The following is a 72,089-nucleotide window of genomic DNA, read 5'->3' on the forward strand; positions in this document are numbered from 1 at the left end:
AATCAAATAGAAAGATTGCAGGTTCTTGAAGAGGATCGGGAAAAGGTGAGTCCCGAGGTGAGTGGCGATTTCGGGAATGTGTTTGGTGCGAGCGGGTGCTCTGCTGGCTTGGGGGAAAGGATAGACCCAGAAATTCGTGAAGGGCCCATTGAGAGGGGTGAGACTGATACGGTGTGTGTGGAGAGAGTGTGTGCACCGGTAGGTGTGGAGAAAGAGTGCACACCAGATTGTGTGGAGAGAGTGTGCACACCGGCATGTGCAAGTACGAGTACGGAGTGTGCGGAAAGTGTGCAAGTACGAGTACAGAGTGTGTAGAGAGTGTGCGCACCGGTGTGTGCAAGTACGAAACCAAGTGCGAGGGATGATACGGCTCAGGCATCGACGCTGACCGGGGTACTGCTCAGTGAGACGGGTAGAGCACGGGAGTCTCCGAAGAGTGGTGTACTGTGGGGACCGGAGGGAATCGGTGCTGCGTCAGTCTCGCAAGGACCGGCGTGCACAATTCGTACCTCCGGCACCCACACGGTATTGTTGGCGCCGTTCCGCGGCAAGGGCGATCGGCGGGTTCGAGGGGAGGTTCGAAGTGTTGAAGACATGCACTGTGCCAGGTGAGGTGCTCAGACCGTGCCCGGCTGGGTCATTGTGCGTGGGACTGAAGGGCCCCATGCAGGGATGGAGCCCGGCACCTGGGCCCATCAATCCCTCCCCCCCCGGATCGTCAATGCCGGCCGGACACCCCATCTAGGCGACCAACCACCGCATGGATCGCTCGGCCCTGCGAGGCCGAGCCGCGACAAGGTACCTACACATGGAGGGGCTCATTGTTTAGATGACTGGGGGAAGTATGTGCCCCCACGTGGGGGTATGGTCGTGAGACCATTCCCCACCTGACGGGGCCCATGAGCACTAGTTTAGGGGGATAGCATTGTTAGGCCCATGGAAGGGCCAGCAATGGTTGCTCCATGGGGGCACTGAAGCTCTAGCTGAGGGAGGGCAGGATAATGATAGAGATCCAGAGAGACCATCGGGACTGAGATTTAAGTAGTTACATTGAACAGTAGAGGGGACATATAGAGTTCAGCTGGTTGCTAACAAAGGGTGTGCGTCGTGTAAAGCGATGACGGGGAAGCACGAGTTATAGAGGAAATCAGCTAGATTGATGATGCTGTGTTTGAGAATAAATGGAGTGGTGGTGTGAGAATAAATGGTGTGAAAATATTTGGTGTGTGAATAAATGGTGTGGAATGAATGGTGTGGAATGCATGGTGCGAAGGATTGAATGGGGGGAGTGGAACCCATTCACGAAAGCCCGGGTGGGTAGTTTAAAGTTAGATAGAGGGTACAGGTAAATTACCTGGATATTGACACCTGTGGTGCTGATTGAGGAAATAGTTTTTGTTTTGTGAGGTGCAGGAAGCGGTGAAATGGCTGGGTGTGTGGTTTATTCGTAGAAATAGTTATTTGGGGCACTCCGTCAATGGGAGCTCGTCGGCCAGGTAAGGCTGCAGGTAGGCTCAGGGAGCCAGTTAGGTTAGTGAATGGGGCCTGAGGATCCAGGAAAGGGACCCAGGTTGCCCAATGCCAAGGTGGGCATCAAGGGGGTAAGCACCAGGGAGGGCCTTCCCCAGATAGGGTAGTTGTGAGGAGCAGGCAAGCTCGGGAGGCGGCTCAAGTGAACGCAGGGGTGCAGGTAGATAGACCTGCTGGTAGGGCCACACGACCCAGCCCCAAAATTGTGCGAGGGCATGAATAGAAAAATTTGTGGGATGAGACACAAATTGAGGAGGGCACCACAGTGTGGGCAATGGGAATTTGGGTAACCACATCATTTAAAGAAGGCCGATTGGCAGGGTACAAACCCGGGGAGATTTAAATGTGTAAATGATGTCAGAGTAGTTCGGATTTTGTGAAGACCCATTCACACCATCCACAACCATCCACAAGGGGAAGGATTTCGCACCATGGGACTCAATGTTTGATTGGTAGGATGCATCACGACGTTGGTACGAAACATTGTGTTCATTTCTGCCTTTCCTTCCTGGGAGAACCTGGGGGGTGTTGGGGACGAATTTGGAATAAAGAGGGGACGAGGGAGACAAGACGTAGAGACGAATTGTAAATACAAGGAGGGCTAAGGTAGTGTAGTTAACGGTGGGAGGCACGAACGGGTAGGGCCAGGCTCGACTTCACTCTGCCGGCATACCTCTCACCCGCTTGTCATACCTGTGTTTTGCATGTGCCACCGTGTTTCTTCCTCTTTGCTCGTTGCGTCTTTTCTTCCTGCTCGATCCAGGACCATCACGAGGACAACTTTCCGTTGCAGAATCTGGCTGCCAATCCATCACTCATCACCTTATGGACCACTGGGAGTGGCCAAACCCATCTCCATGGTTACACCTCTTGCCTGCCTCATCATATTGCTGATTACGGAGCACCTGTTGGGTGGCACTGGCAACACACACACATGGATCACCCTTTTATGTGGCATTGGCACCACACATTTGGACCACGTTTCAAGTGGCCCGGTTCACCAAATAAACGGCTCAATTTTGAGGTGAAAATTTAGATGCCCTTTTTCTTCAAATGGCCTGTATGCCGGTCTAGGGCAGCCGGTATTTGTTAGGGAGCCTACCAAGGCAAGAAGACAGAATATGACTCCAGCAACAAGTTCTCCAAGTTTTATTCCTCAAGTCCAGGTCCCGGGTCATAGTTTTTGTAAAATAAATGGTGTTTTAGTGTAAAATGTAAGAATGTTGCCTACCGGTTATGTGTTTAGTTTCAAAATTCCGGCAATATGTGAACAGTATAAGGTTGTGGGTGTGAATCTGTTAGGTAGTTTCTCAACGCATTAGGAGGGACATATTTAGTTTTAAAATGTACATTTAAATGTTAATAAAAATAAAATAAAAATAAAATTCATTAAAAAATGTCGCACACACTGGGATTAGAGTTTAAAATGTTAGGGGGAATCACATCTATGTGTCACACTAAAAGTAATGTTTAAATGAATGCCAGCTCACCCCAGCCGCTCCGTGTGGACGACTCGGGTCGAGTCTTGGTGAGAGAAGGGGGTAGTGTTGTAGTTGTGCCATAAAGGCAAACTCCCCATAGTTAAATTGCACGACAACATTTAGCCTGCATTAGTCAGTTATTTTTTATTGAATGTACAGATTAGCCCTTTGCCCATTGTGTAGTAAAAAGACCAAATATGCGTTGAGTAGGCAGGATGTTCTTGAGTAGGCAGGATGTTCGTTGGTTAAAGGCATGGCCATTAAGATATGCAGGAAGGCATGGCCATTAAGATATGCAGGAAGGCGTGGCCAACACCACAGGCCCACGTGACTAGTAAGGGGGCGGGACAACCCGTCTCCATTATGCGGCAAGCCCCAGACAATGGGAGGCTCTGAACATTTCAAAGGGGCGTGACCAAGCCTGATATTAGCCGATGCGCAGCGCAGTATCGACCTCTTGCTTTCGGGGACATCGTGGAAGACACACCTGCACTCTTGCCTCCTTTCGCCACATCCTCCTGCTCTGTTCCCTTTGTGCTTCGTGGACGATACAATCTCTCTTTCACCCGGGACTTCAGCGAGGAAACACCTGAGCTCTTTCTTACCTGGATTTGGCCACGCCACGATCCTTGCTCTGTTCCTCCGTTATTGCATTCCTTTCGCCACGTCCTCCTGCTCTGTTCACTATTTGCCTCGTGGACGACACGATCTCTCTTGCGTTTGGGACCTTTCACGAAGGACACACCTGGACTCGTTTGCCTGTCCGTATCTCGCACGACACGTGCTTGGCCTTTGTTCGGCGCCCGACACCCATTGCGTCTGCGCTAATCTTTTGCGCTGAAGTTGTCTGCCTACGTGGCAGCTCGTCTCACCTGCGCTGAAGTCCGTCGGACATTACTTTATCCAGGCTGCATGTCTCACATTGAGGATCGAGCCACGCACACCAGGCCACGTGGGCACCAGTGAGGAACCCATTTGGACCAGTACGTACATCGGTAGGATCTCCATTAACCAGTGCCTTTTTGTCCCTGTGAGAGTGTGTGTGTGTGTCAGAGAGTGAAGGTACCATTCGGGGTTTATCACGATAGGTAAGACTTGATAAGGTAAATCTTTGTCTCTGTTTCTCTGTGCCTTGTACAAATAAAAGGCTGTACATTTGTTCTTTACTTCCTGCCTGCTCGTTACGTCCTTTCCCATCAATTGGGCTCGCACTATCTGAGACCGAATTAGGCTCGAATCGGGTTCATAATTCTTGTTGGGATAAGGCCGCTTTCCACACTGTGCAACACCGCTCGGCATTCAAAAAGGTGTGGGAAAGCGAGGGTTCAATCCCCGGTTTCTCCGGTCACGTGTCTTGAAGGTATTTGGGAATATTCACCATTAAACTCTGCGATGTGTGACTGGGAAATTGGCGATCGGAATTGCTTAGCAATCCGTCAATCACGAGTTTAGTCGCTCGCGGGCAACGACCTTTGTGCAGACCCGGGAGTTTGTGGGGAAACGGGGCATAACTCCCCCCCCCCCCCCCTTAGTATGTCGACGAACCCGGGATCCGCAACAATATTATGTTGATTTTTTTTCAGGCAAGTTTTGACAGATATGTTGACAAATACATCCAATAAAACAATCAGGATACATGTTGCCTTTTTGAAATAGCAATATAAACTTTACCAAAAGGTGACAAGATGCCATGGAGCTCTGAAGTTACAATATACTATATATTGTTGCGGATATGAGGACTGTATTTTTTTTATTGTGTGTTTTATTATTATTATTATTGTTTATTCTGCGCCTCCTGCCTCCGGAGTTGTGTAAAGATAGAAAGGGCGTCTCGGTAATTAGTCCATAAAGCATCCACGTCAGCCAACCATAGAATACCCCTGTTCGATAGCTTATATCTTATTATGTGTCTTAGAGTAAGGCTGTGTCTCCCATTAACTTAAATACTCCATTGCACCAAGTGAAAAAGATAGATTCCCTTCATTCCCATTCCCAAAACTTTCATTCCCCCTTTCGTCATTGCCAGGCCTCGAGTGCCATTGCCAATTACATCCCCTCCAATAACCGCCATTGACCACGAGGCAGGGTCGGAGAAGAAAGGCGTGTCTCCACCTCGTCATAGAGGGGAGGAGTGAGCCAGCCCCACTCGACCAACCATGAGCCAGGGGTTTGGCTAGTGAGGGCGGAGGAAGAGCGATCGGGGAGGTTCGCAAAGGTTGAGGGGCGGGGCCTATATAACCCACGGCAGGGCGTTTCCCGGGGCAGATGAGCTTTTACGGGATGAGCTACGACAAGAGCGGAGTGTGTGGTTTGGTCAGAGCTGGGTTGGTCGTCAGTGGTGGTCAGTGTTTGCGTAGAGTGGAGGGGTTGCATTGAGTTGTCGGTGGTGAGGAAGAGTTGGACTAAGCAAGAGAGAAAGAGTCCTGGAGTTAGTGAGAGAGGGAGAGAGAACCCGTCACGCCAGACCCCCACCAGCAGCGTTGGCTTGGCTCCACCAAGCAGCTCCGACCCGCTACCCCGCGCACACGACAGGATTGGTGGCATCGGCGGCCATCGAGGTCCAGCCCGACGTCCCGTGCGGGATCAAACTCCAGCCAGCTCCGTGCCTTCCTCCAGCCACCCACCTCCTGTCATTCCTGCCTGCAATTTCCATCCATTTGCGTACGTGAGTTTGTTTTGTTCGTGCTGTCCTGGGTAGTAACAATAAGTCTGTATAAGCTAAAGATTTCACTGTGTCACCTGCGTCTCATGTCCCTATAAATAAACGTGACTGCTTTCTGTTTGCTTATGTGTACATAATAATAAACCCAGTTACCCTTCTGTACGTCTTCTTCCTCTTTGCATTCGGTCGCTTTAGAGTTTTCCATATTGAGCAGCTGCGGTGCGATACGGCCAAAGTTTGGGGCAAATCGGGTATTAATCAGGGAAGCACTGTTCGGCCGCGGCAACACCACCGCTCGGTAAAATAACATCCTAATCCGCGGACCGTAACAATATATATATATATTTTTTTTAGACCCAAAAACACACTTCATCAGAACAATAAACCAGCATTTGGCATCGGCTACTTTGCCTACCTGTCCGCTTGCATACCTGCTTGGGTCAAGTGGGCTTGATATTTCGGGAAAGGGTTCAGTATGATCCACGAGGAACATCATGAAAGGCTTGTACCGAAGGCATGTTCAAGACCATCACGCAGATAATCTCTTATAGTTTCAAGTTTCGCGGGGCTGCGGGAGTGTCACCCCCAACATGGCCGCCAGACTGCTTCCGGTGACTTCATTAGCTCGCGTGGGAGCAATAGACGCGTTGCGGGTCAAGGTTTTTTTTATATACGTCCGTGGTCACAGTGCACAGAGGGTTCCCTTCTTTTTTTTCCTGGCAATTTCTTTTGTTATCGCACTGTCTTCCAAACGCCCTTCCAATGACAAAAGCATAGTGTACAACATTAAAAGAAGCCACTGTCCGTCCGTCTCCTGTGTAATTCCAAAAGAACGCCATTTGGCCTGCTTTTGCTAGGGACTGGCCAGAAAAATTCAAGTTGGAGATAGATGTAAAATTACTATGTGAGCTGCTAGAGCTCTTCAAGATGAAGAAAATGAGCCATAGATGACCCTTCTAGCATGTCTGTAAGCAAAGTTATGGCCAAAAGCGTATCAGCAATTTTCCGCATCAGTGGCCATTATTTATCATATAAATATGGAATCCATATCTGTGACCGATTTACATTGAAAACTGCTGAAATATGTACGCAACTTCACATTGCACAGTTTAGTAAATACTCGAGATAAATCCATGCGGTAAAAGATTGCTGAGAGTTGCTAAGACCTACGACTAAGAACTTCCACCTGGACACACTTCAGGGGGCACTTTCAAAGGGGAGATTTGCTTATTCTTTCTAAAGAATATTTTAGGTGTGGTATAGACACGATATCTGCATGCATCGGTTTCAAGAATCGAGCAAATATGGAAAAATTACTCACGTGAAACCAGGATCCGTCTCGGTGGTAGCCATGATTGTGTAGATGTCACGTGATCAGTCATGAAGAGTGGTTAAGTCCAAAATATGACATACCATGGCATAAAAACGATTTGCCCGCAAAGCATTGCACCGCAACGGCGGTCTCAGAGTGCCATGCACAGCGTGACGTAAGTAGTGCGCGCATCGCCCCTGGCGGAATTACCGGTCCCTACTTTTGCAAGCCACGGCGTTACAGTACACAGAGGTCCCTTTGCGTTTTTTACGCACGCATGTTTTTATTGACCAACAGTTTTTGTGCTTTATACTGACCCTCACCGCCTCCCTACCCGTTCCGTTGCACGCTCACCCTTCGACCTCTCCAGTCGCCCTCTCCTTCCATTGCCCTCCCTCCGACGCCCTTCTCCTGTGCTGCCGCCTCTCTTCATATTCCCATCAGGAAAGGACTCATGGTTACCGGGCAACGCCGGGAACTTTCCCTAGTAAATAAGGCAACTTCATTAACGGCACAAATGAAAATAACCACATGAGAATGGGGAAAAGCCATTTTTTTAAAAGGAATAAAAAGTATTTACACGCCAACTGCGCATGCGCTAAGGTCACTGACATAGTGACATCGCAAGGTTTTCCCCGGCACGTGTGTGCACGTGACGCCTTCCTTCCTGCGCTAATTCCTCCATACCTTCTTTGACCTCACTTCAAACAACATGCCTTTTACGGTACGTTGTTATGGGACCTTTTACACCATGCTTATAACGCAATGTTTCCTCAAAAGTTGTACAGCAAAGCAACTTGCTTTCTCCTGTCCGGCGTGCACACTGTCCTTTGTACTATCTCCTCCGACATGCGTCCACACCCGCTGTACTCCATGTGCTACCACATGCGCCCACACCCGCTATACTCCATGTGCTCCCACATGCGTCGACACCCGCTGTACTCCATGTGCTCCCACATGCGTCCACACCCGCTATACTCCATGTTCTCCCACATGCGTCCACACCCGCTATACTCCATGTGCTCCCACATGCGTCCACACCCGCTATACTCCATGTGCTCCCACAAGCGTCGACACCCACTATACTCCATGTGCTCCCACATGCGTCGACACCCACTATACTCAATGTGCTCCCACATGCGTCGACACCCGCTGTACTCCATGTGCTCCCACATGCGTCGACACCCGCTATACTCCATGTGCTCCCACATGCGTCCACACCCGCTGTACTCCATGTGCTCCCACATGCGTCGACACCCGCTATACAGTATACTCCATGTGCTCCCACATGCGTCCACACCCGCTGTACTCCATGTGCTCCCACATGCGTCGACACCCGCTATACTCCATGTGCTCCCACATGCGTCCACACCCGCTGTACTCCATGTGCTCCCACATGCGTCCACACCCGCTATACTCCATGTGCTCCGACATGCGTCCACACCCGCTATACTCCATGTGCTCCGACATGCGTCCACACCCGCTATACTCCATGTGCTCCCACATGCGTCCACACCCGCTATACTCCATGTGCTCCCACATGCGTCCACACCCGCTGTACTCAATGTGCTCCCACATGCGTCGACACCCGCTATACTCCATGTGCTCCCACATGCGTCCACACCCGCTATACTCCATGTGCTCCCACGTGCGTCGACACCGTGCTGTCTGACAACAGTGTCATATGTGTTCCGAGGTGCGTGGCCCATGCTGCGTGCTGTGCGTTGCCTCTTTCGTGGTGTTTCCATGTTGTTGACAGCCCGTTTAACAACTACATTGAACATGTCGCTTTTACGTTTCGTTATCAGAAGGAAGAAATAAAAATTTCCCCCAATCCAATCCTAAAACTGAAAAAGGAACAAAGTCCTTGCCTCTCTCAATGATCGGTACAAGCGCATTCAAAAATGGTACAACAAGCAAAGATCGGTACAACAAGATCGGTACAAGCCACTCCACCAGACTAAGTAAAACATCAGCAAATGCAACACCAATTTCATTTATCCCACCTTTGGTGTTATCGGTGTGTAATGAATTATTCATGCAAAGGAGAGGGTATTGCATTTGAGTGTTTGTTACTTGGATTTTTTTCCCTTTTTTTTTGCAAGTATCTGGATCACTCCGGTGTGTGTGTGTGTGTGTGTGTGTATGTGTGTGTGTGTGTGTGTGTGTGTGTGTGTGTGTGTGTGTGTGTGTGTGGGGGGGGGGGGGGTGTGTGGGGGTGTGTGTGTGTGGGGGGGGGGGGTGCGTGAGGGGGGGTGGGGGTGTGTGTGTGTGGGTGTGGGTGTGGGGGGGTGTGTGTGTGTGTGGGGGGGTGTCTGTGTGTGTGTGTGTGGGGGGGGGGTGTGCGTGAGGGGGGGTGGGGGTGTGTGTGTGTGTGGGGGGGGGGGGCATGTGGGGGTATGTCTGCACGGGCTGTAACCTTTGTACCATTTCAGCTTTTGTCATGGAAATTTTCAACAAAGTTTTATTATAAGAATACGGAGAAGACAAATTAATAATTTGGTCAAAAGGTCAATGGTCAAGGTTGTATAAAATCGTCAATTCTCATCCGATTGGTTTGAGATTTGACCAGGTTTTACATATTGGGTCATTGAAGCCTATTCCTCTTGAGGTCAAAAGGTCAAGGTCGCCTAAATCGTCAATCTTTTGTATTTTTACCTCTGCCACCCAAGGTGGATGGAGGTTATGTTTTTACCCCTGTCTGTTTCCGGTTCCTCGGGCGCCGACTTCCGGTTCCTCGGGCGAGTGAGGCGTGCTTCGAGCTCTCCACGGCATCGAAGTTTGAGTGTTTTCCCATTCTTGTCTTTGTCAAATTTCCACTGGTTATTTTGCTGTGTACGTGTTATTGTGTGTTTCTAGTTGGTGTTGGTTTGTGGTTCGTGCAAACTTGTGTGTAATTAATCGTTTTCTGAGTCGTACCTCGTGCGCGGCCTGGTGACTTGGGGCTTCCCTCCCCCCGTCGGTGTTTTGTCGGTTTGGGTTATTTCCTTCGCTGTATTGCTTGTTTCTTTTATTTTGTTTTCTCCCCCTCACCTCACCTCCTGAGACAAAGAATTCTATATTGATTCTTTTTCTCCTCCCGGACACGTGCTTGTTCGCTCTCCTCCTCGTCTCGGCTTGTGCCCCGCCCCCTGTATCTCGTTTTCTTCCGCCTCTGCTCCTTCTTTCTCAAATCCACGTTCTCGCTTGGAGACTTTTCCCGGATTGTTTTTTCGTCGTTCTGTTTGGATATTGTTGGAATATGTTTAAACCGCAGCCGTGATGCTGACGCCCCCCCCCCCCCAGAATTTACATGTTTTAAACGTTTCCCAGTGTGTACCCTGGTCAGAATAGGTACACCGTATCCCTGCGTGTCGTAAGAGACGACTAAGAGGGTTGGCGTCAGGAAGGGCATCCGGCCATAAAAACATTGCCTCAAAAAGAGAACCATGACAATCACAAGTACATATGGGCAGGGTGCAGCCCGAAGTGGAGATCGGTTTCTGAGGTTTGGGACATGGAATGTGGGGACAATGACAGGGAGATCAGGAGAAGTGGTGGAAGTATTGGTCAGAAGAAGAGTGGACATATGTTGTGTGCAAGAGACGAGATGGAAGGGAAGTGGTGTAAGAATGGTGAAGGGTAGGCAGGGACAGAAATACAAGTTTGTGTGGCAAGGGTGCCTGGAGGGTGTGAATGGTGTTGGTGTCCTGTTTTCTGAGGAGTTTGTAGACAGTGTGGTGAGTGTGACTAGAGTGAGTGATAGGTTGATGATGGTGAAAATGATGATTGGAAAGCTCTTGGTGAACGTCATCTCGGGATATGCTCCGCAGGTTGGTCGAAGCGATGAAGAGAAGGACAAGTTCTGGTGTGCGATAGAGAAGCTGATGGAAAACGTGAAAGATGAGGAAGTTGTTGTGGTGGGAGGAGACCTAAATGGACATGTGGGAAGGAGTATGGATGGTTTTGACGGAGTTCATGGGGGTTACGGATATGGTGTGAGAAATGGAGAAGGTGAAAGGATTTTGGAGTTTGCTGATGGAGCTGATTTGTTGATTTGTAATACTCAGTTCCAGAAAGAGGACAATAAGCTTGTTACATACACGTCAGGTGGGTCGACGCCAACCGTTGACTACCTGATGGTGCGTCGGCGAGATAGGGGGCACCTCTGGGACACAAAGGTGATCCCGGGGGAGGAGGCTGTTTCACAGCACCACTTGGTTGTCTGCGACATAAGGGTGAAAGGTGCGAGGAGAGCTCGACGGGTGAAGTACCAACCGAGAATGAAGGTGTGGAGGTTGAAAGAGGTGACAGTAAGGGAGGCATTAAAAGAGAGGCTGAGTAGGGTAGAGGATGATGTGGTTGAGCTTGAAAGTGGTTGGATGTCAATGAAAGCTAGTCTGTTGGGAGCCGTTGGTGAGGTATGTGGATGGACAAAAGGACCACCGAGGCACTCGGAAACATGGTGGTGGGATGTTGAGGTTGGAAAGAGGATTGACGAGAAGAGGAAGAAGTTCAAAGAGTGGCAGAAGACGAAGGGTACGGGAGCAGAAACAGCAGAGCATGAAAGTTATAAGGCAGCCAGGAAGGCTGCAAAGAAAGAGGTAGCAAAGGCGCAGGAGGCATGTAGGAAAATGTTCGGAGAACGCTTGGATTCGGAAGAGGGTCAGAAAGTAGTATTCAGGATTGCAAAGCACATAGCGAAAGAGAGTTGTGATGTGATGGGGGTGAGTTGCTTGAAGGATGAAGTGGGACAAATCGTTGTCGACCCAGATGGAATTAAAGGAAGATGGAAAAGATATATGGAAATGCTGTTGAATACAGAGAATGAATGGGATGGCAACATAGAGAGTAACCCAGTTTTAGGACCGGCAGAGAAGATAACTGAGAAGGAAGTTGAGGAAGCGATAAAAGCAATGAAGAGTGGAAAAGCGGGAGGGCCGACGGGAGTTGTGGGAGATATGTTGAAGGCAGCAGGAAGTTGGGGTGTGAAGAGAATGACAGAGATCTGTAATCTGGTGGTGAAAGAAGGCCGCATTCCAGTGGATTGGGAACTGAGTACCCTCGTCCCTCTATACAAGGGGAAAGGTGACCCTATGGAGTGTGGCTCGTACCGAGCGATAAAGTTATTGGAGCATGGAATGAAGGTATTGGAAAGGGTGTTGGAGAGGAGGATAAGGAAGAAAGTGAAGATCGACGAAATGCAGTTTGGATTTATGCCAGGAAGAGGAACGACAGATGCGCTTTTCATTGTGAGGCAGTTGCAGGAGAAGTACATGGATAAGAGGAAGAAGTTGTTTTTTGGGGTTTGTTGATCTGGAGAAAGCATTCGATAGGGTTCCACGCAAAGTATTGACATGGGCATTGAGGAAGTTAGGAGTGGAGGAATGGTTGATCAGAGTAGTGATGGCAATGTACAAAAGAGCACGCACAGCTGTAAGGACGAAGGACGGGAACAGTGGTGAGTTTGAGGTGAAGGTGGGAGTGCATCAGGGGTCGGTACTAAGTCCACTACTATTTGTAGCTGTGATGGAGGTGCTGGCTCAGACCGTAAAGGAGGGTTTACCGTGGGAGTTGTTGTATGCAGATGATCTGGTGTTGATTGCGGAAAGTATGGATGGACTGAAGGAAAAGATGAACAAGTGGAAGGAATGTATGGAGACAAAAGGTCTGAAGGTGAATATCGGAAAGACAAAGGTGATGGCAAGTGGTAAAGTATGTGGTGAGGTGGAAAGAACTGGGAAGTGGCCGTGTGCTGTGTGCAGGAAGGGTGTCGGAGTGAACTCCATTCAATGTACAATGTGTGCTGAGTGGGTTCATCAAAAATGTAGTGGTCTGAGAGGGTCATTAACCAGTGTGGCAGCTACATTCAAATGTAAGGTGTGCACAGAGGGAGCTGCAGATGGAGGAAATGTTGAGTTGGATCTTGGAGACGGCGTGAAGCTGGAAGGTGTGAAAACATTTTGCTACCTCGGAGACATGCTGAATGGAGAAGGTGGATCAGACTCGGCAACGGTTGCTCGAGTGAGATGTGCATGGAAGAAGTTTCGGGAACTGAGTGGCGTGCTGATGAGGAGGAGAGTGTCGCTGAAGCTGAAGGGAAAGGTGTATGCTGCATGTGTGAGAAGTGTTATGATTTATGGGAGCGAGACATGGGTAATGAACGTAGAGCAGCAACGAAGGCTGGAAAGGGTGGAAATGCGAATGGTTCGATGGATGTGCGGAGTATCGTTGAGAGAGAGGAAGACAAATGATGAATTGCGAAAGATGATGGGAATATTGCCTGTGATTGATGCTGTGAAGAGGAACAGGTTGAGATGGTTTGGTCATGTATTGAGGAAGGATGAAAGTGACTGGTTGAGAAGAGTGATGGAAGTTAATGTAGAAGGAAGTAGAAGACGGGGAAGACCGAGAAAGACTTGGCTAAAGATGGTGGAAGAAGAAATGCGGGCAAGGGGGTTAACAAGGAGAGATGCAGAAAATAGGGCAAAATGGAGAAGATTGTCATGGGGACCGCAAGGCTAACCCCCCGCTCTAGCAGGGAACATGGCCTTAAAATGCATGTTGTGTTTGTTTGTCTGTGATCAGGACATCTCAAAAACTTGTGGATGGATTCGGACGTAATTTGGTGGAGAGGTTGTGTATGTGACACGGAGGTTCTGATTATATTTTGGTGAAAGTTCGAATCTAAGAATACCATCACACCATGGCATGAGGGACCCCCTCCTTCCCGGATAGAGCCGGAATTATAGGTCAAGCATAACTAGTCGTGTTTTCAACATGAGTCAAAATTTGAAGTTGATACCTCTTTTCCACCTGGTTACGATCGGAGTGATTGGCTTATTATTGGCTTATTACTGACACACTCAAACACACATACTCCAAATTGAGGGTCTTGTATTGATGCCAGGACCAGGACCAGTCAGACCCTCTTTTTTCAGAGCATGAAGGTCAAAGTGGAAAAGCATCAGGCCATGCAGAGAGGAAGAATGAAGGACGGGTCATGGAGCATTGCCACTCAGATACTTCAGATCATCTTGTTAAATAGAAAGATAAACTAAGAGATCGAAGTATAGCTCTGCTGATTTCATGCTTGCCATTGTTCTGTCTGTTTTGTCATCGATCCCAATCGAAGTTCGATTTCAAGAAAATTGCTCTTCTGGTGCGGCCATGACATGGGAGGGATGGGGGAGGGGCGGGGTGGGAGGGGTGGATTTGGGGCTGGGGGTTGGGGTGGGACGGGTGGATTGGGTAGGGGTGGATTGGGGGGTGGGGAGGGGTGGATTGGGGGATGGGGCGGGTGGGTTGCGGGGGTGGGCGGGGTGGATTGGGGGGGGGGTTGGGAGGGGTGGATTGGGGGGGGGGGGTTGGGAGGGGGGGTTGGAGGGGTGGATTGGGGGTTGGGGAGGGCGGGTGGGTTGCGGGGGTGGGAGGTGTGGATTGGGGGGGAGGGGTGGATTGGGGGGGGGGGTTGGGCATGGTGGGAGGGGTGGATTGGTTGTGTGTGGGGGGGGGGGGTGTGGATTGGGGGGTGGGGAGTTGCCTCGGCCTGTCATCATTCTGAGGTCTGCAAAATGAGTACCAGCTTACTGGAATCCATGCAATTCATCAGGGGCACAGCCACGCTCCCAGCAATGATGCAATCAGCATCCTCAGGCGGCTCGCGAAATCTATATTTTTAAAGGAGCCGTCTTGTTTGTTTGTTTTTCATGTTATAACTTGAGAACAAATTAATGGATTTCAAGAAATCCAACTACGTGGGAATCGAGTAACTCCCAGGTAACTCCCGGGAAAAAACTTTTTCTTTTAAGGGGGCATGGACACGCGGGTCAAAACTGCAAATGCCAACACGTGACGTTGGTTATACCTGCACGGAGGGCAGGATCTCCCAGAAATCCTTTGTTTGTTTGTTTTTCTTCCCCCATAGATTAGCCATTGCAGCAAAGATTGGTGTTTCCATCAGAGAAGCGACGGGTCTTATATTCTTGGAATAATAATAATAATAACTCAGGAAAATACACTTTATTTTACGTTCTTAATACAGGAAAATAATACTTTCTTTTGAATCCAAACAGCACAAAAACAATGCACAAACATGTTAATTAATGGTACAGTGTGGACAATTTTATAGTTGAATCCCAAACCATATTTTCCCCCATTACCTCCTAAATTTGCGGTTCACGGGGATTTTCACCACCTCGTGAACGACAAGGCATTCCTGTATAGACTTCAACACTGAGTGGGGTATCGTGTTCTATGAACTCTCTTGTTTCTAAGGTAGTTGTGCTCCATAGTAATTTACCTGATGTTTTCTTACCTTTAAAGTTTTGTTTTTATAACTACCCCTCTCGATCTACAGGTTTCAACTCTGCTGCACTTCCTTCTCTGATACAAGAAAATGGCTTTTTCTTCGATGACTGGAGTTTGTGCAGATGAACTTCAATGCATTGTGTGCCTTGAACTGTACGAGGAGCCAATTACTCTGCCATGTGGCCACTCATTTTGTAAAGCCTGCATCAAGCAACACTGGGAAAGCAGGGAAGAGGCCACAGTCTGTGATTGTCCGAACTGTCGTAAAGTATTTCCGATAAAACCAGAATGTCAAAAGAATGTGGCCCTTGCCAAATTGGTAGAGAAGACGAAATTGGTGCCAGGAGTAAACGTGGAGGAGCGAAGATGCACCGAGCATGGCAAGCCAATACAACTCTATTGCAAGGATGATGAAAGCTTGATGTGTGTGATGTGCCTGGTTGGACAACATACGAACCATGAAGTTGTTCCTGTGGAGCTTGTTCATGATGAATTCAAGGCAAGTAAATAAATGAAAATGTTTTTTATTTCATGTAAATTATATTTATTTGAATTTATCTCCAAGAATATAAAATCCGTTCTCAAAGAAAGTTGAAAGAACAAAGAGCCAAAAGATGTAAGATAATGATAAATTGCAAGTTCTGTAATCATGAAAATTTCTCATAACTCAGAACATTCCTCACAAGTGGAGGTTATTTTATAGAAAGACTACGTTCTGATGATACTTTCCCCGACACTGCTGTAGATCAATTGGTTGTAGAATGAGCGAAATATCAAAACAAGTCTTTTAAATTGAACAACTGACAGAAAAGGTGGTTATTGATTTTACAGGTAAAAAGGTAGGCTTGAGAGCTCACCAAATTAACAATTTTGTGCTGAGTTTGTTTATAGCCCTGGGCCTAAGGATATAGACCCAAATCTCTGAAAAAGCTTGGAGATGAAATGTCAAGCGATGCTCAAGAATAATGTGTGTGAACAGCATTTTGAGATGTTGAATCATGGGAAGTGTGTGTTAATAAAAGATACAGGTTTAGACCACTTTAGCATCCCAGGTATATTCATGAAAACCACACAAAACAACCTGTTATTGTTAAACTTCATATGGCACCACCTTTAGAGGCCATTTTTCCCCGCAGAGCAGGGCTTGGCCTTTTTCGGGCACCGTGGTCCCCATTAATACATATATAACCACCTTTAGAGGCCATTTTTCCCCGCAAGCGGGGGTTGGCCTTTTTCGGGAACCGTGGTTGTTGTTGTTTTTCGGTCCCCTTTTTGAAGCAATGTTTTACGGTCGGATGCCCTTCCTGACGCCAACCCTTTTTGCCGCCTTTAACGACAAACAGGGAATTACCAGTGAACTGGTACTCAATTAGCCGACCTCGGAAGGATGACATGTTGAGTCAACCCCCCTGGCGTTAATTCAGCGATGATCGGGATTCGAACCCAGGATCCGAGGATCCTAAGCCGGCACCCTAGCCGCTAGCCCAACACCAGGCTGTTGTTAAACTTCATATAAAAGGATAAAAAATACTTCCAGTTACAGCAATTACCAAGAGGTAATGTACAGGCCTGGTATTATCCATCACTGGTGCTTGTTTTCTTGTGCTTTTACTTCCTTGCATCACAATGTCCACATTTATACTGAGTCTTGGCCAATGGTCGTCTTCTCATGGTTTCAAAGATCTTCAATAATATTTGATGACACGACAATCAGACTTTAACAAATTACTCGACTGCTCGAAAGGATGAAGCAACAAATTATTTTGAGGTTTTTTTTAATGATCTCATTTTAATATTCTGTTCAAAGAGGACCAGCATATTAATCATGGAAACTCCTTTAACAAACTATGATGTTACTGGAAACCAAAGTTGAATTGTTCTCCACAAACAAAATGGCTGTTTGAAATGTGCACTGATATTGACAAGGCCACCAGTCTACAAATGAGCACAGACAGGTTTTTACATTGACAGAAAGGGCCTTAATAATCCAACATTGCAGTTGGAAATCAAAACCTTCCTTTTCTCTCATGGCCTGATCTCAAACCATCAGTTTGGTTTCTAACCCCATTCAACCTCCCTGGCCCTCCATCTCCTGCTCTTCCAACAATGGATTGAGGCTCTGAATTTTAGAAAAGAGATCAATTATGTATCTCCTGGATATGGCTCAAGCATTTATCCAAATCTGGTATTGTGTCTACCGCTCCTCCACTTTCATAGTCATGCCTGAGTCTCAATGGGATCCACTCCCAGTTGAAAATCTAAGGCCCCAAACCAGTCTCAGGTTCAAATTTTGCTTATAACTCCACCCTTTCTGCAGCACCACTCATCCTCCAGACAGGCAGGCATCAGCTTCTTCCCTCTCTGAACATGTGTGAAAAAAGAAGAAGCTGGAGCAGCACTTGGAATTGTAAACCCTGGCGAATGTCATTGTCTCACTTTGTCTCTTTAAAACGACCAACTGGAAAAACCTCCAATCTACTCAATTTAAGCAACACTTGCAATTCAGGTCTTCAAACGTGTTAACATCTCCATTATCCACAATCCCTCCTGGACCAACTAAATATCTGAGTTGGCTTGGAAAGCCATTGCCTCATTGCCTCATTGCCTCAATTTTAAAAATTATAATTTTTAACAACCCACAAGGCTTACAGCTGCAGCTCAATGGAGTACAGTAATACCCCGGCCTACGTCATTAATTGGTTCCATAAGCCGTGACGTAACTCGGTTTTTGACGAAAACCGGGCGTAATGTCTTAAAAATGTCTTAAAATGAAGACAAACACCGTAATTCGTAAAACTAGAGTAAATAACTGGAGGAGGCTGCGGCTTCGCCCTGAATCTTTGCCGCTCCCCGTCGGGAGTCCCTCCGTTGTTTTCTATCGGTCGGGTCTTCTCCTCGAATGGGGTGACCGGCACGGACGTGCCGACCGTGAGCTGGCTTGTGTGCCGAGTGGCTCCGTGGCCCGCTTCACCACGGCGTGCTTTACCCAACGTGTCCGAGCAGTTTCACCGGTGGTCGTGTCGTGTCGTCTGTGACTAACGAACGAGCTCAGGGTTCCGTGAACCCGGCCGCCCCAGGGATCGACGCTCGCCTCCGAGTCTCAGGCGTGCCCCGTCTTTCCTCGAGCGGCCGAAGTTGCTTGCTTCTTTATTTTTGGACGATGCAATATACGCAGAAACGACAACGTTTCATTGCAAATCCGTGCACATGCACACGTCGATCGGTTCTTTACAAGGATATGCATCAACAACAACTTGCTACTCACTGCACCACAGATGTCAATTTCCAAACAATTTACCTACTCCCTCTACCTAACTTTAAACTACCAACCCCGGGTATTCGTGAAGGGGTCCATCCTCCCCCATCCACTCCTTCGCACCATGCACTCCACACCACTCAATCCACACGACTCACTCCACACACCATTTATTCCCACACACCAAGTATTCTCTCCATTTATCCACTTGCACCCCATGCAAGTCAATCACTCAACACCATTACACATGTCCTCATTACACCACTCATACACTTTCTCCGGTCAACCCAGACCATTACCTCATTTCACCAAGTTAAACGATAACCAGATTCTCACACACACAACCATTCTCGACCAATGCCTCATTTCACCAAGTTCATTCCTAAGATCCTCATTCAATTCCTCATTTGCGCCTAAAGCTCCTCCTCATACTCACACATGATACACCAAGATACACCAAGAGCGGCTTCAGCTTGAAGTCGACGGTGCAATTACCCCCAAGCATTAGCGTTAGCTGCTCCTTCACGACTTTGTAGCCTGGCATGGTCTTCTCCTCCTTCGAGATAAAGGAGATGATGATGTAGGAGTGACGTAAAGTCGCACATAATGACGTTCGCTGAACTGAAATTTACTCTAGAAGAGTGGCGTAAAGTCGGATTTGACGTAGGTCGAAATGGCAGTCGGTCGAAATGGCATAAAACGGGGTATGACTGTATTGCTTTCCTTCTGGGCTCATGTTCCTATTTCACATCTTTTCAACTTGAATCCATGGATATTGAGGCCTTCAAAAGCATTGGAATATCTTTCAGCAATGTGGCATCCCTGGGCCTGTTACTCCTGCATCGCTGACAGCTTGGTTGGTTCTCTATCTTCTCCTGTGTCCTTGGTAGCCTTTCACCCTCTCCCCTTTTAATGTTCTGTCTCCTCACCCTTCAACCCCCCATAGGGTTCTGCCACGAACTCACTTCTTGCAAAACTCCCAAAATCCATACTCACTGCTCAAATCCATCAAGGAATGACTTAACACGATAGAGGATGCCCGATCTGTGGTTGCTTTTGCAAACCAACTGTGTAACATGTTCAACCGAAGAGATGTCAGAAGTTAGACACTGAATCTCTTGTACACTCAGTGGTTGAACATGGAAATATGGGGGTTTATGTAATGTTCCCTCTGGTGTGAGACTGAGAGATTTGCCAGGTATGCAAGGTGTGATCCATTTTGTTTGTCCAACAATTCCAGATCGTGAGACAGTGTTGCAGCTGCTGTATCTGCCTGTCTGCAGGATACAGTACTGTACTTTATAATGTGGAGTCATTTGTGCAAGTGCTGGAAGCAAAGAAGCCAGGTATGATGGCTTTCTTGTATGCAGCAGTTAGTGAGCTTGACAAGTGAAACAGGATGCTACTTAGTATTGATTATCTAAAATATGTCCAAGCCATGTTATATCGACATGTATCTTGACGTTTTGTTTCAGATTCAAGCCTTCTTACCATTTCTAATTGTGAAGCAAAATCATTTGCAAAGTTGAATGACACAGAATCCAAAATGATGATCTTTGATTAGGTTCTTTGAAAAGACGAAAGACTTTCCATCTATATCGATAATGGTTGACATGATTTTGCTCGCAATGGAAGTACGCTTACCAAAACTACACACACGGTTTTGATGAAACATGTCCACAACCTTCATCACTCATGATGTACCAATGTTTGTTCATGGCATAAAAAACTCAAGGTCTAAGGTGGTCTGTGGGGCCCCACCCAAAATTGGTATTTGCTCTCTTTTCTGAAACTACACATACGATATTGATGAAACTTGGCCATAAACTTCATATCTGATGCCTAATGAAGGTGTATTGACCGAATCAAAATCTGAGCATATTGTTACAGACGCGGCTTAGGTGTTATTTACCGAGCGGTTTGGTATGACCACGTCTGCACAAGTTACCCGATTATACCCGAACGTTGACTAATCGCGCTACGCTAGGTCAATGAAGGAAAAGACACACGGCTGGATTACAATGACACGACACCAAGGGTTACGGTTCTCAAGACCTCCGGAGGAGATTATATTAGGGCGGAAGGTCAGATTACAACTACAAGAGGGACATCATAGAAAGACAGGCACTTAGACACACTTATATTAACCCCAACAGACGACAGATAAACGGGACAAGGCTGACTCACACGGGGATTGATGGCGAGGAAAGGCGGGTAGCGATGGCTCCAGGTGCACCTGGGCTCAGGGCAGAATCGACCCGGTTCGGTCCGGTCCAAAAATGCGGGGAGGTATCGTCGCGCTGGGGGTGGCGGTGGCTTCCTCTGCTCTCCGTAGTTCAGGCGCATCTAACCTCACATCCGGTAAGTCGCCGCGTATATCCGGCGGGGAGTGACACGCCCTCGGCTCGTTAGCTCCGCCCCAGCTGGAATCGGCTCGTTGCTTCTCATTGGGTGCGTGGGGGGGTTACCAGGCTCCGCCCTTGGCGAGGAGCTGACAGCCAGCCCCTTCGTGGTAACCCCGTCGGAGCGCATGGTCATGGCGGCTAACCGAGCCGGTGTGAGGACGCACACTCCCCGCGCCGTCGCCGCGCCGCCTCCCTCTGCTGTTGTAGTTGTTGTTGTTGGAGCTTCTTCATGGGGAAGAGATGCGGAGAGGTATGGGGAGGTCCTAAACTCACTACTGGTGCCATATAATCACATTCTGGTGCAACAAAGAGTCAGAATTAATGGAAACGAGTCCTTAACTGACATAGACTAAGAATAACTAGCAAGATGTCCTATAGTTGTCTACGTGAGATGCGGTGAACCTGGGTGCGACATTTAATGGGGGAATTAGGGGAAGGTCGGCTCTACTGATTGTTGTTTACAGACAATGGGACTAGGGAATGGGGGATTGGGGATAGTTGGGGAGTATTGGGGAAATAGGGGAATATTTACAAGCGGATATGGAGGCCAAATTCCATATTCGCAACATTGCACCCTTCTCTACCCTCGGGGCGTCCCGACCCGATAAATTTTTACCTATTTTAGTGTGGCACTCAGATGTAGTTCCCTCTACTATTAACTCTACCCTGAGTGCGACAGTTTTACAGATATTCACAAATGAGTAAATATGTCCCCCTGCGACGTTGCACCCTTCTCCTCACAGAAACACACCCACAGGATAACCGAATCCGGAAAGAATTCGCAACTAAACATACAGCCGGTAGGGAGCATTATTTACAAGACTACGCTGATATTTACACTACGATCCAGGACCTGTTTTTGGAGGAACACATGCAGATGTTATGCATAGAGAGAGCACGCATGCCAGCATCGATACACCAACCCACGAGTGCTCTGTGGCCTACGGCCTTTAATAATGTGCAGAGCACCCCTTCCCAGCACCAAAAGCACCACCCCATCACACAGTCAGCACCATCCGGTGCACCAATAAAGTGTCTATAATCACCGGTGGTGTCGCAGCCGGCCGATGTTCTGCCGCTGGTCTTGCCTTCGTGTGGTGCACTTGGCCTTCTTGCCTCTTTCAAAAAAATAAAGAAAGGCGCCAACCGCGTCCATTTCTCTATTGTGGCCATCAGGGGGCCAACTGTTAGTGGTTCACCTTGTATGGCATAGGTGCCACGTTGACCCATAGGTGCCACGTTGACCCATGACTCCCACCATCCATGGGTGGTGCTTGGCCGCAAGAACTGCGGTCCATGGTGGGTGGCCACAAACATTGCGGTCCATATGGTGTATCGATCCCAGCAGCAAGCAGCGAAAGTGCAGGCCCACAACTGCGGAGCCAGCACCTCTCTCTCCTCTCTCTCTGCCCCAAAGCCAGATCCTCGGAGGTGGGAGACAAAAGAAGCAGACAAGTGAGTAAGGTGGTAAGGGCGCAAAAATGCACGCAATGTAAAATGATGCACACTGGGGGCACATGGGAACCAGGTGAGACAGGTACGTTCCTACCGTACGCCCCCCCCCCCACCAGGTAACCTACATGGCCCCTCCCTTACCCCTTACTGTATCCACAAAACACAACACTACCCATAAACATCTACTTTACAAATCAACAAACATCCCTACTGTCTTCCCCGTTCCTCCCATAAACCAAATTCGTCTTCTCTCCCTCCTAACCAATCAAATTTGCCATTTTCAACTTTCATCAAAATTTGCCATCTCCAACTCGACATCATAATTTGCCATCACCAATTCATCATCAGTCCCTCCTAAGGAGGGAGAGATGGAATCACCCCAATGTCTCATCCACGTCGTGATGCGTCTCACCAATCCACACAGCAACTCTCAGTTCCTGCACACAGAACAAAGAAAACACAGGTGTGGAGTCATCATCATCACCACAGGTAAGTGGCTGCGTATGGTGCGACAGGTTCATCAATCCTAACTATTTCCTAAATGACTTTAACAACTTTACACTACCCGGGGTCTTTCTCCGGCCAAACCATTGGCCCTCTTACACTATGGGTTCTAAAAACCAATTCCCATTGCCCAAACTGTGGTGCTTCTCAATTTGGGGTCTCACTCCCCCGATTCATCTCCCGGTGCCCTCGCACAATTTCTGGGCTGCGACGTGTAGCTCTCCCAGCAGGTCTACCCACCTGCACACCTCCACCACTGTAGTTGCCACCCGAGCTTACCTAGCTCCTCAACCTAACCTAACTAACTGGGGACAGCCCCTCTCCTGGCTCTGTCACCCCATGGTGCCCTCTGGCACTGGGCTACCCGGGTCCGTCCTCCGGATCCTCGGGCCCCATCCACAACAACTACTACCGGCTCCCAGAGCCCACCTGCGGCCTCACCTGGCCGACATCCTCACAGTGGTGGAGTGCCCAAACCAACTACACACACTAACAGGCTACATGCCCAGCCATTTCCACGACACTAATGCACCCATCCACAGACCATTCTTTCACCCGCACCACAGATGCCAATATCCAACCACAATTTACCTGTACCCTCTACCTAACATTTACACTACCCGCCCCGGGTATCCGTGATAGGGGTCCACTCTTCCCCAATCCACACCTTTGCACCATGCACACCACTCCGTACCACTTACTCCATGTATTCCACACACCTGCACCTGCACACCTGTGCTCTCATACTTGGTGCCGCCTGCACCCTTCTCTCCCCGAGCGCATTCGCGCTGATCCACAACACTCACTACTCATACACTGCTCCACACTGCTCCACTTCTCACACAGCATCATCTCATCTAACTCCTCCCCTCTGAAACTTGCGCTTCCCAGTCGCCCCTTTAAACTATTGCGCTCCCACGTCATTATCATCCACACTAATCTACCTGCGTCCCCACTACAGGTATCAGTCACTAACTAACCTTAACGTTACCTAATGTCATCTCTCTAGATCCCTATCAATATCCTAACCCACCCGGGCTAGTTTTCACTGCCATCACCCCATAAGCTATAGCGCATTTGCCCCATACTTGGGAAGGGTGGCAGGGATGCCACTCTTACCCACCGGGCACATCGCTCCTCAATCCCCCAGTCCTCTGGCACTCATAAGCCCCCCTTATTCAGAGGTACTGGGTCCCGCCTCGGCATCTAAAGCCGAGGCAATCCACGGGGGCGCCTGCTCGCCGGTGTAAGGTCTTATCCGGTCGGCGTGGACGATCCGAGGGAGGGCTCGTGGCCCCATTTTGATCTTAATGACCACGTCACAGATTTGCGACAGGACGACTCCTGGGCCTTGCCAGGGGGAGGTGAGTTTTGGGCACCTTCCCTTCCGCCTCCGGGGATTAAAGAACCAAATCTTCATCCCCGGAGCGTATTGACTCCCCTGGCTCCGGTCGTCGTACCTGCGCTTCATCTTTTCCCCCGCCAGATGGAGTTGGCGGCGGGCGAAGGCATGGACTAGCTCCAGGCCTTCCTCTAGGTGACGTGCGTACCCCTCCCTCGGCGGGTTAACCACTGTGTCTGGCACGGGACCGCATAGCAAGTCGGCGGGAGCCCGTAACTCCCGCCCATACATAAGCAACGCTGGACTGCATGCGGTGGCCCCGTGCTGGCTGGTTCGGTAGGCCATAAGCAAATAAGGGAGATGTTCGTCCCAGTCATCCTGACGGGTGGCGGTGAACAGTGCCAGTTGTTGGATTAGAGTTCGGTTAAATCTTTCCACCATCCCGTCAGATTGAGGTCTTAAAGGCGTTGTTCTGGTTTTCCGAATTGACAGGAGACTGCACACATCTTTTAGCAATTTGCTCTCAAAATTTCGTCCCTGGTCGGTGTGCAACTCCTGTGGAATCCCATGCCGGCACACAAATCCTTCCACGAAGGCCTGCGCTACCACCCCTGCTTCTTGGTTGGGGAGGGCGTAGGCCTCCGGCCACTTGGTGAAATAGTCCATTACAACGAGGATATACTTATTACCTTGGCGGGTGCGGGGCAGCGGTCCTAGAATATCCATAGCCACCCGCTCAAGGGGGGCCCCCACCTGATGTAATTGAAGGGGGGCCCTCATCCTCCGTGCTGGTCCTTTTTTGGCAGAACAGGCGTCGCATCTCCGACACCAGTCCTGTATGTCGCGCCCCATATTCACCCAATAGAACCTCCGGCGGACCCGAGATATTGTCTTTGTCCTGCCCAAATGGCCGCCGGAGCGGGTACCATGCACCTGTTGCAATATGACGTTCTTGAATTTGTCAGGGACTATCACCAGCCAGGAAGTTCTATCAGAGGGAACCTCCACCCACTTGCGATACAAGATGTTATCCTTCAATTCCAGGGTCTGCCACTGAGCCCAATATGCCTTTGTTTGTGCCCCGAGGGGGGTGACCTCTTCCCCCTTTGGTCTTTGCCCCAATTTGACCCAATTGAACACTGGCCCCAGGACAGGATCCTCCTGCTGGGCCGTGCTCCATGCCAAAGTTCCGAATTCCTCGTCCGCGGTTAGTGGCAAAATTGGCCCTCTCACCCGGGTTGCCCGGACAACGAGGGTCGGGTCCGAATCGCCCAATTGTTCCCTCTCCTCGTGTCTCGCACAAAATTTGCAGTTTTCCCCCAGACAAGGACGCCGAGAGAGTGCGTCCGCATTACCATGGGCCTTCCCGGCCCTATGGGCCACATCAAAATCGTACTGCTGCAACTTTTCCAACCACCTTGCAATTTGGCCCTCCGGTTCCTTGAACCGAAGGAGCCATTGCAAGGAGGAATGGTCAGTTCTAACCAAAAATTTCCGCCCGTACAAGTACGGGTGGAAATGGTTCATGGCAGCCAGCATAGCCAATAACTCTTTGCGAGTGACGCAATAATTTCTCTCGGGCCTACTTAAGGCCCGACTATAATAACCAATCACTCTCTCAACGCCCTCCTGTGTCTGAGACAAAACTGCGCCCAATCCTTCCTGGCTCGCATCCGTGTCCAGGGTAAATGCCCCGTCGCTAGTGGGGTAAGCTAGAAGGGGTGCGGATGTTAGACACCCCTTCAATTTTTGGAAGGCCTCGTGGCACTCCCGTGTCCAATTAAATCGCGTCCCCTTCTCCGTAAGCCGGTGGAGGGGACGGGCCAACTCCGCAAATTTCGCCACAAAGCGCCGGTAGTAGGAGCAGAGTCCCAAAAATCCCCGCACCTCCTTGATGGTACGTGGTGCGGGCCACTCCTCTACCGCTTTAATTTTGTCTGGGTCCGTTTTTACCCCCTCGCGGCCGATCACGTGACCTAGATAGGCCACCTCTCTTGCAAACAAAGTGCACTTACTCGGGTTCAGCTTCAACCCTGCCTGTCTGAGGCACCCGAACACCTGGTCCAAATTAGCTACTGCCTGGGGGAACGTTTGGGCATGTACCAGGACGTCATCCAGGTACACCAGGCATGATTGCCATGGCATGCCGCCCAGTACATGCTCCATCAATCTTTCAAAGGTGGCGGGGGCGTTACACAAACCAAACGGCATCACAGTAAACTGATACAGTCCCTTACCTGTGGAAAATGCCGTTTTCTCCTTCCCTGCCCTATCCATCTCCACCTGCCAATACCCACTCTTGAGGTCCAAAGTTGTGAACCAATTTGAGCCCGCAACGGCATCGAGGGTGTCATCAATCCTTGGCAGGGGATATGAGTCCTTGAGTGTCACGTTGTTTAGCTGGCGATAGTCCACGCAGAACCGCGTGGTCCCATCCTTCTTTTTGACCAGCACAACAGGTGACATCCAAGGACTTCCCGAGGGCTCGATCACACCTGCGTCGAGCATTTTTTCAACCTGCTCGTCAGCTTCCGCCCTCTTGCTCCAAGGGAGCCGTCGGGCGGCCTGACGAATAGGCCGGGCCTCACCGGTGTGGATCTGATGTTTCACCAGGCCCGTACGTCCAATATCCTCGGTGGACAGGGAGAAGAGGTCCAAATGGGACCCAACCAGTTTGTGTAAGGCCTCCCTCTGGGTACCTCCCAACTCTACGCTACTACGATTTACCATCTCGCAAATGGGATCGGGCCAATTCCTACTTGTTATTGAAGGCTCCCCCCGGGGTCGGCTCGGCTGGACGTTCTCGCCCCTCACTGTCGCGACTTCCTCAACTGGGGTGCAGCCAGCTACCCTCGTGCCCCTTACTATAGTGCGTGGTTCTGTACTCATATTTATTACTCGGACGGCCACTACCGGTCCGTCCGTTTTTACAAGGGTGCGGCCCACGATTAAACCCGGTATGGACTGCGCTGCCACCGGTTCGACCAGGCCGCAGGACTCCTGCCATGTTGGGCGAGCTGCCCACCGGGCCGGCACTATCGCCTCGGCCCTTGGGGGGATGGTCACGGCCTCGGAAGCCTCCAGCTCCGCTCTCTCGGCCGTGCTCACTCCCCCTAACGGCAGCTCTTCTACTCCCACCTGCAGGATCCCCCGGCACAAGTCGATTTTACAGCCGCTGGCAGTCAACAGGTCCAACCCTATTAAACATGGGTCGCACACCTCCGCCACCCAAACATCTATCTCCCTCCTTACCGACCCCAACTTGAGGGTCACAGAACCACGCCCTATGATCGGGGCCGTTACCCCGGTAGCAAGCTGCAAACTATAATTTTGCAGGCGCTGGATCTTATCCCAGCCACCTGCGCTCGAATCAAGGACCACAGGGCTGATGATCGTGGCGCTAGCTCCTGTGTCCACTACGGCGTCTACCCCCACGCCGGCAATTTTGCATCTAATTGTCAGGCTACCGGTTCCAATTTGGCCACAATAAATGACCTGTCGCGTCAATGAGGGCTCTCCTCCATCCTCTTCTGCCGAAAACCGCCCTACGTGCCCGACACCTTCTAGTTTCCCGGGGTCTGGCGGGGGGGTGTCTGGGGTCGGCTAACCCGCTCCCCCCTGGGCGGAGTTGAGGACCTCAACCGCCGGGGATCATCCCGGCGCGCGGCTCGACAGTGCCGCGCCAGGTGACCCAGACGGTTGCAGGTATAGCACCTCACCTGATAAGGTGCTTGCCTCCGGAATTCCAAATTTCCCCCCCTGTAGGTCCGAATTGGATTACCCGCTCGTGGTCCACCGCGGGCCACCTCCGGGGCCGCCTGCCATGGTCCAGGTCCTGCCAGGCGCTGGTCCACCAGCCTCCGGACCATGCCCGCCAGGTCAGGACCCACGTCGTGGGCGGGCCCCCTAAGGGGTCCGCCCTCCATCGGGGGTCCCACCTGGCGGACCGCCATTGCGAGACGCTCGCCCCCCCAGGCCAGGGGCCTCGCTGCTTCCCAACGGGCCGCAGCGTCAGCCGCCTGGCTCAGAGTCTGCGGGCGCCACATGGCGAGTTGTTGCCGGAGCTCAATGTCCGGGAGGGCCTGGATAAAATGGTCCAGCGCCAGGCTTTCCCGGGAATCCGCTGCCATGCTAGCATGTGCGATCCCCACTGCGCGGCGAATGTCGTGGGCAAGTTCCCCGATGGCTTCCTGGGGCTTGCGCTTTCGCAGCGCGAGCTGAGCTTTAACAAGCTCGCTCTGCTGTTCTATTCCGAATCGATTAATTAGGGCGTCGCGGAGGGCTGGCAGGGTGAGAGCACCCGCTGGTAATGCCGTCAGCACCTCCGCCGCCGCGCTGCGCAATGCGGCCACCAGGTGTACTCCACCTTCGTCCTCACCCCAACCGTTGCCCTTACACACACAGTCGAACTGCGCCAGGTACGCGCGTAGATCACTCTTGCCGTCATACGGCGCGAGTGGGACCTTGTGGGACCACCTCGCATGCGAGTCGTTGCCCGCCTGCCGGACCCCGTGCGTCGCCCCTTGCGGGGTCAGCGCGGGGCCGAACCGGCCGGGCCCCCACAGTACATTACCCCCAAGGGGCTCTCGTGCCTCCCCGGTCCCTCCAACAACTACCCCTGTTGGTGTCGATGCATGGGTCACACCTCCGCAACCCGCTACCCATTCCATACCACCACAACCTTGCTCACCCACACCTCGCACCTCTCGTTCCATACCCTCCGGACCAGCCATACACCTCACTCGTGGCCTCTCACGAACATCCGGGTCTATCTCGACCCCCAAGCTTATTAAATCACCTGGCGCATCATACGCACGACCATATTGGTCACCACTTACACCGGGTCCTCTTTCTCTTCGCTTCTCCTCCATCACCTGCGAATCCCTCATCCGGTTAATGAGCACATCATCACGATCCGAACACAGACTTTGGACCAATTCTTTTACTTCCTCCTTTATCTCTTTCTTATCCTCTCTCCGTCGCTTCTTAATTTCGCTCACCCCTTCTTCCACTTCTTCTAATTTTTGCTTCACCTCCTTCATCTCTTCGTGCGCCCCTTTAAGTTCTTCCTCTAACTCCAATTTATTTTTTTCTATGTGCTCCCGCACCTCCCGCTCTTTGACCTCCATCACTTCTACCACCTTGTCCATTTTCCTCGTCAGGTCCTCATGTACCGTCTGACACTCTTTTTTAATTACCCCTACGTCCTTTTTCATCTCCTTCTGTGTCGATTTTAAACCCTCTATTACCGCTGTGTTCTTCTTTACCTGGTCCCCCAACTCCTTTTGTCCCACTGTCAGTTGTTCTACTCCCAGCGTCAACTCCTCTATACCCCCTTGCAATTTTACAGTCCCCTTTCTCACCTCCTTCTCCATGCGCTCCTTACAGTGCCTCACCTCCTCGCGCACTCCTCCGACCTCCTCACTCACACCTCTTCTGATCTCCTCTCCCATCACTTGCATCTCCTGCCCAGATGCCACCCTCATCTGCTCCATTTCCTCCCTGTGAGCATCCAGTTTGGTTTCTACCCCCATTCTGACCCCCTCTATCTGCTGCCCCATTTGTTTAACTTCCCTTTCCGCTTGGTCCCTCATGTCCCTCAATTTGCCTTCCATGGTGTTTTCTAACCCCTCTAACCCATTTTTCACTCCCTCTATCTGATTCTCCTGGGCAGCCATTCTATTTTCTACCCCCGTTAACCCCTCCTGTATTTCCCCTAATCTATCGTCTAATTTCCCAAATTTCTTGTCTAATCCCTTAAAATTATTGTCTAATCCCTTAAAATTATTGTCTAATCCCTCACCGGTACTCCTCGCTTCGTCCCTCATTACCCCCATTTGGTTTCCCATTACCCCCAATTGCTCACTCTGAGCATCCATCCGGTTCCCCATTACCCCCATTTGGTTTCCCAACCGCTCACTATCAGCCCTCATTCCCACCATTTGTTCCATAAGGGCCCTCATTTGCAGGAGGAAAAGGTTCGAATCCACCAGGGGCGCTGCCACGGTCGCGGGCGTGGACGCCGTGGCCATCTGCGAGGCGCCATTTTGCGCGCCCGCTACTTCGTGCGTGACGGCGCTATTTTGCGAACCTGCTACCCTCACTGCTTCGCTCTCCTCGCGTCCCTCAATTTGGTCCTGGACCGACCCTGCCTCACTCTCCTCTACCGGACCCCAGCTGTCTTGGTCTGCCATAGCGCGACTTTCAAAATTCGGGTTTTTATTTTCGTATAACAATTCAAATTTCGCCGTTATAATTTCGCGCGGGAAACGCACTCCGAATCGATTCTACTACAAATTTGGGCCTAATAAATTTAGTCCCGGGTCCGAATTCCACTCCTCGACACCAATTGTTACAGACGCGGCTTAGGTGTTATTTACCGAGCGGTTTGGTATGACCACGTCTGCACAAGTTACCCGATTATACCCGAACGTTGACTAATCGCGCTACGCTAGGTCAATGAAGGAAAAGACACACGGCTGGATTACAATGACACGACACCAAGGGTTACGGTTCTCAAGACCTCCGGAGGAGATTATATTAGGGCGGAAGGTCAGATTACAACTACAAGAGGGACATCATAGAAAGACAGGCACTTAGACACACTTATATTAACCCCAACAGACGACAGATAAACGGGACAAGGCTGACTCACACGGGGATTGATGGCGAGGAAAGGCGGGTAGCGATGGCTCCAGGTGCACCTGGGCTCAGGGCAGAATCGACCCGGTTCGGTCCGGTCCAAAAATGCGGGGAGGTATCGTCGCGCTGGGGGTGGCGGTGGCTTCCTCTGCTCTCCGTAGTTCAGGCGCATCTAACCTCACATCCGGTAAGTCGCCGCGTATATCCGGCGGGGAGTGACACGCCCTCGGCTCGTTAGCTCCGCCCCAGCTGGAATCGGCTCGTTGCTTCTCATTGGGTGCGTGGGGGGGTTACCAGGCTCCGCCCTTGGCGAGGAGCTGACAGCCAGCCCCTTCGTGGTAACCCCGTCGGAGCGCATGGTCATGGCGGCTAACCGAGCCGGTGTGAGGACGCACACTCCCCGCGCCGTCGCCGCGCCGCCTCCTTCTGCTGTTGTAGTTGTTGTTGTTGGAGCTTCTTCATGGGGAAGAGATGCGGAGAGGTATGGGGAGGTCCTAAACTCACTACTGGTGCCATATAATCACATTCTGGTGCAACGAAGAGTCAGAATTAATGGAAACGAGTCCTTAACTGACATAGACTAAGAATAACTAGCAAGATGTCCTATAGTTGTCTACGTGAGATGCGGTGAACCTGGGTGCGACATTTAATGGGGGAATTAGGGGAAGGTCGGCTCTACTGATTGTTGTTTACAGACAATGGGACTAGGGAATGGGGGATTGGGGATAGTTGGGGAGTATTGGGGAAATAGGGGAATATTTACAAGCGGATATGGAGGCCAAATTCCATATTCGCAACAATATGAAGGGGGTTCACGGGAGGGGGTTGTGAGGGTTGACTCCCCCCCCAGCCCCACCCAAAATTGGTATTTGCTCTCTTCTCTGAAACTACACACACAATTTCAATGAAATTTGATGACAACCATCATCACTCATGAGTCATGTTGTACAAAAGTTTGTTCACCACATTAAAAAATATCGTGGTCTGTGGGGAGTTTGAGTGACTGTTGCTCCTGATCCAGGTGAACTTCAGGACCCGTGGTCCTATTTTTGCTTGGCTCATGGGGGCGATCCCCAAAATGTTGGACATAGATACTTTTTGACTCCGGTAGTAATTCTTGGGGAAAAGCCAGGGGTATGGAAAAGGCCTCTTTATATGGTATGTGCCATGTGGCAAAGTATGGAAAAGAAGCGACATTTCATAGCTTGTAAAAAATGGCAAAGAATAGAAAAGAAGGGACATTCAAAAAATCTCATGTGCATGCTGGTCTACCCTTATGTTCTGAGGAGGAACCAAGTAATGGTCCAGAAAAGTTCATATAAATGGCACCAATTTCATTCATACAGCTGCATGAAGAAGTAAATGCATTTTATTTGCCAGATGTAGGGCGCCCCTTTATAGTCCACCTCTGCTTCCTTTAACTATCAATTATTCACCATGATAAATAATGTTGATGAGCTCTCTTCTCATACAATTGTATAAATAAAGAAGAGTTGATATTTAATTTGGAATCTATAAATGTCTAGTCTCCACTTTTTTTGCAAATATATTTAAAAATCATTTTGTGCAGTTTGTGCCTCATCGTTTCCACATACAGATGAACAATTCCCTTTACCTGGACTTATTTATTCTGTGCAGGGCATTTTGACTGCAAAGTGTCCTGAACTATCAAAGTCAACGCAGCACCTTGAATCCCAACTCCATCAGCTGAAGCAGGAGGTTAAACAAACACAGGTATGAAGTACCAAGGAATGGACGTGATTGAAGGGAAGAGAATTAGAATCTGGAAAAAACATTTGTTCTACAATGGGTGACATCACCACAGCTCAAACTGCACAATCTTACTTACATCTCAGCCATCTCAGGCCACCTCTGACCATCTACACACACGAGCCACCAACCACCTGACCCAAAACAATTTCAATCCATGACCATTAATGTCAGATTTATTTTAAAATCCAACTGACCAGACTTTTTTTGAAAGTTGTCTCCTTAAAATGCTTTCAAGTTATTGTTTAAAATGCTCTTTTTGGGTACAAAAGTCAGCTCATGGAAGAGCAAGATACAGAGTGAAAAAAGGAAATGTATTGACGGTGGGGCAGTGGGGCAAAAGGTGGAATCTGAAAAGGTGAGGGAATTAATGAATGAGCAAAAAAGAAAAAATAACAAGATGTGAAGAACACAGTAATCTGCAAAACGATTGGTTTGGGGAAGTGGGTGTGAATGTGAAAAGTGGTGAGATAGTGAAAGTGGTAAAATATTGCAGGTTTGGATGGTTCAGGATGATGGGAGAGGGTAGTGGGATGCCAACACCTCGCCGTGGAGGGTAGAGCGGGATTGAACTTTTTCATGAAAATTGTTTCACAAGCCAGAGAAAAGAGTGGAGGTAGGCAGGTATCCTGTAATATTACTGCCCACCTCTGTGCAATTCCCTGGAAACAAACTCTGTCCACATCTGAACAAGTGTTGGTGTTTTTTGTGATCAGGAAATCTGAAATTTTATTTTATTTTTCACTTTTAAAGATTTAGACCTTTTCTGCCTAATTCTGTCCATCACATGCGAAAATCTCCATCATCTCGGTTGGGTAAATGTTGAAATTTTCCATCAACCCATCAACTCACCCCAATAAGTGTTGTGGATAAGTGTCCTGAACAAAACATTATGTCTTTCTAAATGCACTCGTGCAATATGTCCTAATCCTTCCTCAGTCGGAATTCTTTGTTCTCTTTAGGTTTAACCTTCTTTCTGGTGGTTTATTCTTGACGTTTAACTCTAATCACACAATGATTGATTTATTCCAGGATTCAGGCAAAGGGACTGTGGACAGGATGGAGGAAAAGCGATTGGCGTTGTACCAATATGTGGATAAATCCGTGGATCTGGTGAAGAGTCGGGTGATCAAAAGGCAAAATAAGAAGATTTGTCTTCTTCAGAAGCAAATGGACAAGGTGAAGGAGCAGTTGAACTCTCTCCAGGAAACAAATTCCACATTGAAAGCAGCACTCCAGGATCTTGAGACTGTTTCTTTTTTACAGGTAGGCATTCTTCTTCACCTTTTACAAAAGTGGTAATGTTTAATTGTCAATGTTTAATAAATTTAATTTTTTTAGAAGAGAAAAAAATTGACCAATCATAAACTTTCAGGACATGAGAACCGATTGAATGCTCGGACTTGGGGTATTGCTCGGAGAGTGAATTAATGGTACATTGTACTTCAGAAGGACAATAACACAACATGAATATACCATCATATGTGGAGATATCGTCCTTGACACAGACCCTGGAAGTTCATTTATCACTCTTGTTTCGGGATTATAGTTCCACATTTACCACAACATTTATGAAGCATTATTTACATTTATGAAGAGAGCATTAATCAACGAAGAAGTCTTGAGGTAATTCACTGTTTTCTTCCTTTTCAGGGTTATAAGGATGTCATAAAAAGGTGAGACTGTGATGTTGTCCATCACATTGTTTGACACATCATCATGCTTTTTTCCTCCTCTCTGTTCCTTCTTCAGAACCATCATTCATTTTCAATCATCTCCAGATATATTATATTTTCTACTTCTTCCAAAAATATGTAATTCACAAAAATGTCTCAACTCGTTCCCATTTGATGATCCTTGTTATATAAAATGTAACCTGAGTCCATATTATATGAGAAAACATGAAGAAAATAAAAGTTTAGCAAGTCTATTTGTTTCACCCATTCTCCTTTTCATATATTTGTTGAATTATACATTGTCATCGAAAGATTGGCGCAAATATAAATTCCATCCATCATTCTATTTCAACCACGTCTTTTTTTTTGTTGTTTTTTTGTATACAGAATCGAGGCTCGTGAAAGAGCTAACATTTATCACACAAACAAATCAAACAGACAAACAAAATATATAAAAAGAGGGAGCGGCAGACAAGATGGGGAGAGAAGGGGAAGCACACAAACACAACATTTGAGAGCAGGTACATCGGGAGATGTGTGGGAGGGAGATGGCTTGAAGGGAGGAGGCGTGGGAAGGGGGTGGGGGAGGGTGGGAGAAGTATAAAACACAAGGACAACAAGGATTTCCAGGAAAGAAGTTGTTATTTCAAAAAAGTGGATTTGGGGTGAAATTAGCAGGGGTAGAAAAGATCAAGGTTTTGGATGGGGGAAGATAAGAGATGGTGGTGAACAGCTGTTTTAAAGACCTGGAGGGAGGAGTGGAATTGAAGAGAGTGAGGGAGTTTGTTCCAGAGGTTGGAGAAAAGAGGAATGAAGGAGTGAAGGTGAGCAGAGAGTCTATATTTTGGCAGTTTTAACCACAAGAGGATTGCAGGTAGATCTTGTGCGACCTGTAGGAATATTTGGGGGACAGAGCCCAGAGAGAGCTGGGGGAGCAAGGCCTGAGAGGAGTCGGTAGAAGACGGAAAGACCACCAACCTGCCTTCGGTGAGTGAGTGAAACGCCCTCGGAGATCGCTTAATCGCGATCGCATCGAGTTAGCCTCATCGCGGGAAATTCCAATGATTCTGAATGCTTTGCTTTCAACAGCGTGAAGACGAGCTTGGTGTGAGGCAGGAGCACCAGCCCAGAGGGGAGAGCAGTATTCCATTGAGCTGCGGATGAAAGCCTTGTATATGGTGAGTTCAGGTGTGCCAAGGAAGGACTTCGCACGACGGAGGATGCCCAGTCGGCAACTGGCTTTGGAGGCCAGATTTGAAATGTGGTTTTCCCAGGAAAGATCATGGCAGATAGTGAGACCCAAAAGCTTGAGTGACAGAACTTCTTGGAGAGGATTATTCAGGAAGTGGATGGGAGGGTTGTCCAGTCGGTCTTTTCGGAGAGACATCGTAAGAGTGTGAGATTTGTCAGGATTGAAAGACATGTTCCACTTGTTTGCCCAGTCTGTGATTTTGTCCAGGTCTGCAGAGAGTGAGGAGGCTGCAGACTGCCGATCTGAGGGATGAGGAATGGAGCGACAGAGAGTGGAGTCGTCATCAAAGAGATAGAGAGGATTTTCAAGAGATTCAGAGAGATCATTGATGAAGACCAGAAAGAGCACAGGGCCCAGAACACTGCCTTGGGGAACTCCAGCCTGAACAGGAAGAGGAGATGAGAGAAACCCATTCAGGGCCACACATTGACTATGACCAGAGAGGAAGTCCACAAGCCATGCGGGGAGATTTCCATCGATACCAAAGGAGGAGAGTTTGGTGAGCAGAGCGGGGTGCCAGACCGTATCGAAGGCATGTGATATGTCAAGGGAGACAGCTCTAATTTCGTGTTTGGCATTGAGGACCTCCGTCCATTGTTGAGAAAGCAGAAGCAGCATGTCCAGAGTAGAGTGACCTGGTCTGAAACCAAATTGATGATCAGAGATCAAGCCATTGGAGAAGAGGAAAGATTTCATATCCGAAGCAATGATGGATTCCATGACTTTTCTGATAATTGGGAGAAGGCTGATTGTTCTCTAGTTGCTAGGATCTGTTTTTGCACATTTTTTGTGTAAAGCGGAGATGTTGGCTGATTTCCAAGCAGATGGCAGATGACCTTGAGCAAAAGAGAGGATAAAGAGAACAGAGAGAGGGAGTGAAAGAGCAGAAGAACAGGATTTTAGGACCCGTGGGCTGATGCCGTCAGGTCCAGTTGCAGAATCGGAATCAGAGTCGAGGGTTGACAGAAACTTTTCCACCTTGTCATGAGGAAAGGACACAAAGTCCAGGAGCAGCTGGGTACGGTGGGTACAGAGAGGGATGGGTTTGAGACACAAGATTTAGAGGCAAACACAGAGTTGAGCCATTCAGCTTTTTCACGTGCGGAGTCAGCTGTGTAGCCGTTTGAGGTAAGGGAGGGGATGGATGGGGGAACAAACACCAGAAACAGATTTGACCAGACACTACCAGGATTTGGAAGAGGGAGACAGATAAGAGAGTGTTGAGAATGGAGAGATATTGTTTCCTGGGTCTCCTGAGGGTGGACACACACTTGTTTCGGGCTTTGTGAAAGGAAATGAGATTTCCTTCCGTTGGATTTGCTTTCCAGGAGACAAAGGCAAGTTGTTTCTGGGCAACAGCCTCACCACCAGATTCCGTGTACCATGGACGGGAGGAAGGGTATGACAACTGAAGACGAGATGGGATAAATCTGTGCATGAGAGAGAGGAATTTACTTTGGAAGAATTCCCAGGATGAGTTGATGTCAGAGGCGGTAGAGATGGGAAACCAGTCCAGATGATTGATGGCTGCTTGAAGACCGTGCCAGTTGGCCTGAGTGAAATGCCAGATTCGTCGACGCTGAGGAGGCTCTCTGAGAATGGTCAGAGAGATGTCCACTTTAACAAGCACATGATCAGATGAGCCGATTGGAGCAGAAGAAGAGCAGCGGACATTCTCAGGGAAGTTAGTCATAACCAAGTCCAGAAGAGAAGATGCTCCGTTGACTGAGATACGGGTCAGGAAATTGACAGATTGTGTCAGTCCCAGTGAGTCGCAGAAGTTCTTTGCTGAGGAGCCATGGCTGGTGAGAGAGGTACCCACACCCAGCCAACTGGCATGGTGACGATTGAAATCGCCACATATGAGGAAGAGAGAGTTGGGATGAGTAGATCGAAGTTGGTCCATATTATCAGACAGCGAGATGTAGATGGAGTCATCACTGTTTGGTGGATGGTACAACACACATATGAACAAAAGGTGGGAGCGAACGGGAACCCATAGCCAGAGGTATTCCTGGGGGTGAGGTGTTGAGAGGGCAGTGCAGGGCGAGTGAGGAAGAGAGTTTTTGATAAAGATGGCAACCCCACCTCCAGGACGAGGCTCAGGTCTATCATACCGGAGGAGGGAGTAACCCGGGAGAGATACTAAGGAATCAGAGACATCATGAAGGAGGAAAGTTTCTGTTAAGCAGATCATGTCTGTTTTGTCAGAAGCAACCTGTATGGAGAGATCAGTCAAGTTTGAGCGAAGGCCCCGGATGTTTGAGGTCCATACCGTTAATGAAGAGGAAAAGATGGAGCATCGGATACAGAACAGAGGGGGGGAGTGGTAGGGTAAGATGTGGAAGAGGAGGAGGAGGTAGGGAGAGCTGTTGAAGGTGTGTCAGAGATTTCTGAATCGCTTGCAGAAAGGGAAGGATGGGGCGGACAAAAGGTTTGATGGTGATTGGGTGAGGGGCGGTGAGGTGTTATTTGAGGAGGGGGAAGAGCGAGGCAGAATGTTGGGGGAGATGAAGGTGAGAGTTGTAAGGGGTAAGAAGGGGGGAGGATGCTTTGAGGAAGAGGGTTGAGAGGGGGGAAATGGAGAAGAAATGAGGGTGGGGAGATTTGAAGGGGAGGGGCGAGGGGGGAGTTTATGAGGGGAGGGGTTAGGGGAGAGTTTAGGAGGGAAGGGACAAGGGGGGGGATTTGAAAGGGATGGGGGAGATTTGGAGGGGATCGGTGAGGGGGGAGTCCAGGAGGGGAGGAGTGAGGGAGAGTCTAGGAGGGGAGGGGTGTGGGGGGAGTTTAGGAGGGAAGGGGCAAGGGGGAGATTTGAAAGGGATGGGTGATGGGAAGGATTTGGAGGGGAGGGTGAAGATTTGAAAGAGATGGGTGATGGGGAAGATTTGGAGGGGAGGGGGAAGATTTGAAAGAGATGGGTGATGGGGAAGATTTGGAGGGGAGGGGCAAGGTGGGGAGATTTGGAGGGGAGGGGTGATGGGGAGGTTTTGGAGGGGAGTGGTGATGGGGAAGATTTGGAGGGGAGGGGTGAGATTGGATTTTAGAAAGTGCACGATTAATGGGAAACGAACATTTATTGCAAAATGAGTTTCTTGTGACCTTCGAGTCAAAAACACGTTTAATTACGCTGGAGGGGGGGGGGGGGAGGGTGGAGTGCAGGTGAGTTTAGGGAATGTATGAAAGAGGCACTGTAATAGATGGAATTTTGTTTTGGAATGAATAGATTTGGTGAGCAAGTTGAAAGCATCCTTTTATAGAAGAACAAGAAAAAGGTGTTATAATATACGACAGAATGCAGTACTTCAGGGGAAAGTTTAAACATTTTAAAATTGAGCAGTGAAAACTATCTGGGGTAATGTGGGTGAAACACGTGGTCGAAGAACGAACGAACGAATAAGAACAACGAATAAACGAATAAGAACAGAGAAGGAAATATATATATATTTTTTTGAGTTGAGATTTTAAACAAGGAAGTATGTGGTGGAAAGACTGGGAAAACTGAGAGAACGAAAGTAATTGGAGCACAATCGAAGGACCGCTGAGAGAAGTTTATCTATATCTTCTATATTTGAGGCTTTTATGATATCATTTTACAAACCTTTTTCTCCTCCAATGACCCCCTGACCCTGAAGTTTTTCCTTTTCATACCAAGGCTCGAGTCGGTGTCACATTTTCAATCTCTGAAGATGGCACAACCCACAGTGTTGGACTTCTCCAAGGAGGAGAAGAATCTGGGCTCATTCATTGAACTCCATGAGAACTTTCTGAAGAATATAATGAGTGAGTGACAAAAATGTGCTATTTTGTAAGGAGAATAATTCTTTGGGGAACATGAGATGCGAGAGAACCAGGAAGGATAATAGAAAAGTGAAAAGTATATAAATGACAAAGATCATTGTCTTCCTCTCAAACACAACTTTCAAAAGGACATAATCTGTTGGGGGCACCTTAGCGGTGTTTGGGGCACCTTAAAGGATACCGTACAGTACCTTCAGAAAGTATTCACACCCCTTGACTTTTTTCACATTTTGTTGTGTTACGGCCTGAATTTAAAATGGATAAAATGTAGATTTTTTGGATCACTAATCTACACGTAATACCCCCATAATGTGGAATTAATTTTTTGGGGAATTTCCTTTTTCAAAATAATTAAAAATGAAAAGCTGAAATGTCTTGAGTCAACAAGTATTCAATACTTTTCCTATGACACTCCAAATTGAGCTGACGTGCCTCCAATTTCCTTTGATCATCCTTAAGATGGATGTTCAACTTAATTGGAATCCACTATGGCCAATTCAATCGATCAATCAAAATGGTTTGGCGAAAGCATGTCTGGCAGCGAATGGCTGAATTGCACATGCATACATATTCATAATTTTCAATCAAAGATTGCTTACAAGATAAAAGTTTATAAAATACAATTAGTGCATTGACAAAAAAATGTTAAATTAAAAAACAAACATGGCACGTTTCAAACAGAGCTAATGGAGCTCAATTGATTGGAAATGATATTAGAAAGAAACACACCTTTCTTTACAAGGTCCCACAGTTGACAGTGCATGTCAGAGAAGAAACTACCATAACGTCCAAGGAACTGTCCGTATAACTCTGAGATAGAATTGTGAGGAGGCGTAGATCTGAGGAAGGGTATCAAGCAATTTCTAGAATGTTGAAAGCTCCGTCCGACCAAACTGAGCAACCGGGCAAGAAGCACCTTGGTCAAGGAAGGTGAACAACAACCCAATGACCATTGTGACAGAACGAGAGTTCCTTGGCTGAGATGGGAGAACCTGCTGGAAGGACCAGAGTCTGCAGCACTTCACAAATCTAGGCTTTATGGCTGGATTTGTGAAGCCAGACAAAGCCACTCCTGAGAAAAAGGTACATGACAGCATGCCTGGAATTTGCAAAAAGATACGTGAAAGACCCTACGAGCGAGGCAAAATATTCTGTGGTCTGATGAGACGACAATTGAACTCTTCGGCCTGAATGCAAAGCGCTATTTCTGGCGGAAACAGAGCACAGCTCATCACCCATCTGACACCATCCCCACTGTGAAACACTGTGGTGGCAGCATCATGCTGTGGGGATGCTTTTCAGTGGCAGGGACTGGGAGACTTGTAAGGACAGAGGGAACATTGAATGGAGCCAAGTACAGGCAAATCCTTGATTAGAACCTGCTTCAGAGAGCAAAAGACCAAAAGAGATTTTGGAGCTGTGAGGGCTGGTATAAATACATTTTCTTTGTTTCCTTTTTCCTGTTTCCAGGGGGGGGGGGGCAAGATAAATTATACTTGATTTTTGCATTAATTGCTTGAAGGTAAGGCGTGTGTGTGTGTGTGTGTGTGTGTGTGTGTGTGTGTGTGTGTGTGTGTGTGTGTGTGTGTGTGTGTGTATTTTTGTGTGTATCCACAGGTCGCTTGTATTAACAGGAAATGAACGGAACTAAACACCTCTCGGTCTCATGCACAGATATTTCTCGTATTTCCTATTTTTCCAGGAGTCTGATTTTCATCCAGGAGCAAAACAATTATGGTTAATCATCGATAATTTGCCACTCGTTTAAATGCTGAAAATCATCTATCTATAATTCCACTAATCTCTGTGTGTGTGTTTGTATGCTTGTATGTTTGTATGTTTGTTTGTGACCGCTGTTTCTCGACAACCACGGGTCCGATATACTTTAAACTTGCCAGGTATATTGCTGGGGACCCGAGGATGTGCCTTTTCAAGGTTTCATATTAATCGGACAAGTACTTACCGAGCTATGTCCAAAAAACGATTCAACCAATCAGAGGGCAGCGAGTTATCGCGTGTGCCGAACGTGGCGAACACACTCTGCCTCGGACGGCACATTTGAGAGCGTATTCATTTATTTCACGTTGGCAAACTATGTTGGCGTTAAACTATGTTTTAAAACTAATTAAAACTACTTTGCGATTCATCGTAACTGCGATTCGTAACTGCCGTTCGCTTTGGCTTTGCGAATGGACCAAACCATTTCATGTAAATAGAGGGGGGGGGGATTGTCACCGTACTCGCAAGCCATTCGCTTTGGACCAAACCATTTCATGTAAATAGAGGGGGGGGGTTGTCACCGTACTCGCAAGCCGTTCGCTTTGGACCAAACCATTTCATGTAAATAGAGGGGGGGATATAATTTTAGATATAGATATAGTACGGGCATGCCCTAGTGTTTAAAAAGACTGTTTGAGTTGCACACTATTCCCGAGCAGCGGCAGGTTAAAAGTGCCCTGATGAGCAGAAGCAAGTCCCTGAAAATTCACACACAGCGCATGCGGGAAAGGCCTCGTTAGCATTCACACATTGTTCAAATCTGTTCATGTTTATAAATTGTTCCTTAAAGCAAAAAATATTTACTGTATAAATAAACAGCAGGGTGTCCATATTGATTGTGATGTTGCTTTATCTTTCCTTCTTTCAACAGAGCCAGTGGAGCTCCAAATGTCTGATCTGGACCAGAGCAGCTTGAGAAGTCTTTGTAAGTGAAATGAAGGGAAATGGGACATGGAGGGTGAAGGGATTGAAAAGAATGATATTTAACGAGGAAATGCATTGTCCTTCTTTGGTTTTTCTCTTTTTCCATGATCTTTCAAAATTCCCACTTTCTTGACTTTAATTCGTTCCCTTACCTTTGATTTTGTTTCCCTTTTTTATTCATTCTGATACACTTGTTTCTTTTCTCTCTTACTTGGTTTATATGTTCAACATAGTTCTCGCTTTCTTGTATTTTGAAAGTTCACTTTTGAAATCTTTTCCACAAAATCATCAAGGACAAAATATGAAGAAATTTCAAACAGATAATGCATCACCCAAACTAATTTCAAACGAAGAATGCATTTTCATCTGATCATGTGCTTGTGAAGATCAACATCTCTTTGGCCATTCGCAGTAAACAGGCAATCCTTACATCACTGCCTCATTTACACTTAATCAATTATTGCTTCAAGCTTCGACAAACACTCCACTGGTTACAACATCACTTGATTACTCTTGTAGTCGAGCCACATACGGAGACTACAAATTAGCAGCCTGAATACAGTACATGATCAATGATCATCAACAGTACATGATTTCAATACCTGATCAGTTCTCAGGACATGATCATCAACTTTTTACAAACTGCAAGGACATCTCTAATAACAACATTATATAATTATCTACATTTGTGATTGGTCACTCGAAGTTGATAAAAAAGAAAAGTAGGAAAGACAACTGAAGTTGCAAGAAGTCCCTGAAATTACATAGGAGCTTACTACAGTGCATTCAGAAAGTATTCAGACCCCTTCACTTTTTTCACATTTTGTTATGTTGCAGCCTGTTGCTGAAATCGTTTAAATTCATGTTTTCCCTCATCAATCTACACTCAAAACCCCATAATGATAAAGAGAAAACAGGATTTTAGAAAGTTTTGCAAATTTATTAAAAAGAAAAAACTGAAATATCACATTTACATAAGTATTCAGACCCTTTGCTATGACACTTGAAATTTAGCTCAGGTGCCTCCCATTTCTCTTGATCATCTTTGAGATGTTTCTACACCTTGATTGGTGTCCACCTGTGGTAAATTCAATTGATTGGACATGATTTGTAAAGGCACACACCTGTCTATATAAGGTCTCACAGCTGACAATGCACATCAGAGCAAAAACCAAGCCATGAGGTCAGAGGAACTGCCTGCAGAGCTCAGAGACAGGATTGTGTCGAGGCACAGATCTGGGGAAGCCAACAAAAAAATCTCTGTTGCATTGAAGGTTCCCAAGAGCACAGTGGCCTCCATAATTCTTAAATGAAAGAAGTTTGGAACAACCAGGACTCTTCCTAGAGCTGGCCGCCCGGCCAAACTGAGCAATCGGGGGAGAATGGCCTTGGTTAGAGAGATGACTATGACCACGATGATCACTCTGGCTGAGCTCCAGAGATCCTGTGTGGAGATGGGAGAAACTTCCAGAAGGACAACCATCACTGCTTTATGACAGAGTAGCCAGACGGAAGCCTCTCCTCAGTGAAAGACACATGAAAGCCTGCTTGGAGTTTGCAAAAAAACACCTAAAGGACTCTCAGACTGTGAGAAACAAGATTCTGTTGGCTTTTTAAAATTCGCTTGTTTCTGTTATTTTTTACAATGTGGAATAACACAATGGTTTGCTGCCCAATCTTGGAGCAAAAGTGTCAAGATACACTACCGGTCAAAGGTTTTAGCACACCTCAATTTTCCCAGTTTTTATTGAAATTTACGCAGTTTAATATCCAGTGAATAACCTGAAATGGTACAAAGGTAAGCAGTAAACTGCTCGAGGTTAAAAAAAAGTTTAGGTTAGCAAAAACGGGAAAATAATGTAAATTGCACAGTTATATTGTAAAAAAGGCCTTCTTCAGGGAACAAATAATGGGTTAACTACTTACAGCTGCTCTGCAGCAATGTAAGTAAATTAAGCCTTGAAAGTTAATGCAAACAATTCCTACAGGTGTCCCAACCTCTGCTGATTACTTGATGACAAACCCCCTGTCTGTATAAAAGCAGTGTTGAAACAGACTGTTATTACACCCTCCGAAGCATTATTTGGACAATATTGCACTGCAGGGAGTAGTATATTGGAAACTGGAGGAAACTCTGACAGGAAGAGGTCTGGCAGACCCAAAGCCACAACAGAATCAGAAGACAAGTTTCTGAGAGTCAACAGCTTGCGTGATAGGCGGCTCACAGGACAACAGCTTCAAGCACAGCTTAACACTGGTCGAAGTGAGCAAGTCTCAGTTTCTACTGTGAAGAGAAGACTTCGAGCTGCATAGTGAAGACATACTTCACTACTTCACATAGTGAAGACGACTTCGTGAAGACTTCACGCATCACGCCGACACTGAGGCAAATGTGTCTAGCGGCCACGCCTCCATCAAGCTGAACGACCGTCATAGCCACGCCTACCCCGGTCCTATTATTTTGCAAAGAAATGTAGTTTTACGTAGTTTTCGTGGAATCCTTTCAAGCTATTAGAATTATAATACCAAAGGATGTTACAGGAAGTAAAACTCTGTCGGATGGTGGCCGAACGAATCATTGCCATTGATATAGGCAGCTCAGAAATATGCCATCTGAAGAAGATTCGGCCTATTATGAACAACAAGATGAGTGGTTCGTGTGCAGCCACCCGGCTGCTGGTTGCATCATTTTTCTGTGGGTGCGGCTGCTGCTGATGCAATGTCTACCTACAACCAGTTATCTGGTACTCATTTTTGCCAACCTCAGAAGGATTACAGACTGAATCAACTCCACTAGGCGTTAATTCAACGGGATTAAAACTCAGGACAATAGGATCCCAAGCCCGCCACCCTAACCGTTAGGCCAACACCAGGTGATAACGACAAGATGAATTCCCGGAATTCGAGATGAATTTGACCGATCTGGTTTTTTTTGCTGTTTTTGCTTTGGCCATGGTCTGGAGAACTGAAAAGTGATCCCGACCTCGACAATCAGCTGAACAGACCAGGTAGGCGCTCATATGTAAGCGAAGTGACTTTTTAAAGAAGATACTCCAACTTTAGTTTTGCAGGTCGCAGATGGGACCGACATTTTTTTCCACGCCATCCCGACATAGAAAGTACAGGCGTACTCTCTGATCTATACACGAGTAAAAAGCTCGTCAAAAATTATGGGTAGGAACAATTTATTCAATGGTGCAGCCTCGTGAGCATGCCAAAGTCTGAAGCCTCGGCCGAGTGTCAGGTGTACTCATGTCTTTTTTATTTATTAGACATCTTACGGATGTAAATGAAAACCTGTTTTACTCTGCACACATTGCACATCATGTGCAGCAAATTCCACCTCCCTGCCACCGTCTACACGTCCAATATAAGAGACATAATTACTATTTCATAGAAAGTGGTTTTCATGTTTTTTTTGTCCTCAAAAATAGACCATAGTGAACACATTCGTTTTAAAAGATTGGCCTTTAAAACCTTCCCTTGTGAAGGGGGATAGACATCTGTACAAACACACAAACTGACAATGTGGTTTATATGGTAGATATAGATGTCTGTACTATTTTGAGATATGGGAATAATAAAATCACAAAAATCCCATTTGATTGTAATGGGGTGAAATTGAAGTCATGGAAACCGTCAACATTTAAAAACAGCTAAATTGATTGTTATCTCCACCACCAAAGGTGGACAGAGTTTCGGTTTTCACCCGTTGGTCTGTTTGTCTGATCGTTTGTCTATCTGTAAGCAGGATATATCAAAAAGTCATGGGTAGATACTGACGAAATTTGGTGGACAGAATCTGTGTTTTACAAGGACGAATTGATTTGATTTTCGTGAAGATCCAAATCAATATGCAGATACGACAATTTTAAGTGATTCTTCACCATTGAGAGATTGGGTCAAAAACGATATATAGCACAATATCTCAAAAAGTTATGGACGGATTCAGACAAAACTCGTTGGACGGATTGGGTAGGTGACAAGAACAAGGCGATGACATTTTGGTTCAGGTCCGAACGCAGATCGGCCCATCAGTGGGATACAAAACGTAAACTCAGGTGCGTGTATGCGTTCCAGCGAGTGCCATTCTAGGTTTATCTGCTTTGATGTTTTAGCCCTTTTTAACCACCTTTAGAGGCCATTTTTCCCCGCAAAGCGGGGGTTGACCTTTTCGGGCACCGTGGTTGTTGTTGTTTTTTGGTCCCATTTTTGAAGCAATGTTTTACGGCCGGATGCCCTTCCTGCCGCCAACCCTTTTTGTCGCCTTCAACCTTTTTAGCCCTTTTTGATTTTGGTAAACTAATTCAGTGACCCAATCTGCAAATCTTATTCAAATTTCACGTCAATCGGATGAAAATTGACCATTTTAGATAAGTTTGACCTTGACCGCTTGAAAACATGGCTGATGAAAGGTGATCTAGCAAATCCACTGATTTCAAAGTGCTGCTGGAGTAGAATGTGGTGATGCAAACCAGAAGTCTCTCAACAACGACTATGTGCCAAGTTATCTAACAAAAATTACGTCAGTAAACATGACGTTGCTGTGACCTTCACCTTTTGACCTCAAAAACAATAGGCTTATAAACTTTGACTGGCCTTAGCAGATGGTGAACTTTCATTAAGATCGGTGTGGAATGACGGGTAACAGACAGACAAACAAAAATATAATCGGTAAACAAATATACAGTACAGCACTGTACTTGTGAATCTTTGATTTTGTAAATATATGAATGAATGATCGTTTTAAGGCCGTTTTCCCCGCCAGAGTGGGGGTTAGCCTTGCCGGCCCCATGACGATCATGGTTCCCTGTTTGAGGCAATGTTTTTTTTTGTGGCCGGATGCCCTTCCTGACGCCAACCCTTGGTCACGCTCTTACGATATGCAGGGATACGGTGTACCTATTCTAAACCGGGGTACACACCGAGATCATTCATCCCAGCAAGCTGGTACTCAATTTGCCGACCTCGGAAGGATGACAGGCCGAGTCAACCCCCCTGGCGTTAATTCAGCGATCGATCGGGATTCGAACCCAGGATCCTCGGATCCCAAGCCGGCACCCTAACCGCTAAGCCAACACCAGGCTGAATTGCATATAGTACTCGTATAATAATGATAAACGGGGCATTATCACTATAAATACGGAACAAAATAATTTCATGCTTTATAAAAAGAAAGAGATTTTCATCCTTCGTGCTTTCTAAGCATTCCTTCATTTCATGTTCGATTCATTCGTTCCTCGTTTTCCCACCTGTAAAACCAACTTCCACACTCTCTTCAATGTCATTCTTCCCTCCAGGTCTTCAAGACACCTGTCCGCCAACATCTCAATCCAAAATCGATCGTCCCCAATCCAAAACCATGATCTTTCCTGTCCTCGTTATCCACCCCAGTTCCTCCTCCTCCCAAATTTCCGTCTTCACCTCCTTGGAGTTTCCTTCTGTATCCATCTTGTCCACACTTTGGATCACCTTGTCCCTCCTATGCATCCGCTCCTGCCTCACATTCCTCACCATACCCATTGTTTATCCAAGTCCACACGGTCTCCACGTTTTTCGAAGTTAAGTCTGTTCACAATTGTATTTTGTCGAAACTGTATTTATCTTCCGGTGTGTGAAGTTATTGTGTGCAACTTTGGTTGTTTCTCGGTGTTTATCTTTCATAAATTGATCGTCTGTTTGCCGTGTCGTGTCTTGAGGCCTTGTACAGTGTGCACTGTACAACCTTGAGGCTTTGTTTTTCTCTCAGTGGTCCGTCGTTTGTGATCCAATAACGTTCGTTCTCTGTATTCCCAGTCTTTTCACCCATAGCCTACTTCCTTGTGTAAATCTCAACTCAAAAATAAAAATAAAAATACAACAACAACAACAACATTTCCTTCTCTGTTCTCATTCGTTTATTCATTCTTATTCGTTCGTTCGTTCTTCGACCACGTGTTTCTCCCCCATTTCCCCAGATAGTTTTCACTCATTAACCTTCAATGTTTACACTTTCCCCTCAAGTTATGTATTCCGTCATATTTTATAACACCTTTTTCTTCTTCTTCTTTAAAAGGCTGCTTTCGACTTGCTCACCAAATCAATTCATCCCAAAAAAAATATCCATCTCCTATAGTGCCTTTTTTCTACATTCCCTAAACTCTCCTGCACTCCATCCTCCATCCAGCGTCCTTAAACGTATTTTTAACTCGAAGGTCACAAGAAACTCATTTTGCAATAAATGTTCGTTTCCCATAAATCGTACACTTTCAAAAATCCAATCTCACCCCTCCCCTCCAAATCTTCCCCATAACCCCTCCCCTCCAAATCTTCCCCATCACCCCTCCCCTCCAAATCTTCCCCATCACCCATCCCTTTCAAATCTCCCCCCTTGCCCCCTCCCTCCTAAACTACCCCCTCACCCCTCCCCGCCAAGACGCCCCTCGCCCCTCCCCTCCTAGACTCCTGCCTCACCCCTCCCCTCCAAATCTCCCCCATATCCCATCCCTTTCAAATCCCTCCCCTTGTCCCTTCCCTCCCAAACTCCCCCCTCACCCCTCCCCTTCAAATCTCCCCACCCTCATTGCTTCTCAATTTCCCCCCTCTCACTCCCCCTCCTCAAAGCGTCCTCCCCGCTTCTTCCCCCTTCAAACTCTCACCTCCATCTCCCCCAACCTTCTGCCTCGCTCTTCCCCCTCCTCAAATAACACCTCATAGTGGCTCACCCAATCACCATCAAACCTCTTGTCCGCCCCATCCTTCCCTTTCTCCGAGCTATTCTGAAATCTCTGACACACCTTCAACAGCTCTCCCTACCTCTTCCACCTCTTCCACATCTTACCCTACCCCTCCTCCCCCCTGTTCTGTATCTGATGCTCCCCCTTCCTCTTCATTAACGGTATGGACCTCAAACATCCGGGGCCTTCGTTCAAACTTAACTGATCTCTCCATACAGGTTGCTTCTGTCAAACCAGACGTGATCTGCTTAACAGAAACTTTCCTCCTTTATGATGTCTCTGATTCCATAGTATCTCTCCCGGGCTACTCCCTCCTCCGGTATGATAGACCTGAGCCTCGTCCTGGAGGCGGGGTTGCTATCTTTATCAAAAACTCTCTTCCTCACTCGCCCTGCACTGCACTCTCTCCACCTCACCCCCAGGAATACCTCTGGCTACGGCTTCCCCTTCGCTCCCACCTCTTGTTCATATGTGTGTTGTACCGTCCACCAAACAGTGATGACTCCATCTACATCTCGCTGTCTGATGATATGGACCAACTTCTATCTACTCATCCCAACTCTCTCTTCCTCATATGTGGTGATTTCAACTGTCATCATGCCAGTTGGCTGGGTGTGGGTACCTCTCTCACCAGCCATGGCTCCTCAGCAAAGGACTTCTGCGACTCACTGGGACTGACACAATCTGTCAATTTCCCGACCCGGATCTCAGTGAACGGAACATCTTCTCTTCTGGACTTGGTTATGACTAACTTCCCTGAAAATGTCTGCTGCTCTTCTTCTGCTCCGATCGGATCATCTGATCATGTCCTTGTTAAAGTGGACATCTCTCTGACCATCCTCAGGGAGCCTGCTCAGCGTCGACGAGTCTGGCATTTCACTCAGGCCAACTGGCACGGTCTTCAAGCAGCCATCAATCATCTGGACTGGTCTCCCATCCCTACCACCTCTGACATCAACTCATCCTGGGAATTCTTCCAAAGTAAATTGCTCTCTCTCATGCACAGATTTATCCCATCTCGTCTTCAGTTGTCATACCCTTCCTCCCGTCCATGGTACACGGAATCTTGTGGTGAGGCTGTTGCCCAGAAACAACTTGCCTTCGTCTCCTGGAAAGCAAATCCAACGGAAGGAAATCTCATTTCCTTTCACAAAGCCCGAAACAAGTGTGTGTCCACCCTCAGGAGAGCCAGGAAACAATATCTCTCCGTTCTCAAGACCGAACTCTCTTATCTGTCTCCCTCTTCCAAATCCTGGTGGCGTCTGGTCAAATCCGTTTCTGGTGTTTGTTCCCCCTCCATCCCCTCCCTTACCTCAAACGGCTACACAGCTGACTCCGCACGTGAAAAAGCTGAATGCCTCAACTCTGTGTTTGCCTCTAAATCTTGTGTCCCAATCCCATCCCTCTCTGTACCCACCATACCCAGTCGTACCCTGCTGCTCCTGGACTCCGTGTCCTTTCCTCCTGACAAGGTGGAAAAGTTTCTGTCAACCCTCGACTCTGATTCTGCAACTGGACCCGACGGCATCAGCCCACGGGTCCTAAAATCCTGCTCTGCTGCTCTATCTCACCCTCTCTCTGTTCTCTTCACCCTCTCTTTTGCTCAAGGTCAACTGCCATCTGCTTGGAAATCAGCCAACATCACCGCTTTGCACAAAAAAGGTGCAAAAACAGATCCTAGCAACTACAGACCAATCAGCCTTCTCCCAATTATCAGCAAAGTCATGGAATCCATCATTGCTTCGGATATGAAATCTTTCCTCTTCTCCAATGGCTTGATCTCTGATCATCAATTTGGTTTCAGACCAGGTCACTCTACTCTGGACATGCTGCTTCTGCTGTCTCAACAATGGATGGAGGTCCTCAATGCCAAACAGGAAATTAGAGCTGTCTCCCTCGACATATCACGTGCCTTCGACACGGTCTGGCACCCCGCTCTGCTCACCAAACTCTCCTCCTTTGGTATCCATGGAAATCTCCACGCATGGCTGGCGGACTTCCTCTCTAGTCGTCGTCAACGTGTGGCCCTGAATGGGTTTCTCTCATCTCCTCTTCCTGTTCAGGCTGGAGTTCCCCAAGGCAGTGTTCTGGGCCCCGTGCTTTTTCTGGTCTTCATCAATGATCTCTCTGACTCTCTCGAAAATCCTCTCTATCTCTTTGCTGATGACTCCACTCTCTGCCGCTCCATTCCTCTTCCCTCAGCTCGGCAGTCTGCTGCCTCCTCACTCTCTGAAGACCTGGACAAAATCACAGACTGGTCAAACAAGTGGAACATGTCTTTCAATCCTGACAAATCTCACACTCTTACTATGTCTCTCCGAAAAGATCGACTGGACAACCCTCCCATCTACTTTCTCAACAATCCTCTCCAAGAAGTTCTGTCGCTCAAGATTTTGGGTCTCACTATCTGCCATGATCTTTCTTGGGAAAACCACATTTCCAAGCTGGCCTCCAAAGCCAGTCGCCGACTGGGCATCCTCCGTCGTGCGAAGTCCTTCCTCGGCACACCTGAGCTCCTCACCACATACAAGGCTTTCATCCGCAGCTCAATGGAATACTGTTCTCCCCTATGGGCCGGTGCTCCTGCCTCACACCTAGCTCGGCTTCACGCTGTTGAAACCAAAGCTTTCAGAATTATTGGAATCTCCCGCGATGAAGCTATCTCTGAGGGCCTTTCACTCACTCACCGCAGGCAGGTAGGTGGTCTTTCTGTCTTCTACCGACTCCTCTCCGGCCTTGCACCCCCAGCTCTCTCTGTGCTCTGTCCCCCAAATATTCCTACAGGTCGCACAAGATCTGCCAGCAACCCTCTGATGGTTAAACTGCCGAAATCTCGGCTCTCTGCTCACCTTCACTCTTTCATTCCTCTTTTCTCCCGCCTCTGGAACAAACTCCCTCACTCCCTTCAATCCCACTCCTCCCTCCAGGTCTTTAAAACAGCTGTTCACCACCATCTCTTATCTTCCCCCATCCAAAACCTTGATCTTTTCTACCCCCGCTAATTCACCCCAGATCCACCTTGTTTGAAATTCCAACTTCTTTCCTGGAAGTCCTGGCAGTGTCCATATGTTTTATACCTCTCCCACCGCCCCCTTCCCACGCCCCCCCCCCCAAAGCCCTCGCCCTCTCTCAGATCTCTCGATGTCTCCATGTCTCTCGGTCCCTGCTCTCAAATGTTGTGTTTGTGTCCTTTCCCCTCTCTCCTCATCTTGTCTACCGCTCCCTATGTTATATGTTTTATGTGTCGGTTTGTCTTTCTGTGTGATTAATGTTCGCTCTTTCACGAGCCTCGATCTTGTATTAAAAAAAAAAGAAAAAAAAAAAAAAAAAAAAAAAGAAAAAAAAAAAAAAAGTCTCCCTCTTTTTGGCCTTCAACTAGAGTCACTAGACCATTGGTGTTTCCCCCCTCTCTCTCCACTGTTCCTTGTGCGTCCTATTCCGTCCTGATTCGTTAATCACACTCACGCTTCCACGAGCCTCCACGATGTATTATAAAAAGAACGACACTCTTTGACGTCACAACGCAGACCGATATGCCTCCACCCACATTATTACCAAGTTTCATTTAAATACCTTCAGTTGTTCACAAGATATCACATTTTTACCTGACATGACATCTGACGTTTCACCTCTTGATGCCAAAATCTAATCAGTTTATCTAAGCGTCATTTATACTTGTACCAAATTTGATAAAAAATCCCATCACTGGTTCACAAGTTATCGCGGTAGCAGATTTTACCTGACGGACGTCTGACCTTTGACCTCTTGACCCCAAAATCTAATCTTTTCATCTTTACCTCATTATACACACCTGCACAAAGATTGACTAAGATCCCTTCAGTCGTTCTTTAGTTGTCGCAGCCGGACGGACGGACAGCCGGGCGGACAGCCGGACGGACAACCCGATAACAAAATGGCTCCGGCGACTTCGTCGGTGGAGGCACAAAAAAAGGATGGAATATTTCACCTCCACAACTTTAATACAAATAAGACAAATAAGACAACCGGCTGTGCTTCTGGAAAAAGGAAAACAACGCACACATCCAGCCACACCTCTTTCCCCCCCTACTCCCCCCCGCCCCTCCCCCCCCCCCCCCACTTCCCAAATCCCGCGACTGCAATCACTTCAGGTGAGGAGGAATCCCCTTATGGTGAGATCAAACAAGAGATTTCATTAACTTCACGGTGAGCTCCAGATGAAATGAGTGGATAACTTCAACTCATTCACAAGATGTTACTTCTGTTGTTGTTTCGTATCCAGCCTTCGGCTGCTGGTTGCATCATTTTCTGGAAGTGTGGCTGTGCCGCAGACGCAGTGCCACTGTTAACAGCAATAACTACAAGGGCACTCCGTAGAGTGCATACCTTCGGTAGAGTGCATACCACCGACAGGGTGCATACCACCGGCAGGGTGCATACCTCCGGCAGTGTGCATACCTCCGGCAGTGTGCATACCCATGGTCGAGGGCTTCCCTCTATTAGAGGGCTTACCGCTGGTAGAGGGCTTACCTCCGGTAGAGGGCTTACCTCCGGTATGGGGCATACCTCCGGTAGAGTGCATACCTCCGGTGTAGTGCATACCTCCAGTGTAGTGCATACCACCGGCGGAGTGCATACCTCTGGTAGGGTGCATACCTCTGGTAGGGTGCATACCTCTGGTAGAGTGCATACCTCTGGTAGGGTGCATACCACCGGCAGAGTGCATACCTCTGGTAGAGGGGCTTACCTCCGGTAGAGTGCATACTTCTGGAAGAGTGCATACCCCTGGTAGAGTGCATACCCCTGGTAGAGTGCATACCCCTGGTAGAGTGCATACCCCTGGTAGAGTGCATGCCCCTGGTAGAGTGCATGCCACTGGTAGAGTGCATGCCACTGGTAGATTGCATGCCACTGGTAGATTGCATACCTCTGGTAGAGGGCATATCAGGCTGATTCATTCCATTTTTATCCCACTGATCAGATCCTGATTCGAACCTTCACTAAAATCGAATCACCTCTTCCTTGTCACACACCCAACTTATCCACCAAATTTCCTCCGAATCTGTCCATAACTTTTTGAGACATCGTGCTGTATATCATTGTTCGCCCGATCATTCAATGGTGAGGTTGGTGTTGGCTTCACGGTTCAGGTGGCTGGCTTGAAATATTCGGGTCCTGAGTTTGAGCCCCTGCCATGATGTTGAACACCAGGTGGGCTGACACAGCCTGTCATCCTTTTAAGGTGGGCAAAATGAGTACCTGCCGACTGGTAATGGGGGCATTGCATCAGTGCACGTCCTGTCTCCAGAAAATGATGCAGCCAAACAGCCACAAGCTGCATCTGAACAACCACCAATCAATGAAGAAGAATCACGAAAATAATCCTCGTATCCGGATCCGGATGTTCACCAAAATCGAATCAATTATTTCTTGTCACCTACCCCACCGGTACAACGAATTTCGTCCGAATCCGTCCATACCTTCCTGAGATATCCTGCACACAAACAGACAGGGGAAAAAAACATAACCTTGGTCCACCTTCGTTGGTTGGAGGTAACAATAAAATTCCTTTCACGCCATTTCATTGGCTAAGGAGTGCAGTACTGGACAGGTCGCCACTCCGACGCAGGATACTCGAATGGTTTATTACTCCCAGTAAGCTGGTACTCACCTGGTCCACTTCGGAAGGATGACAGGTTGAGTCAGCCCACCTGGACCGGGTTGCTCGAAGCTCTCCAGTGGATAAATATGTGATACCCCTGCAGCAACAGGGCCCAGGTGTTATTTTAACGGTACGACAGGTGCTCAATCTCAGGACCTTAAGATGTTAAACCAGCCACCTTGACCGTTAAGGTAACACCAGGTTTATGTTTCCCCATAACCCATTCACAAGATGTTACAATTTCCATGAAACGTCATTATTTTTATTTTAAAAGAAAATCGAACGAAGGCGAAAATTAAATAGCCGGATGTTCGGGGGAGGGTTTTGTTATATGGGAACAAGAGGATGGTCGGGGATTCCTAACCAGGTGCAGAAAGGTGAATTGTGTTTCGTAAAGAAGGTGAAATTAAAAATGTATTTAATATTTCAAATGTTGTAAAAGAGATAAATGTGTTTGTTTCTGTCCGTTTGTCTAACGAAGTCTGTGACCCCGCGTCGTGTCCACAGATGGACGGACCCCGAGTCTGGACCCAAACTCTGCAAATCCTTGGGTCAAGATCTCCCAGGATCTCAGGACGGCGACTCAAACCGAGACCCACGATCATCAGCCGGAACATCCTGATCGGTTTGATCGTTATGCACAAGTTCTTTCCTCTGATTGTTTCTCCTCGGGTCGTCATTACTGGGAGGTCGATGTGAGGTCAAGTCGTTCATGGGGAATCGGAATCTGTTTAAACTCCATGGGGAGGAAAGGGGGAGGGAATGGGTGCTGGATGGGAGGGAATCCCGAGTCTTGGTGTTTAATGAAAGATGAAAACGAATACTTCACACGGCACAACAATCAAATAACCATCCTGCCCGTGCGGAGGAATCCTGAACGTGTTGGGTTCTTGTTGGATTGTGAGGAGGGAGAGTTTACGTGTTTCGGGGACTCGCGGGTTCTGCACGTGTTCAGGGGGAACTTCCTGGTCCCCGTTAAACCCGCGATTGGGGTTTATAAACATGATGGTGACTCCCTGCGGTTTTGCTCGTTTTAATGGTTTCGTTCATTCCGTTTTGTTCGTTTCCATTTCGTTCATTCAGTTTGGATTCATGCCAGGAAGAGGAACGACAGACGCGCTTTTCATTGTGAGGCAGTTGCAGGAGAAGTACATGGATAAGAGGAAGAATTTGTTTCTTGGGTTTGTTGATCTGGAGAAAGCATTCGATAGGGTACCACGCAAAGTATTGACATGGGCATTGAGGAAGTTAGGAGTGGAGGAATGGTTGATCAGAGTAGTGATGGCAATGTACAAAAGAGCGCGCACAGCTGTAAGGACGAAGGACGGGAACAGTGGTGAGTTTGAGGTGAAGGTGGGAGTGCATCAGGGGTCGGTACTAAGTCCACTACTATTTGTAGCTGTGATGGAGGTGCTGGCTCAGAACGTAAAGGAGGGTTTACCGTGGGAGTTGTTGTATGCAGATGATCTGGTGTTGATTGCGGAAAGTATGGACGGACTGAAGGAAAAGATGAACACGTGGAAGGAATGTATGGAGACAAAAGGTCTGAAGGTGAATATCGGAAAGACGAAGGTGATGGCAAGTGGTAAAGCATGTGGTGAGGTGGAAAGAACTGGGAAGTGGCCCTGTGCTGTGTGTAGGAAGGGTGTCGGAGTGAACTCCATTCAATGTACAATGTGCGCTGAGTGGGTTCATCAAAAATGTAGTGGTCTGAGAGGGTCATTACCCAGTGTGGCAGCTACATTCAAGTGTAAGGTGTGCACAGAGGGAGCTGCAGATGGAGGAGATATTGAGTTGGATCTTGGAGACGGCGTGAAGCTGGAAGGTGTGAAAGCATTTTGCTACCTCGGAGACATGCTGAATGGAGAAGGTGGATCAGACTCGGCAACGGTTGCTCGAGTGAGATGTGCATGGAAGAAGTTTCGGGAACTGAGTGGCGTGCTGATGATGAGGGGAGTGTCGTTGAAGCTGAAGGGAAAGGTGTATGCTGCATGTGTGAGAAGTGTTATGATTTATGGGAGCGAGACATGGGTAATGAACGTAGAGCAGCAACGAAGGTTGGAAAGGGTGGAAATGCGAATGGTTCGACGGATGTGCGGAGTATCGTTGAGAGAGAGGAAGACAAATGATGAATTGCGAAAGATGATGGGAATAGAGCCTGTGATTGATGCTGTGAAGAGGAACAGGTTGAGATGGTTTGGTCATGTGTTGAGGAAGGATGAAAGTGACTGGTTGAGAAGAGTGATGGAAATGAATGTAGAAGGAAGCAGAGGATGGGGAAGACCGAGAAAGACTTGGCTAAAGATAGTGGAAGAAGAAATGCGGGCAAGGGGGTTAACAAGGAGAGATGCAGAAAATAGGGCCAAATGGAGAAGATTGTCATGGGGACCGCAAGGCTAACCCCCGCTCTAGCAGGGAAAATGGCCTTTAAAATGCATGTTGTTGTTGTTGTTGTTGTTCATTCCGTTTTGTTCATTCATTCCATTGTGTTCAATCATTCCCTTCTGATTATTTACATTGTGATTATAACAATGTATTTATAATCTGATTGTTGATTTGTTAATAAAGTTTATAAAATTAAATACATTTATTGTTTTTCTAATTTAGTCTAATTTAGTCTAATTTAGTTCGTGGGGAATCGGAATCTGTTTAAACTCCATGGGGAGGAATATTGTTATTCAAAATTGTAAATTTTACAATTTACGTGACTACGTGACGTATTTACGTCATTTACGTGACCGTCGTGATTCACGGAGTCGATCGGGGCCTGGCGAAGCGTGCGGGCGGACAGAGGGCTTCCTCGCGCCAGAGCTTGGAGCCGCGTGTGGACGGTGGACAAGACGACGGACAGATACCACATTTCCCCACACGAGGTTTTGGACAACTGCTGGGCTCTTAGAAGCTGAAGTCCGCATCGGACTTGAAGGTAGAGAATCGAAAGGAGGCCGTCTAATCTGCTCGCCTCACGCTTGTTGTGTCTTCGACGCGCGGTGTTTGACACCGCCATTTTGGACCACTTCCCGCATGAGTGGCTACCCCAGTATCAACAGCCGCCAAGCTCCTGAAAGTACTCTCTGGGACACCAAGCTAAGTGCCGGCTGAAGGGGTTTATTTTCATTTTATCTTTCTCTTGACGCCGCCCCCCCCCCCCCCCACCCCCCAGAATTTCCATGTTTTAAACGTTTCCCGGTGTGTACCCTGGATAAGAATAGGTACACCGTATCCCTGCGTGTCGTAAAAGACGACTAAGAGGGTTGGCGTCAGGAAGGGCATCCGGCCATAAAAACATTGCCTCAAAAAGGGAACCATGACAATTACAACTACATATGGGCAGGGTACAGCCCGAAGTGGAGATTGGTTTCTGAGGTTTGGGACATGGAATGAAGGGACAATGACAGGGAGATCAGGAGAAGTGGTGGAAGTATTGGTCAGAAGAAGAGTAGACATATGTTGTGTGCAAGAGACGAGATGGAAGGGAAGTGGTGTGAGAATGGTGAAGGGTAGGCAGGGACAGAAATACAAGTTTGTGTGGCAAGGGTGCCTGGAGGGCGTGAATGGTGTTGGTCTCCTGTTTTCTGAGGAGTTTGTAGACAGTGTGGTGAGTGTGACTAGAGTGAGTGATAGGTTGATGATGGTGAAAATGATGATTGGAAAGCTCTTGGTGAACGTCATCTCGGGATATGCTCCGCAGGTTGGTCGAAGCGATGAAGAAAAGGACAAGTTCTGGTGTGCGATAGAGAAGCTGATGGAAAACGTGAAAGATGAGGAAGTTGTTGTGGTAGGAGGAGACCTAAATGGACATGTGGGAAGGAGTATGGATGGTTTTGACGGAGTTCATGGGGGTTTTGGATATGGTGTGAGAAATGGAGAAGGTGAAAGGATTTTGGAGTTTGCTGATGGAGCTGATTTGTTGATTTGTAATACTCAGTTCCAGAAAGAGGATAATAAGCTTGTTACATACACGTCAGGTGGGTCGACGACAACCGTTGACTACCTGATGGTGCGTAGGCGAGATAGGGGGCACCTCCAGGACACAAAGGTGATCCCGGGGGAGGAGGCTGTTTCACAGCACCACTTGGTTGTCTGCGACGTAAGGGTGAAAGGTGCGAGGAGAGCTCGGCGGGTGAAGTACCAACCGAGAATGAAGGTGTGGAGGTTGAAAGAGGTGACAGTAAGGGAGGCATTAAAAGAGAGGCTGAGTAGGGTCGAGGATGATGTGGTTGAGCTTGAAAGTGGTTGGATGTCAATGAAAGCTAGTCTGTTGGGAGCCGTTGGTGAGGTATGTGGATGGACAAAAGGACCACCGAGGCACTCGGAAACATGGTGGTGGGATGATGAAGTTGGAAAGAGGATTGACGAGAAGAGGAAGAAGTTCAAGGAGTGGCAGAAGGCGAAGGGTACGGGAGCAGAAACAGCAGAGCATGAAAGTTATAAGGCAGCCAGGAAGGCTGCAAAGAAAGAGGTAGCAAAGGCGCAGGAGGCATGAAGGAAAATGTTCGGAGAACGCTTGGATTCGGAAGAGGGTCAGAAAGCAGTATTCAGGATTGTAAAGCAGATAGCGAAAGAGAGGTGTGATGTGATGGGGGTGAGTTGCTTGAAGGATGAAGTGGGACAAATCGTTGTCGACCCAGATGGAATTAAAGGAAGATGGAAAAGATAAATGGAAATGCTGTTGAATACAGAGAATGAATGGGATGTCAACATAGAGAGTAACCCAGTTTTAGGACCGGCAGAGGAGACAACTGAGAAGGAAATTGAGGAAGCGATAAAAGCAATGAAGGGTAGAAAAGCGGGAGGGCCGACGTGAGTTGTGTGAGATATGTTGAAGGCAGCAGGAAGTTGGGGTATGAAGAGAATGACAGAGATCTGTAATCTGGTGGTGAAAGAAGGCCGCATTCCAGTGGATTGGGAACTGAGTACCCTCATCCCTCTATACAAGGGGAAAGGTGACCCTCTGGACTGTGGCTCATACCGAGCGATAAAGTTATTGGAGCATGGAATGAAGGTATTGGAAAGGGTGTTGGAGAGGAGGATAAGGAAGAAAGTGAAGATCGACGAAATGCAGTTTGGATTCATGCCAGGAAGAGGAACGACAGACGTGCTTTTCATTGTGAGGCAGTTGCAGGAGAAGTACATGGAGAAGAGGAAGAAGTTGTTTCTTGGGTTTTTTGATCTGGAAAAAGCATTCGATCGGGTTTCACGCAAAGTATTGACATGGGCATTGAGGAAGTTAGGAGTGGAGGAATGGTTGATCAGAGTAGTGATGGCAATGTACAAAAGAGCGCGCACAGCTGGAAGGACGAAGGACGAAGGACGGGAACAGTGGTGAGTTTGAGGTGAAGGTGGGAGTGCATCAGGGGTCGGTACTAAGTCCACTACTATTTGTAGCTGTGATGGAGGTGCTGGCTCAGAACATAAAGGAGGGTTTACCGTGGGAGTTGTTGTATGCAGATGTTCTGGTGTTGATTGCGGAAAGTATGGATGGACTGAAGGAAAAGATGAACATGTGGAAGGAATGTATGGAGACAAAAGATCTGAAGGTGAATATCGGAAAGACGAAGGTGATGGCAAGTGGTAAAGCATGTGGTGAGGTGGAAAGAACTGGGAAGTGGCCCTGTGCTGTGTGTAGGAAGGGTTTCGGAGTGAACTCCATTCAATGTACAATGTGCGCTGAGTGGGTTCATCAAAAATGTAGTGGTCTGAGAGGGTCATTAACCAGTGTGGCAGCTACATTCAAATGTAAGGTGTGCACAGAGGGAACTGCAGATGGAGGAAATGTTGAGTTGGATCTTGGAGACGGCGTGAATCTGGAAGGTGTGAAAACATTTTGCTACCTCGGAGACATGCTGAATGGAGAAGGTGGATCAGACTCGGCAACGGTTGCTCGAGTGAGATGTGCATGGAAGAAGTTTCGGGAACTGAGTGGCGTGCTGATGATGAGGGGAGTGTCGTTGAAGCTGAAGGGAAAGGTGTATGCTGCATGTGTGAGAAGTGTTATGATTTATGGGAGCGAGACATGGGTAATGAACGTAGAGCAGCAACGAAGGTTAGAAAGAGTGGAAATGCGAATGGTTCGACGGATGTGCGGAGTATCGTTGAGAGAGAGGAAGACAAATGATGAATTGCGAAAGATGATGGGGATAGAGCCTGTGATTGATGCTGTGAAGAGGAACAGGTTTAGATGGTTTGGTCATGTGTTGAGGAAGGATGAAAGTGACTGGTTGAGAAGAGTGATGGAAATGAATGTCGAAGGAAGCAGAGGACGGGGAAGACCGAGAAAGACTTGGCTAAAGATGGTGGAAGAAGAAATGCGGGCAAGGGGGTTAACAAGGAGAGATGCAGAAAGTAGGGCAAAATGGAGAAGATTGTCATGGGGACCGCAAGGCTAACCCCAGCTCTTGCAGGGAAAATGGCCTTTAAAATGCATGTTGTTGTGTTGTTGTAATTTAGTGTTTGATAAAAATGCATTTATTTCCTTCACATTCCTCACATATTCACAACAATATCTGGGCATGACGTACATCGAATGATTTTGGGATGAGAGAAAAAGTCATGGGACGTGGTTTTCTGAATTGTTGGAGTGAAAAAAACCCCAAGAATCACATCAGACTCAATCCTCATCCTGTCAGATTACCGTCTCCACCACCAACACACAACTATTAATTATTTAGTCGAGGGTCGAATCTTCCCCTTTCTTCCTGCTGCCCGGATTCATCAAGTGCTGATCGGTCCCCATGGACCGGCCCTTTCCCTCTTGTCTCTCTCGCTCACTTTCACTCTTTTTCTCTCCTTCCCTTGCTCTCACACTCTCTCCGTCTCTCTCACACACACACACACACACTCTCTCTCTCTCTCTCTCACACTCTCTCCCTCTCTCTCTCACACTCTCTCCCCCCTCTCTCTCTCACACTCTCTCCCTCTCTCTTTCACACTCTCTCCCTCTCTCTCACACACACTCTCTCTCACTCTTTCCCTCTCTCTCTCACACTCTCTCCCTCTCTCTCTCACACACTCTGTCTCTCTCTCACTCTTTCCCTCTCTCTCTCACACTGTCTCCCTCTCTCTCTCTCACACTCTCCCCCTCTCTCTCTCACACTCTCTCTCTCTCTCACACTCTCTGCCTCTCTCTCTCACACTCTCTCCCCCCTCTCTCTCTCTCACACTCTCTCCCTCTCTCTCTCTCACACTCTCCCCCTCTCTCTCTCACACTCTCTCTCTCTCTCACACTCTCTGCCTCTCTCTCTCACATTCTCTCCCCCCTCTCTCTCTCTCACACTCTCACCCTCTCTCTCTCACACTCTCTCCCCCCTCTCTCTCTCACACTCTCTCCCTCTCTCTCTCACACTCTCTCCCTCTCTCTTTCACACTCTTTCCCTCTCTCTCTCACACTCTCTCCCTCTCTCTCACACTCTCACCCTCTCTCTCTCTCTCTCCCTCTCTCCCTCTCTCTCTCACACTCTCACCCTCTCTCTCTCACCCTCTCTCTCTCTCACACTCTCACCCTCTCTCTCTCACACTCTCACCCTCTCTCTCTCACACTCTCCCCCTCTCTCTCTCACTCTCTCCCTCTCCTCTCTCACACTCTCACGTTCTCTCTCCAACACTCTCCCCTCTCTCTCTCACACTCTCTCCCCCCTCTCTCTCTCACACCCTCTCCCCCCTCTCTCCCTCTCTCTCTCACACTCTCTTCCTCTCTCTTTCACACTCTCTCCCTCTCTCTCTCACACTCTGTCCCTATCTCTCTCACATTCTCTCTCACACTCTGTCCCTCTCTCTCTCACACTCTGTCCCTATCTCGCTCACATTCTCTCTCTCTCACTCTCTCCCCCCTGTCTCTCTCTCACATTCTCTCTCCCCCCTATCTCTCTTACATTCTCTCTCTCACATTCTCTCTCTCACATTCTCTCTCTCACACTGTGTCCCTCTCTCTCTCACACTCTCTCACCACCAAGTGACAACACACCCCCACGAGCTGCTTGCCTCTGAAACACACCAAGCTAGCTGCTTGTTTATGGAACACACCAAGCAAGCTGCTTGCTTATGGAACACACTATGCTGGCTGCTTGCTTATGGAACATACCACGCTAGCTGCTTGCTATCGGAACACACCAAGCAAACCTGCTTGCTAAAAGAACACACTCAGGTAACTGCTTGCTTAAGGAACACATTATGCTGGCTGCTTGCTTATGGAACATACCACACAAGCTGCTTGCTTATGGAACATACCACACGAGCTGCTTGCTTATGGAACATACCACACGAGCTGCTTGCTTAGGGAACATACCAAGCTAGCTGCTTCCTTATGGAACACACCAAGCTAGCTGCTTGCTTGTGGAACACACCAAGCTAGCTGCTTGCTTGTGGAACACACCAAGCTAGCTGCTTGCTTGTGGAACACACCAAGCTAGCTGCTTGCTTATGGAACACACCACACTACCTGCTTGCTTGTGGAACACACTATGCTGGCTGCTTGCTTATGGAACACACCACACTAGCTGCTTGCTTTTGGAATGCTCCAAGCAATCTGCTTGCTAATTGGGACATTTGTGAAGAACATTTAAAAGAATGCATTTTATGTGGAACTTCGCGAATACTAAATGCCAAGTCATCCGATGTTGTGACCAAAATGGGGAAAGTAAATAAACAAATAAACCACCCGACACCATCTTTCCCCCTCCATTCGTTGCAACGAAAACGGTGAGAAGAGTGAAGAACGAGATAATTTGCTTGTCCTTGTCCTCAGCGCCAAAACTCTGCACACCGAGGACGCTCTGTTTCTTGATCTTTCACATGATGTTTCCTTGAGTGCTCAACTTCGCGCACAGACAAAGCGGAGTCAAACAGATTACCAAATTCAACACCACCGGAAGCTCTTTTGGCGCCTTGAGTAGTTGGTTGTTTTTGACGTTTATTGCTTAATGATATACCATTTAAATTACATATTGGAGAATATACATTCCATATTATATCACCTGCTTTATTTTATAGTGCTGCTTGTCATACGGGTATATGTTTTGAGAGAAACTAAACACACTAAAAGCAGTCAATACACCGTCAATATCCGGGTTCAAGGTTCGATTTACCTACCACGCATGTGCAGCATCAGTAATTTCCATTATCGTTACTAGCAACAGTACCCGCCCTATGGGCGGGGCTTCAGTTGGGAGGACCAAATGAAAAGGCAAAATATCAGAAATTGAATGATTTTTTTATTTTAAACGATTCATATAAACATCCGTTGAATCATATCACACGCAAATCATCAAAATCTAAACAGTACACGGCGCCCATTTTGAAAAAAACTTGAATTCTGCAAAACGGAAGCGGTCTGCTACACGTCTTTCTCAGTTGCCCCTTTACGTGTGAAGAGTGTGCGCCGAATCTGTAACATGGAAGCCTGTTTCTCAGTCGCTTTGCACACACTGCCGTGTTTCCGCACGTTTATATAGGAAGAGTTCATCAGGAGTCGATCTACTCTCTACTGGGTACGTAGAATTTCAACAAAAGCCACATCACTGTTTATATCGGTAAATATTATTCCCTCGTGTTTGGAAAAACTGGAAAACTTGGAAAATTGGAAAAACCATATATCCTATTTTACTCCAGGGGTCCCAGGATTACCCACCCAAAATATCGTTGCGATCGGTTCAGCCGTTTTTTGCGGTACCTTCGAATGGACGGACTGACATTTGGTGAATTATAGTAAGATAACAAATGTAAAGCACGATTATAATCCCATTACGATTATCGAACAAAACTAATTTCAACTAATCCCCATCTTTGTTGCACAAAAACTGTATTTGCGGGACTTATACCCCGACGTGCAATGGCCTAACACTGCAAATACCAGCAGTTGCTTAATATCAACACTTTCCTGTTCCCCATCCTGTCATTGGTACTAAAAGTTTTTTTTACAGGTCTGGTGAAAAATGGCCTAATGGCTCAACCTCAATGGTTAAAGTGGTTGGCTTAAGAACCTAGGGTCTTGAGTTTGAGACCCTGTCGTGCCGTTGAATTAACAATAGGTGGGTTGATTCAGCCTGCCTGTCATCCTTCTGAGGTCAGAAAAATGAGTACTGGAGGAATGATGCAACCAGCAGCCAAAGACTGCATACGAAGCAGCACCAGTGGTTTACACAAAAAAAGCAAACTTATTTCAATGAACGATGTCGAACGATGAAGAATTTATTGGAGATAGGAAACACTCAGCGACACTTGAAAACACCGACATGGCACTGAACAAAGCAATGCAAATGGTGACTAGCTCTTCCCTCCACTTTGTTCACGAACAATTAATCACAAACATTTCCAAAACCCTGCCTCCAGAAGCTACTCACATACGTGCTGGTTATTTATCTGGACAGACTCAAACTGCGCATTATATACCATGACATGGCTGCCTATCCAGAGCAGCTCGACATTCTCTGATCCCTCAAGAAATCTCACGGATGTACAAATAAAGTTTGAAAAGTTTTAGCCTTAAATAAAAAGTCAAAAAAAAAAACTAAGATTTTTGTCCAATTTTTTAAAAATTTTTTGATAATCTAAAGCTTGTTTTTTTATTGCAGCTTAAATTAATGAATAATCACGTGTTTTCTTTTCTTTCTCGGCATGTCAAATAAATTTTCACACTCATAATGCACAAGGGGGTCTATATCTCTTGTTGCAGTTATACACCAAGAGGAGGTTGCACTTTAACCTGTTCTTCCCTTCAAAAACAGTTCGAAGAATCTCTTATAAATATCATGTCAATCGGTTCCGAACCAGGTTCGGAAAAGTCCGGCAAAAATGCAAATGGCGTCTTCTGTCATCGAGCCGATATATGTAGCTTTTCGATGCTTCGGTTCCGAAATAAAACATTTGTGTTGGTGTTAAAGCCATTGACCAATAGTGGGATAACTGTTTATCGCTCTCACTGAAAATATCGTGAACAACGTACATATAGAATATAAATATAGGTACACATTATGTAAACACATCAAACATCGCAAACATTCTGACTTGGCCGAAATCATGTCAAGCAACTCCAGCATCATTGCGATTTCAACCCTTTAACCTTGATATGTCAGGTAGGGAAGCACTCTCAGCCCACTCCTGTTTATCATGGTGAAGGAGCTGGTAAGCAGGAAGGTAAACATGAGGGGAAGTATGGGATGGATGTTGTATGCAGACGATCTGGCTGTTTTGTTGCGGAGAGAAGGAGGGAGATGCAGGAAGTACTGGGGGAGTGAAATGAGGCATTTGAGAAACGGGCTGTTTAAAATGAGCATGGAGAAGATGGAGGAGATGTGGGTTGGACAACAGAGAAAAGAAATGAATTTCAGGTTAGAGAGGAAGGATAGCAGACAAGGAAATAGGTTTGAGTGTCTGGGTAGAAGAGAGACAAGGGATGGTGATTCAGAGGCAGAGGTGCGGAGGAGGATTCATGTGGGTGCAGAGGTGCGGAGGAGGCTTCATGTGGGTGCAGATATGTGGGGAGGAGGGTTGAAGGTGTAATGGCAGACACAAAGATTTCAAGGGGATTGAAAGGAAAGGCTCTGATATCGTGTGTCATGCCAGCCTACCTGTATGGTCTGGAGACAGCAGCATTGACAGAGATAACATCAGAGGATGCAGGTTTACGAGCAAAACTCGGTCAGGAGGATTGCGGGCGTGAAGAGGGTGGCTAGAAGGAGAATGGAGGAACGGAGGGAGAAAATTGGTGTGCAGATGAGCTTGATGAGGAGATTGGTGAAATGCCGGCTGAGATGCGCTGGACATTTGGCGTGGATAGGGGAAGACAGAATAGAAAAGAGAGTGGATAGGTTGAGGGAGAAAGGTAGAAGGAAAAGAGGTAGTCCACGGTTGAGATGGGAGGATAGTGTGAAGAGGGATTTCAGAAAGGTGGAGGTGGTTGGAGAGTGGAGATAGTTGACTGAGGACAGAGGAGAGTGGAGGAGTATCGTGGTCTAGGCAGTGCAGACGCTTGGTTCCATCGGACCTCACCGCCCTGACAAATGGAAGAGGAGGAGAACAACAACATGTGTCCTCTAAAATTAATAATCCCTCAAATCTATATTTTTCAGCTCATCAACAGATTTGGACATTTCAAAAGAGCGCACTTTTTTAAAAGAAATAATTCCATGACGATGGACATTTGATCATGGTGGAGTATTTAATCCACATTGGTTGAAATAATTTCACGAACACCACACGGATTTCCTGAGTCCGAAATCCAAATATCAAGGGATTTAAAGTTGCTGGTGTGACAATGGCGAAAAGGTCCAGGAACAATCCGTCCGCCGGATGTTTTAGTAAATTTTTCATTCCCAAGATGAGAGTACAAGTTACAAATTGCACTGATGTCACCATGAGCTGTGTAAGGCAAGTGTGCAGAGCTTTGACATTCGACTCCTTGCTCGAATTGCGGCATTTCCAGATGATGCAGCAAGTGGAGTACAATGCGGTAAATCCGGTTAAACCGAACACAAAAGACAAAATAACAGCAACGAAAATGGATCCGAAGTTGGTGTTCTCACAAGAGGAGCGAGCAACAGTTGAGGACAGGCACGCACTGTCATGCACGATCACAGAGTCGTTACAAAACTCGAGGTACAACGTGACCAGAGGGCAACTGATGCTGAGGAAGATCCCAAGGATCTCCACCAGAAAGACGAGCTTCAGGGCACTCTGCCTACTTGCCATCAGAGCGACATATGTGTACGGCCAAAACACTGCAAAATGTCGGTCAACATACATGATCCAGGTGCTGGGGAACTGATGAACAAGCGCAAACTCCAAACAAAATATTTGCCACAGACATTCGATGATGCTATCGTGTTGCTAAGGACGCAGGATATCCCATCGATTCCCCAGCACGCATCGGCTAGTGATGAAATGCTGATGTAGAGCAGCATGGGTTTGTGGAACCTGCGGGATGCACAGGATATTATAATACCTGCGTTGAGGAGGAGTGAAAGGAATGCAAAGGAAGTAAAAATCCACATCAAAATGATCCTTCCTTCATCCAGAGAGAACTTCCACAAAATGACAGTACGCAGTGTCCGCACCACTGTTGTAGTGTTCATTGTTGTCCTCCTGCAGTAGACACATTTTATTCACCCATGAATTATTTTGATAAATGATTCCCTTATTTGTACACCTGACAATGCTTTCCAAATCCCTCGGCCCTGCATTGTAAATATACTCCTTGTTGTTGAACTTCTCTTCCAACCTGTCTGTGCTTGTCCTTTCTTCCATTGATCTAGCACAGTCCACAAATAGTTTTAGCATGGAAGGTTTTATTCCCCAACTAAATGGCTCCAGTCTATGTCCGATGTGCACTGGCAGTTTTCGCTGGATACATCTAATTAAGATTGAGAAGATAAGGCAAGTGCCTATCGAGGGCGTGAGACCTGGTTGGAAATCCCCATGACCCACAGGTAAACGGTAATTGGATGGAGGCACCTGGGAGACGAATTGGCACTTGCTGTTGATTAGCAACCGGCTGGAAGCGGTGCTTTCCGTGCTCAGTGTCCTCAGGTCCGGGAGGAACTCCAGGATTCATGTTTTCTCCCAGTAACCCCCCACTCCAGGATTCATGTTTTCTCCCAGTAACCCCCCACTCCAGGATTCATGTTTTCTCCCAGTAACCCCCACTCCAGGATTCATTTTCTCTCCCAGTAACCCCCAACTCCAGGATTCATGTTCTCTTCCAGCAACTCCCCACTCCAGGATTCATGTTCTCTTCCAGTAAGCTCAACCTTCAGGATTAATGTTCTCTCCCAGCTACTCCCCACTCCAGGATTCAGGATCTTTTCCAGTCACCCCCAAATCCAGGATTCATCTTCTCTCCCAGCTACTCCCCACTCCAGGATTCAGGATCTTTTCCAGTCACCCCCAAATCCAGGATTCATGTTCTCTTCTGGTAAACCCCCACTCCAGGATTCATGTTTTCTCCCAGTAACCCCCCACTCCAGGATTCATGTTCTCTCCCAGTTACTCCCCACTCCAGGATTCAGGATCTTTTCCAGTCACCCCCAAATCCAGGATTCATGTTCTCTTCTGGTAAACCCCCACTCCAGGATTCATGTTTTCTCCCAGTAACCCCCCACTCCAGGATTCATGTTCTCTCCCAGTTACTCCCCACTCCAGGATTCATGATCTCTTCCAGTAACCCCCAAATCCAGGATTCATGTTCTCTTCTGGTAAGCCCCCACTCCAGGATTAATGTTTTCTCCCAGTAACCCCCCACTCCAGGATTCATGTTTTCTCCCAGTAACTCCCCACTCCAGGATTCATGTTCTCTCCCAGTAACCCCCCACTCCAGGATTCATGTTCTCTTCCAGTAACCCCCCACTCCAGGATTCATGATCTCTTCCAGTAACCCCCCACTCCAGGATTCATGATCTCTTCCAGTAACCCCCCATTGCAGGATTCATAAGATTTAAACTAGAGACATATAGCAAGTTAAAAACACCAAAGAGAATTAGTCACCCCGGGTGGTATCGATACTGGAAATTTGGGATCCTGGCCCATGGACTATGAGTCTGGGAGGTGGGAAGTTCAAACCCCATCTGGGTCATACAAAGAGTTTGTAATTGGTACGAGCTGCTTCCTTTCTTGGCGCTCAGTATTTAAAAGGATATAGCATGGACAACGCTGGGAAGGCAATGGCAAACCACCCAGTATAACCTACACCAATAATCTGTTCCGGCATCACCCATGCTCTGTAAAACGTATGGGACACAAATCAAAAAAGTGGGAAATCTTACATTGGTGTAAATCCGTGTAAAGGTTGATTAACATCTGATTCCTCACACGAGAAAGTTCATACATTGTTGGGAAACGATTGGAGTGTGTGAGGGTGTGGGAGGATGTGTGAGGGTGTGGGACAGTGTTGGTAAACCATGTAAGTGGCAATGGCGGTTTTTCTGGTTTTCCTTGTTTGTGTTTCTGTATTATTAATTTATTTTTCCATTTGGTTCCTGAGGCTGATTTATAACACTGTTTATGCCAAATGTCTCCTTCACTCAACTTGTACGTGAGGATCACACAAGGCCTAACACAAGGAATTTCAACACAGGAGGAGACCACGAGGCCCATGAAGCCTGCACAATCGTGCAAACATCCTTGTACCACTCGACCTATCTACCACTTAGAGTCATTGCCTCAGTAGTCGTTCATTTGGTTGTTGTGGACAATAATGCAGAAGCAATGGAGGTCACGATCTATTCCCAACCTGGGGGAATGCCACTTGTTTTCCAGCTCTCTGCGTTTTTGTTTCTCACACTTAATTTAGTGAAAATACCAAGGAGTGTGAAAACGAATCTTCACAGATTGTGACGTGGCAGGTACATGGACATTCAACAAGGTGCAAGAACAGAGCTGTGGCGGTATTTGCCTGTTATTATGTTTAACATTTGCCATATACTTTTCATATCTCCCATATAAACCACAATGTCAGTTTGTGTGTTTGTACAGATGTCTGTCCCCCTTCATCAGGGAAGGTTTTAAATGCCAATCTTTTAACACGAATGTGTGTTTAATATGGTCTATTTTTGAAGAAAAAACAAACTCGAAAAGCATTTTCCATAAAACAGTAATTATATCTCTTCTACGAGAATTGTAGACGGTGGCTTGCACAATGAGACTCAAGGGCGGTGTACAAAAGTGTTATTTTAAACAATAAATACAAGGCGTGCAGAGTAAAACGAATGTTCATTTACGTCCGTATGATGTTTAATACGTAAAAAGATACAAGTACACCTTGACACTAGGCCGAGGCTTCAGACTTTGGCACGCTCATGAAGCTGCACCACTGAATAAACTGTTCCAACCCATTATTTTTGATGGGCTTTTATACTCGAACATCATAAATGCCTTCTGCTTTTCATTGATAGCATTCATTCCCTCTCTGCTCTCCCACCCTGTTCTCTCTGCCTCTGGATTATATTTAACACCATCCATATTTGCTCCTTCCTCCTCCTTTTTATTTTATATATTCATGGTCAAGGCTCGTGGAAGAGCAAGAACACTGAACGGATCATGATGCAACAGAACAAGAAGAACAGCAGAAAGAGGGGGGGGGGGGGGGATACACAAACAGCAGGGCTGAAGGGGAAAATGGAAAGAGACTCGGACAAACACTGGGAGATGGGGAGGAAAGAGGGAGTAGGGGAGTATGCATGCGGTGGACAAGATGGATAGTAAAAGTCTTTTTGGTATTTGAAGCAAGCTGGGGGACTGGTATGCCATTGAAGAGACAGAAAAGGCAAAATTGAGAGGATTGAGGGGGGGGGGGGGTTTTCTTCTTTTTTTTGAATTGGGATGAATTGAAATTGGGATGAAAAAGGATGAATTGATTAGATTTTAGTGAAAATCCAGATCTGGATCCAGATCTGAGAATGTTTTAAGTGATTCTTCACCACTGAGTGAAAGGGCCAAAATCCATATGTAGCATGGTATCGCAAAAAAATAAGGATGGATTTGGACAGGTTGAGTGTTTGTCAAAGACGCATCGAGACAATTTTGGTGAAAACCCAGATCTGGGTTTGAGAATTTTCTGAAGGATTCTTCACCATTGAGAGATGTGGTCAAAATGACATATTGTGCACTGTAACATGATGTTTCACAAAGTTGAGGACAGATTATAACAAAACTTGGTGGAAGAATGGGGTTAGTGGCAATAACAAGCCAATTCGATTTTGGTTCGGGTTCAGATGCAGATCCGGCCTATCAATGGAATACAAAACACAAACTTTTCAGCCTGGCGGAGGTGTGCACTCCACCGAGAGCCGTTCTTGTTCCTCCACCACCAAAGGTGGAAGGAGATTGTTTTCACCCCTATCTGTCTGTCTGTCAATGAGCACGATATATCAAGAAGGAATGGACGGAATGAGACAAAACTTGCTGGACAGGTTGCGTGTGCGACAAGGACGAATTGATGAGATTTTGATAAAGATCCGGATCTGATAAGTTTTTGAGTGATTCTTCACTGTTTAATGTTAAGGCCAAAAACCATGGATAGAATGATGCCTCAAAAAAGTTATGGATACATGCATTCCAAGTAATGCTCGGGAAAAGTTCATATACAGTGAAGGGGTACCAGTTCCCTTGATTGTACCTCTCAAATTGCTTATTCTATGGAAATCAAGGGAGGCGAAATGTGCCCCTCCCGTTTTGTGGGATCGTTTCTCTGGATGCAACTTTAACATACAACAGCACAACAACAGGCATTTTAAGGCCATTTTCCCTGCTAGAGCGGGGGTTAGCCTTGCGGTCCCCATGACATTGTTCTCCATTTTGCCCTATTTTCTGCATCTCCCCTTGTTAACCCCCTTGCCCGCATTTCTTCTTCGACCATCATTAGCCAAGTCTTTCTCGGTCTTCCCCGTCCTCTACTTCCTTCTACATTCATTTCCATCACTCTTCTCAACCAGTCACTTTCATCCTTCCTCAACACATCACCAAACCATATCAACCTGTTTCTCTTCAAAGCATCCATCACAGGCTCCATTCCCATCATCTTTCGCAATTCATCATTTGTCTTCCTCTCTCAACGATACTCCACACATCCACCGAACCATTCGCATTTCCACCCTTTCCAGCCTTCGTTGCTGCTCTATGTTCATTACCCATGTTTCGCTCCCATTAATCATAACACTTCTCACA

At 47.4% G+C, this 72,089-nt stretch overlaps 1 protein-coding gene across 1 annotated transcript; it reads left to right on the forward strand.

Annotated features, from left to right (window-relative positions):
• The first annotated feature begins 7,580 nt into the window (after positions 1-7,580).
• LOC144889535 (E3 ubiquitin-protein ligase TRIM7-like) lies at positions 7,581-57,019 on the forward strand. Its single transcript, XM_078770174.1, has 8 exons — positions 7,581-7,709; positions 15,324-15,773; positions 32,517-32,612; positions 33,681-33,914; positions 34,302-34,324; positions 39,232-39,359; positions 42,028-42,081; positions 54,945-57,019. The coding sequence occupies exons 2-8, from the start codon at positions 15,363-15,365 to the stop codon at positions 55,472-55,474; spliced, it is 1,476 nt and encodes a 491-aa protein (XP_078626300.1). The 5' UTR covers positions 7,581-7,709; positions 15,324-15,362; the 3' UTR covers positions 55,475-57,019.
• Positions 57,020-72,089: the final 15,070 nt, after the last annotated feature.

Source organism: Myxine glutinosa, chromosome 1, assembly GCF_964187855.1.
Source record: "Myxine glutinosa chromosome 1, kmMyxGlut1.1, whole genome shotgun sequence".
NCBI lineage: Eukaryota > Metazoa > Chordata > Myxini > Myxiniformes > Myxinidae > Myxine > Myxine glutinosa.

Coding starts and splice junctions, on each gene's coding strand:
- LOC144889535 (XM_078770174.1), top strand. CDS start 15,363: ATGGCTTTTTCTTCGATGACTGGAGTTTGTGCAGATGAACTTCAATGC. Junction 32,613..33,680: donor AGGAGGTTAAACAAACACAG/GTATGAAGTACC, acceptor GATTTATTCCAG/GATTCAGGCAAAGGGACTGT. Junction 42,082..54,944: donor GAGCAGCTTGAGAAGTCTTT/GTAAGTGAAATG, acceptor TCGTGTCCACAG/ATGGACGGACCCCGAGTCTG.